Source organism: Nerophis lumbriciformis, linkage group LG10, assembly GCF_033978685.3.
Source record: "Nerophis lumbriciformis linkage group LG10, RoL_Nlum_v2.1, whole genome shotgun sequence".
NCBI classification, from domain to species: Eukaryota; Metazoa; Chordata; class Actinopteri; order Syngnathiformes; family Syngnathidae; genus Nerophis; species Nerophis lumbriciformis.
In genome coordinates this window covers 48827687-48899775 of record NC_084557.2, presented here as the reverse complement: position 1 = coordinate 48899775, position 72089 = coordinate 48827687, and positions in this window count along the sequence as shown.

The following is a 72089-nucleotide window of genomic DNA, read 5'->3' as shown; positions in this document are numbered from 1 at the left end:
TGACAGCCTGTTCACACGTCCGCTTTCCCAGAACATAAACAGCTAATGATGGAGGGCGAGTTCTTGGTTTCTTATGTGGGTTTATTGTTAGGCAGTTTCATTAACGTCCTCCCAGCGCGGTAACAACACACAACAACAGCAGTCAAGTATTCGTCTACCGTTAAGCAGTTTGTCTGCCGTAAACAGCAATGTTGTGACACTTTTAAACAGGACAATACTGCCATCTACTGTACATACATATGTGACCCACCCATAATGTGTCACATTTTTGTGTTGATTTATTTATTTTATTTTGTGGTTTGAATTCGTTTTTGGAGCGGTCATTACACATTTATCAGTATTCACATTGGTCAGTAGGGGGCAGTAGGGCGTTTCTTCCCAATTGAATGCTATCACCTGCAGACCGGAAGTGTCTTGTCATTCTGATGAGCGCAACCAGTCTGTGAACAATTGAAACGTCCTGTGTGCTTTTTCCTCCTGTATAACAGGTTAGTTTTGGTGAATCAACTCACTGAATAATATCCATGTGATCTTTATAAGTTTAAGTACACATTCTGATGGTGGAGCCTAACTCTAAAGTGTTTGTGAGTTGTAGTTTGTATTTGTGAATGAATCCAGTGCACAGTAATCAATACAAAAAGGCGACAATGTTTATATAGGAACTTCTGATCCTAATTCAGACTCCCAAATTAGAGCTCCCGTTTTCTTATTGATTTTATAATGTATATTTGTATAATGTGTGTGTTCTGAAATAGTGACAGAGAATAGAACACGGATGGACAATTCAACCCTTAACTCAACAATGAGTAGATGAGTGTTATGTGTGTGTAAATGTGTAAATAAATGAACACTGAAATTCAAGTATTTCTTTCATTTATATATATATATATATATATATATGTATGTGTGGGAAAAAAAATCACAAGACTACTTCATCTCTATAGGCCTGTTTCATGAGGGGTTCCCTCAATCATCAGGAGATTTTAATGGGAGCATTCACATACCATGGTTTATATAGGGCACAGAGTGGGTGGGTACAGGCTGGCGTAGGGGCGTGGTGATTGGCTCATGTGTTACCTAGGAGGTGTTTCCGTCTGTGGCGGCATGCTGATACAATTTCGCTGCGCTTGTTGAGGGATGACAGGTCTGGACGGTATATAATGAACAGTTTCTCTTTCAAGCATAGGTTGCATCTTTTATTACCACTATTGTAAGGTGTGCTGGATGCAAGAATTTGCCATGTTATTGAATATTCAACATTATTGTCTTTGAGGTCCCAAATGTGTTTGCTGAGTTCTGTGGTATTCCGCAGGTTTTGGTTCCTGAAAGAAGCCTTGTGATTGTTCCATCTGGTTTTAAACTCTCCCTCGGTTAATCCTACATATGTGTCGGATGTGTTAATGTCCTTGCGTGTTACCTTAGATTGGTAAACAACTGATGTTTGTAAGCACCCCCCGTTGAGAGGGCAATCAGGTTTCTTGCGGCAGTTGCAGCCTTTGTTGGTTTTGGGGTCGCTCTGTCCGGGGGTCGACGGCTCATTTGCAATTGTTTTGTTGTGGTTTGAGATAATTTGTCGTATATTGTTCATACAGCTGTAGCTCAATTTAATGTTGTTCTTGTTGAATACTTTTCTTAGGCTGTTGCCTTTGGGAAAGTGTTTGTCAATCAGAGTGAGGAATTTGTGGCCAATGTTAGTTGAGACGTTTTTGCTGTATGGGGGGTTGTACCAGATGATGTTGTTTCGTTTTCTGTTCTTTTTTGGTTGGTTTCCTGGCGTGGGTTCATAGGTGAGGGTGAAATTGTATCCGCTTTCATCAAGGGCTTTTTGGTACGGGGGGGTTGTTTGGTCAAATTCAGCTTTGCTAGATGACAGCATCGATAGCCTTTTATTAATTCCGGTAGGTATTCTTTTCGTGGTGGTGGGTGGGTGGTTGCTGTCATGGTGCACGTATTGGAGTGTTGTGTTGGGTTTCGTGAATGGTTGGTAGCTGTTATTTCTCAGGTTGAAAGTGACGTCAAGGGAGTTGATGGTTTGCTTGTTGGCTTCAATCGTGATCCGTAGGCCGTTCTTTTTGAAAATTTGGCATATGCGCTTCTTGGTATTCTCGCTGCTCCTTGGCTAGGCGCGACACACTGCCAGTCCGTCATCACGGTAAATACCAAGGTTCAGGTTGAGGCTAGCAAGCTGGGAGAGGAGGAAACTCCCAACGAGTTCACACGTTTCTGCTCCGTCAAAACTTCCCATAGTGACGTCAAATGTTGAGTTGTTCTTTTTTTGCCATGGTGTACTATTGTGGATGAGAATGGAGTTTTTTGCGTGGATGATGATGTTTCTTTCGTTGCCTGTGATTGAGTCGTAGTCTGAGGCGAAGTCTAGTGCTTGAGTCAGTAGGTCTTGCGTGATGGAAGGGTAAAATTCTTCGATATCGAAGGAGATAAAGTTGTGCTGTTGTTTGTCTTGGATGTTGTTGAACCATTTGATTACTGCTGCTGTATTTCTCCATTGGTTGAGTGGTGTTTTGTCCTTGATTTTTGTGTTGACTCTGTCCAGGATTATTTTGCTGATTTTTCCTATTTCAGATTTAGTTGGGTTTATTAGTCGGCATGTTGGGTTATTTGCGAAGTTGGGTTTGTGGTCCTTCAATGTGATGAAGGCTTCCTTGTTGGCTGTGGCGTCCACCCTGTCCTCAATGTCCAGTTCAGCCGCGATCCTTTTATTTTCCAGGTGGATGTTCTGTAAAGTGTTGGGTTGTGCTTTTTTGTATGATTTGGTGATGCTTCTGTCCAGTAAGGTGTTATGTTCAGGTATGTCCATTCTGTAGAAGTTTGTGGTTTTATCGGCAGCTATGATGAGGTTGTTTACTTTCTTGATGCGCTCCTTGTCATTTTTCAGCTTGGTGAGGAGTGGGTTGCGGACTGGCTTGAATTTGACTGATTGTGTCATTTTGAGCATGTCGTTCTCAAAATCCTTTAGTTCCTTAACTGTGGGTGGGTTCTTGGTAGATTTGAATCCGTAAGTTTTCTTTTGCGTTCCTTTTGTTTCAGGGTGGAGGAAAAAATGTGCTTTCCACCGCATCCTTCTTAGGAAGTGTTCCGTCTTTTCTATGAGCCTTACCTTGTAGTCATTCTGCGCGGGTATGGGAATGTTCTTCGTGGAGTAGTCGATGTTGAATTTTTCCATTTCTGATCGTCGTACAGTGCTCAACAAATGTCAATTTGGAGCGGAATATATGTCTTAATAAGGTTATCCAAAAAATAGTGCTCGATACCGTAGTAGAGCGCAATATATGTATCTGGGGAATTTTTTTTTTTTTTAAATCACAAGACTACTTCATCTCTACAGGCCTGTTTCATGAGGGGTTCCCTCAATCATCAGGAGATTTTAATGGGAGCATTCACATACCATGGTTTATATAGGGCACAGAGTGGGTGGGTACAGGCTGGCGTAGGGGCGTGGTGATTGGCTCATGTGTTACCTAGGAGGTGTTTCCGTCTGTGGCGGCATGCTGATACAATTTCGCTGCGCTTGTTGAGGGATGACAGGTCTGGACGGTATATAATAAACAGTTTCTCTTTCAAGCATAGGTTGCATCTTTTATTACCACTATTGTAAGGTGTGCTGGATGCAAGAATTTGCCATGTTATTGAATATTCAACATTATTGTCTTTGAGGTCCCAAATGTGTTTGCTGAGTTCTGTGGTATTCCGCAGGGTTTGGTTCCTGAAAGAAGCCTTGTGATTATTCCATCTGGTTTTAAACTCTCCCTCGGTTAATCCTACATATGTGTCGGATGTGTTAATGTCCTTGCGTGTTACCTTAGATTGGTAAACAACTGATGTTTGTAAGCACCCCCCGTTGAGAGGGCAATCAGGTTTCTTGCAGCAGTTGCAGCCTTTGTTGGTTTTGGGGTCGCTCTGTCCGGGGGTCGACGGCTCATTTGCAATTGTTTTGTTGTGGTTTGAGATAATTTGTCGTATATTGTTCATGCAGCTGTAGCTCAATTTAATGTTGTTCTTGTTGAATACTTTTCTTAGGGTGTTGCCTTTGGGAAAGAGTTTGTCAATCAGAGTGAGGAATTTGTGGCCAATGTTAGTTGAGACGTTTTTGCTGTATGGGGGGTTGTACCAGATGATGTTGTTTCGTTTTCTGTTCTTTTTTGGTTGGTTTCCTGGCGTGGGTTCATAGGTGATGGTGAAATTATATATATATATATATATATATATATATATATATATATATATATATATATATATATATATATATATATATATATATATATACATATATATATATATATATATATATATATATATATATATATATATATATATATATATATATATATATATATATGTAATAAAATATATATATATATATATATAGCTAGAATTCATTGAAAGTCAAGTATTTCTTATATATATATATATATATATCTTAACCACGCCCCCTGCCCCACCCCCGACCAGACCCCCCGCCCCCCACCACCCACCTCCCGAAATCGGAGGTCTCAAGGTTGGTAAGTATGTATAAAACACACTAACCTATTTATTATTATCTGTCTGAAATGAACAACATTGTATCCTTCAAAGCCCTCAAAACAACTTCAAAACCGTCCTTCAACGTTTTATGTACACACTACGAATCTATCAGTAACGTGCGGTGAGGTTGATGGCTGTTGAGGCACTGACTTCATCACAGTCAGATTTACAAACATATGAACCCTAAAGAGTATCTTATTCACCATTTGATTGGCAGCAGTTAACGGGTTATGTTTAAAAGCTCATACCAGCATTCTTCCATGCTTGGCACTCAGCATCAAGGGTTGGAATTGGGGGTTAAATCACCAAAAATTATTCCCGGGCGCGGCGCCGCTGCTGCCCACTGCTCCCCTCACATCCCAGGGGGTGGTCAAGGGGATGGGTCAAATGCAGAGGACAAATTTCATTACATCTAGTGTGTGTGTGACAATCATTGGTACTTTAACTTAACTTTAACTTTACACATACAAACTGTAGCACACAAAAAAACACATTTAATAAAAAAAAACGTTATTATGGTCTTACCTTTACTTATAAATTAAGTCCATTCGCCGCTGTTGTGCTGGAATAATGCACCCTCACCTAACCCTCACTTAAACTTTCCACGTGCAAGATTGAATCTATTTAAAAAAGTGTAACCGAGGGTTTATAAATGTCGCCTATACTGTATGAAACTACAAAATAACCAACACGGAGGCTCCAGTTTACACGAGGACCACTTTATTTACCTTCTTTCAAAAACTTCCGCTCCACTCCAACGTGTCGTCACTTCCGCTCTTAGCGCCTTCAAAATAAGAGCTTAAGGCATATACTGTATAACAGCGCATAACAGGAACTTAACATCACAAAGAGGAAAGCCCATAAAAATAGGTTACAAAAGTAATTTAATAAGAAGCCAAAAAGTTGGAGGAGTTGTGAATTAGGTACACCTGCTGTCTGCAGGTGTACCTAATGTTGTGGCCCTGCAGTCATTCACAACTCCTCCAACACGAACATTATTGTTTTTGCACTTTTTGGCTTCTTATGAAATAACTTTTTAAATAGATTCAATCTTGCATGTGGAAAGTTTAAGTGTGGGCTTTAGTTGATATAACACTCCCGTCAGGGGGTGCAATCTATGGGAGGCGGGATTACTGGAGCCTCAGCCAGTGCGTCTTTTGCAGCCGTTTTATGATCGCTCAGCACAAGAAATACGTTACACACATACAGTTGTTGACAAAATGCACTGTACATTATATACCTCAGCTAACTAAACTATAGAAATGTATGATATAGTTCATATAGCAATACGGTCTCACTGCACAGCAGGCCAGCAGTTAGCCGAGTCATTGCGCAATCCATGTTGAGGCACTGAGTGACGTGCCTCAACTGGCTGCTGTTCACCGCACCGTCTCTTCTCAGTATTTGAACGGCAAATGTGAAAATTCAGCGATTTTGAATAAAAATAATCTAAAACCGGTGAAGTTAAATGGAAAATAACTTTATAGTATAATCACTGGGTACATATAACAATTTAATAAAAATGTTTTCTTTTTACATTTTTTTTCTTTCCATGATGGCAGTTGAGGCCCCGCCTCACCTGCCTCTAGTGACTGCACGTCACTGGAATCTATATATATTGAAGTAACAGACACGATTATAACAATATGTAATATGCAAAACATTTACTGTATTTTGGTCATTATTCGCATTTATTTCCGTTTCCATAGCAGCGCACTTCCGACTTCCTGCAACAAATGTGTTCTTACTCCCGGAATCAAACGTGAGTGTGTTTCCTCAACATGGGCAGACTTACAAAGACGACTATTTCTGGACCAATGAGGCTTCACAACCTTATTGTGGAAGTTGCTTCCTCGCAGGTTTTAGCAAGGTTTTCATAATCATACATCTTAACAAAGTTTTTCCTCCAACGAGACGTGACTTTTCAGTCCTCCGTATCCTCCTCCTCTCCTTATCCCGGCAGCTTACTGCAAAAGACAACAGATGATTAGATAACTCGTAGCACCTGGGAGATCTAATCACCTGTTCAGCTGTGTCTCGCCGTCGGCACTTGCTTGATGGTGCTCTGCCCTCAGCACCATAGACAGAGGCGGTGACCTTTGCTCCTGCAGGCAGCGCTGGCCACACCTCCCCCCTACACTTATCTTTTTGAAACTGAATATACAGAGGATGAACTTCTGCTTATAGAAGCGAACAGGAAGAAGAGGCTGAAACGATGCAGCAGACGGTAGCTGAGAGAGTGAACTGTCAGTAAACTCGTCATGAAAGCGCTAAAACATACCGGTGTAGTGAGTTTACATTATTCACCCAAGGAACTTTAGTTATTAGAGTTCCGGTCGGACAATTTTTCACGGGACACATTTTCGTTGTGGTTGTTTCCAGATGAGATGCTGCTCTGTTATTGATTGAAGTAAAGTCTGAATGTCATTAAAACAGTTAGCGCCATCTCTTGACACTTCTTCCACCCCCGTCCTTGCACGCTACACCGCTACAACAAAGATGACGGGGAGAAGACGCTGCTGAAGGTGAGCCACGTAAATAGGACCCGCCCACAAAACGGCGCATCCTGAAGCGACTGTCGGAAAGCGGCTTGAAAATGATGTGTAAAACATCATCTATGCAACATTTTGACCAAAGAACCACCATTACATGTTATGTAGACCACAAGATAGGGTTTTCCATTTAGAATAAATAAAAATAATATGACTCCTTTGGATTTGGAGAAGGCATTCGACCGTGTCCCTCGGGAAGTCCTGTGGGGAGTGCTCAGAGAGTATGGGGTATCGGACTGTCTGATTGTGGCGGTCCGCTCCCTGTATGATCAGTGTCAGAGCTTGGTCCGCATTGCCGGTAGTAAGTCGGACACGTTTCCAGTGAGGGTTGGACTCCGCCAAGGCTGCCCTTTGTCACCCATTCTGTTCTGAACTTTTATGGACAGAATTTCTAGGCGCAGTCAAGGCGTTGAGGGGATCTGGTTTGGTGGCTGCAGGATTAAGTTTCTGCTTTTTGCAGATGATGTGGTCCTGATGGCTTCATCTGGCCAGGATCTTCAGCTCTGACTGGATCGGTTCGCAGCCGAGTGTGAAGCGACTGGGATGAGAATCAGCACCTCCAAGTCCGAGTCCATGGTCCTCGCCCGGAAAAGGGTGGAGTGCCATCTCCGTGTTGGGGAGGAGACCCTGCCCCAAGTGGAGGAGTTCAAGTATCTCAGAGTCTTGTTCACGAGTGAGGGAAGAGTGGATGGTGAGATCGACAGGCGGATCGGTGCGGCGTCTTCAGTAATGCGGACGCTGTATCGATCCGTTGTGGTGAAGAAGGAGCTGAGCCGGAAGGCAAAGCTCTCAATTTACCGGTCGATCTACGTTCCCATCCTCACCTATGGTCATGAGCTTTGGGTTATGACCGAAAGGACAAGATCACGGGTACAAGCGGCCCAAATGAGTTTCCTCCGCCGGGTGGCGGGGCTCTCCCTTGGAGATAGGGGAGAAGCTCTGTCATCCGGGAGGAGCTCAAAGTAAAGCCGTTGCTCCTCCACATGGAGAGGAGCCAGATGAGGTGGTTCGGGCATCTGGTCAGGATGCCACCCGAACGCCTCCCTAGGGCACGTCCAACCGGTAGGAGGCCACGGGGAAGACCCCGGAAACGTTGGGAAGACTATATCTCCCGGCTGGCCTGGGAACACCTCGGGATCCCCCGGGAAGAGCTGGACGAAGTGGCTGGGGAGAGGAAAGTCTGGGCTTCCCTGCTTAGGCTGCTGCCCCTGCGACCTGACCTTGGATAAGCGGAAGAAGATGGATGGATTGATGGATGGATGACTCCTGTAATGCGCCTAATATATGAAAAAAGATCCAAAAATAGACAATTCATCGGCCGTGCACCTTATAATCCGGTCCGGAAAATACGGTAATAGCGTTATGCGATGCATTCTCGTCAGCTTGTCGTGTTTTAGTATCAATGCCCAGCTGTGTGATCACCATCGTGAGAAGTCAAAGAACATTTACGCGACATCAAGCTGACTGATATTTGTGTTTGTTTCCACAGCGATACAAATACGAGGACATTCCTCCATTCTCGCTGATCCCTGCCGGCTGTGTCACCTGACCACAGTTCATCTTCGCGGTTGGGAGAGTGGCCTTGCCAGCAACCTGTGGGTTCCTGGTTCAATCCCCACCTTCTACCAACCTCGTCACGTCTGTTGTGTCCTTGAGCAAGACACTTCACCCTTGCTCCTGATGGCTGGTGGTTAGCGCCTTGCATGGCAGCTCCCGCCATCAGTGTGTGAATGTGTGTGTGAATGGGTGAATGTGGGAATAGTGTCAAAGCGCTTTGAGTACCTTGAAGGTAGAAAAGCGCTATACAAGTATAACCCATTTACCATTTAACCCATTTAATATTTGTTTAGGCTGTGACCAGACCCGGCCCTAACCAATCTGGCGCCCTAGGCAAGATTTTAGGTGGCGCCCCCCCCCACATCGGCAGTGAAGTGTATATACTCACAAGAACCCGAATAGCTTTGTCTTTGACCTTTTTTTTTACTTACAACTATACCTAATATATAAAGGGGTGGAAAAGTGACGATTACCTGCAGGGCAAACATTAGCTAACCAGAAGGCAATAACAATGTAAACAAAAAACACCTGCTTAAAAGATCTAATACAAACATTTATATGCACATACAACACTTAGAACTTTTAGCATATCAGTATGTGGAATTAAATGATGGAATGGATTAAGTAAAGAAGTTTAAAATTGTACTGATATGATCCAGTTTAAGAAGTTGTTCAAAATAATAGTGCTTACAGAGTACAAAGAAGAAGAATTATGAGAAATACTTTCAACCTTATTGAAAATAAGATATTCTTCATCTCAGTATGTTAATAATGACTGAATTAATTAATTAATTACATATTACAAAACTGTTGTATACTAATTCATAGATGTTATTTTATTATATAAAAAGGTCAGTAAATGATTCTATGTATTTGTAAACGCTTTGAAGTGGGAAAGGGGTAGGATTAAATAAGCTTTGCTTCTTCCTACTCCTTTTCGGGGCATGATGTAAAATGAAATGATACGAAATTGTGTGATGTATTATGATGTAAGTGTGTTCATGTTCCAAATAAACTAAAGAAAGAAAGAAATGTCCCTGAGGAATGTAAGGTGGGAGTACTGTAATTACCTAACGTTACATTATTATTTTTCAGAACAATTTAGCCCCCTCCACAATATTAACCCGACGTTAAAACAGAACTAGCTATTTATTGATTAGCAATTGCCGAATCATGTAACATTAGCTTAATGCTAAAAAGCCAGGTTACTATCACATTCTGTAACAGACAAATAATTTCATGTAGGCTAACGTTACCTACCTGCTACCTCTGTCTTTTTCTCGTTTCTCCTCCTCTTCTTTTCTCTTTTTTCTTCCCTGGGCACCTGACAGTTTTGGCATCTTGTGTTGATTTTTTGATGTGGTCCATCCATCCATCCATCCATCTTCTTCCGCTTATCCGAGGTCGGGTCGCGGGGGCAGCAGCCTAAGCAGGGAAGCCCAGACTTTCCTCTCCCCAGCCACTTCGTCCAGCTCCTCCCGGGGGATCCCGAGGCGTTCCCAGGCCAGCCGGGAGAGATAGTCTTCCCAGCGTGTCCTGGGTCTTCCCCGTGGCCTCCTACCGGTCGGACGTGCCCGAAACACCTTCCTAGGGAGGCGTTCCGGTGGCATCCTGACCAGATGCCCGAACCACCTCATCTGGCTCCTCTCCATGTGGAGGAGCAGCGGCTTTACTTTGAGCTCCCCCCGAATGACAGAGCTTCTCACCCTATCTCTAAGGGAGAGCCCCGCCACTCGGCGGAGGAAACTCATTTCGGCCGCTTGTACCCGTGATCTTGTCCTTTCGGTCATAACCCAAAGCTCATGACCATAGGTGAGGATGGGAACGTAGATCAACCGGTAAATCGAGAGCTTTGCCTTCCGGCTCAGCTCCTTCTTCACCACAACGGATCGATACAGCGTCCGCATTACTGAAGACGCCGCACCGATCCGCCTGTCGATCTCACGATCCACTCTTCCCCCACTCGTGAACAAGACTCCGAGGTACTTGAACTCCTCCACTTGGGGAAAGATCTCCTCCCCAACCTGGAGATGGCACTCCACACTTTTCCCGGCGAGAACCATGGACTCGGACTTGGAGGTGCTGATTCCCATCCCAGTCGCTTCACACTCGGCTGCGAACCGATCCAGTGAGAGCTGAAGATCTTGGCCGGAGGAAGCCATCAGGACCACATCATCTGCAAATAGCAGTGACCTAATCCTGCAGCCACCAAACCAGATCCCCTCAACGCCCTGACTGCGCCTAGAAATTCTGTCCATAAAAGTTCAGAACTGAATGGGTGACAAAGGGCAGCCTTGGCGGAGTCCAACCCTCACTGGAAACGTGTCCGACTTACTGCCGGCAATGCGAACCAAGCTCTGACACTGATTATACAGGGAGCGAACTGCCACAATAAGACAGTCCGTTACCCCATACTCTCTGAGCACTCCCCACAGGACTTCCCGGGGTACACGGTCGAATGCCTTCTCCAAGTCCACAAAGCACATGTAGACTGGTTGGGCAAACTCCCATGCACCCTCAAGGACCCTGCCGAGAGTATAGAGCTGGTCCACAGTTCCACGACCAGGACGAAAACCACACTGTTCCTCCTGAATCCGAGGTTCGACTATCCGGCGTAGCCTCCTCTCCAGTACACCTGAATAGACCTTACCGGGTTTTTGATGTGGTGACGTCCAAAAAGAGTCATGATACGGGAAGGGAGGGGGCGCACCGTGCGGGGGGAGGAGGGGGGGGCGTAATGTTGTAACAAATAATATTTCTATTAAATAGGCTTTACTTTGCATTTTAATTAACGTGGGATTATTTTTTTGTATTTAGAAATAATAGTACCAACTTTTTTTTTTCTTTTTTTTTTTCTCCAACATTTGTGGCACTGGCGTGGCGCCCCCTGATGGACGGCGCCCTTAGCATTTGCCTATACGGCCTATGCCACGGGCCGGCCCTGGCTGTGACAGTCGCCCAGTCGCCTCCCGATGCCAAGTGTCAACTTCATGTCTGCAAAGAAGGTCTCTTCCGAGATGTGCCTCAGGCTGCATCAAAATGAACACTTGAACTCACACACAAAAGGAGAAGAGGACTGAGAACATGCGGTGGCTGGCAGCCAGCTGAGTTACCAGATGTGACTGTTGTTTGGAGCCGGTCCCGTGTTGTAAGCCTGTCGAGCCGACCCGGCTACCGTACGCACTCGCAGGGATCTGGGGAGCAGATGATGACACCCAGCGTGAGCGCTAACCTGCCGACGATTTAGGAGATGACAACACGAGGGTGAAGACAGCTGGTGAGTGGGAGCGTACGTCAAAACATCAAATGGTTCATGGATTAGCTGCAGATACGTTTGATATTTCCATTTCAATGTGAAAGTCATTTAGTAAGATGTAATTTCTAGTGGTTTAGTGGCGCTTTCATATATGATGCCTTCAAGACAATCCGTGCATTGTGTATTACACACTCATGACATTGAGGAATCTTCGTTTTTTTTTTTTTTTACTTTTTTATTCAATATTATAAGAGACATTTTTATATTTGATAGGCAATTCATTTTATTTGGCTTTGACTCAACTTTAATGGCTATAAGTTCACATGTTTGTTTCAAGGGGTCTTGCCCATACTTGCCAACCCTCCCGGATTTTCCGGGAGACTCCCGAAATTCAGCTCCTCTCCCGAAAACCTCCCGGGACAAATTTTCTCCCGAAAATCTCCCGAAATTCAAGGGGGAGCTGGAGGCCACGCCACCTCCAGCTGGACCTGAGTGACGTGTTTTCCTCTACCGTAAAGCAGTTCGTCTGCCGTAAACAGCAATGTTGTGACACTCTTAAACAGGACAATACTGCCATCTAGTGCATTTGATGAAGGCACTTTTGTGCGTGCCACACATCAATGCATCATCAGAGAGGGTGTTCAGCATGGTTCGAAAAATAGTGACAGAGAATAGAACAAGGATGGACAATTCAACCCTTAACTCAACAATGAGTAGATGAGTGTTATGTGTGTGTATGTGTGTAAATAAATGAACACTGAAATTCAAGTATTTCTCTTATTTATATATATATATATATATATATATATATATATATATATATATATATATATATATATATGTCTTAATAAGGTTATCCAAAAAATAGTGCTCGATACCGTAGTAGAGCGCAATATATGTATGTGTGGGAAAAAAATCACAAGACTATTTCATCTCGATAGAGATGAAATAGTCTTGTGATTTTTTTCCCACACATACATATATATATATATATATATATATATATATATGTCTTAATAAGGTTATCCAAAAAATAGTGCTCGATACCGTAGTAGAGCGCAATATATGTATGTGTGGGGAAAAAATCACAAGACTATTTCATCTCTACAGGCCTGTTTCATGAGGGGGGGTAACCTCAATCATCAGGAGATTTTAATGGGAGCATTCACATACCATGGTTTATATAGGGCACAGAGTGGGTGGGTACAGGCTGGCCTAGGGGCGTGGTGATTGGCTCATGTGCTACCTAGGAGGTGTTTCCGTCTATGGCGGCATGTTGTTACAATTTCGCTGCGCTTGTTGAGGGATGACAGGTCTGGACGGTAAATAATAAACAGTTTCTCTTTCAAGCATAGGTTGCATCTTTTATTACCACTATTGTAAGGTGTGCTGGATGCAAGAATTTGCCATGTTATTGAATATTCAACATTATTGTCTTTGAGGTCCCAAATGTGTTTGCTGAGTTCTGTGGTATTTCGCAGGTTTTTGTTCCTGAAAGAAGCCTTGTGATTGTTCCATCTGGTTTTGAATTCTCCCTCGGTTAATCCTACATATGTGTCGGATGTGTTAATGTCCTTGCGTATTACCTTAGATTGGTAGACAACTGATGCTTGTAAGCATCCCCCGTTGAGAGGGCAATCAGGTTTCTTTCGACAGTTACAGTCTTTGTTGGTTTTGGAGTCGCTCTGTCTGGGGGCCGACGGCTCATTTGCAATTGTTTTGTTGTGGTTTGAGATGATTTGTCGTATATTGTTCATGCAGCTGTAGCTCAATTTAATGTTGTTCTTGTTGAATACTTTTCTTAGGGTGTTGTCTTTGGGAAAGTGTTTGTCGATCAGATTGAGGAATTTGTGTCCAATGTTAGTTGAGACGTTTTTGCTGTATGGGGGGTTGTACCAGATGATGTCGTTTCGTTTTCTGTTCTTTTTTGGCTGGTTTCCTGGCGATATATATATATATATATATATATATATATATATATATATATATAATAAAAGAAATATATATTTATAGCTAGAATTCACTGAAAGTCAAATATTTATTTTATATATATATATATATATATATATATATATATATATATATATATATATATATATATATATATATATATATATATATATATACATAAAATACTTGACTTGGTGAATTCTAGCTGTAAATATACACCTCCCCTCTTAACCACGCCCCCAAACACGCCCCCACCCCTCACCTCCCGAAATCGGAGGTCTCAAGGTTGGCAAGTATGGTCTTGCCTGACATACTATAATTAGTTATGAGTTTATATCATATTGACCTTGGTTTCAAATACAGTACAAAAGTACCTCGACTTACGAGCCTAATTTGTTCTGAGACGGAGTCTTAGGCTATGTCTACACCAGTGGTTCTTAACCTGGGTTCGATCGAACCCTAGGGGTTCGGTGAGTCGGCCTCAGGGGTTCGGCGGAGGTCAAGACACACCCGACTCATCGTGTACATAAAAACTTATTTCTATCAGCGTATTATGGATACCCCCAAAGAATGTTCCCTCTAATTTCCATCTAATTTGCAGGTGTCTAATTGGTTGTGAGTTCATGCACCGTGTTGGTTTTGTTCTTTGAACAAGGCATACTTGCCAACCCTCCCGAATTTTCCGGGAGACTCCCGAAATTCAGCGCCTCTCCCGAAAACCTCCCGGGACAAATATTCTCCCGAAAATCTCCCGATTTTCAGCCGGAGCTGGAGGCCACGCCCCCTCCAGCTCCATGCGGACCTGAGTGAGGACAGCCTTTTTTCAGACGGGAGGACAACAGGGTGACAAAAAGTAAATCATCCAGTCTCGAGATAAATTGTATTATTATATTTATCTTACCTAAAAATAAATATATTTATTAATTAAAAAAACAAAACAACTAAATACATTTTTACTATATTTTGCTAAAAACATCAAAATTAATTGTATTGTTATTTTTTATTTTTTATGACTCCTTATTACATCCAGCCATAGAATTATACATTAAAATAAACATTTGAAATAATTAATTTTAAATTATCATAATAATTCATTTAAAATGACCATATTGAATTATTAAAATAATTGCTTGTTTATCAACAACTTTAGCATTTTATTCATTACATTTTGAAGCTCTCATGAAGCCAAGTTATGTTATATTCCTTAATATTTATTTATGCAAGTTTGAAGTATCAATTATCCAAACACTGTTTTGTTTGCATATTTTCAGGATGTAGATATATACATATATATATATATATATATATGAAATACTTGACTTGGTGAATTCTAGCTGTCAATATACTACTCCCCTCTTAACCACGCCCCCAACCACGCCCCGCCCCCAACCCCCCACCTCCCGAAATCGGAGGTCTCAAGGTTGGCAAGTATGGAACAAGGTGATGTTCATGCACGCTTCATTTTGTGCACCAGTAATAAAACATATAACTCTGTCTTGAATTTGAAAAAAACCCAACATTTTATTTTTCACTAAAGAAGGGTTCAGTGGATGCACATATGAAACTGGTGGGGTTCGGTACCTCCAACAAGGTTAAGAACCACTGATCTACACTAAGCCGGATAACCCCTTAAACGAATAATTATTTAGCTTAAGCCCCGTGTCAGCCACGCTAAACCAGCGTTTAAAGGGGAACATTATCACCAGACCTATGTAAGCGTCAATATATACCTTGATGTTGCAGAAAAAAGACCATATATTTTTTTAACCGATTTCCGAACTCTAAATGGGTGAATTTTGGCGAATTAAACGCCTTTCTATTATTCGTGACGTCACATCGGGAGACAATCCGCCATTTTCTCAAACACCGAGTCAAATCAGCTCTGTTATTTTCCGTTTTTCCGACTGTTTTCCGTACCTTGGAGACATCATGCCTCGTCGGTGTGTTGTCGGAGGGTGTAACAACACCAACAGGGACGGATTCAAGTTGCACCAGTGGCCCAAAGATGCCAAAGTGGCAAGAAATTGGACGTTTGTTCCGCACACTTTACCGACGAAAGCTATGCTACGACAGAGATGGCAAGAATGTGTGGATATCCTGCGACACTCAAAGCAGATGCATTTCCAACCATAAAGTCAAAGAAATCTGCCGCCAGACCCCCATTGAATCTGCCGGAGTGTGTGAGCAATTCAGGGACAAAGGAACCTCGGTAGCACGGCAAGCAATGGCGGCAGTTTGTTCCCGCAGACGAGCGAGCTAAACCCCCTATCGACCCTAGCTTCCCTGGCCTGCTGACATCAACCCCAAAACTGGACAGATCAGCTTTCAGGAAAAGAGAGCAGATGAGGGTATGTCTACAGAATATATTAATTGATGAAAATTGGGCTGTCTGCACTCTCAAAGTGCATGTTGTTGCCAAATGTATTTCATATGCTGTAAACCTAGTTCATAGTTGTTAGTTTCCTTTAATGCCAAACAAACACATACCAATCGTTGGTTAGAAGGCGATCGCCGAATTCGTCCTCGCTTTCTCCCGTGTCGCTGGCTGTCGTGTCGTTTTCCTCGGTTTCGCTTGCATACGGTTCAAACCGATATGGCTCAATAGCTTCAGTTTCTTCTTCAATTTGGTTTTCGCTACCTGCCTCCACACTACAACCATCCGTTTCAATACATGCGTAATCTGTTGAATCGCTTAAGCCGCTGAAATCCGAGTCTGAATCCGAGCTAATGTCGCTATAGCTTGCTGTTCTATGCGCCATGTTTGTTTGTGTTGGCATCACTATGTGACGTCACAGGAAAATAGACGGGTGTATATAACGATGGTTAAAATCAGGCACTTTGAAGCTTTTTTTAGGGATATAAAATTTTGAAAAAAACACGTGGCTTGGCATTGTCTTGCTGAAATAAGCAGGGGCGTCCATGGTAACGTTGCTTGGATGGCAACATATGTTGCTCCAAAACCTGTATGTACCTTTCAGCATTAATGGTGCCTTCACAGATGTGTAAGTTACCCATGTCTTGGGCACTAATACACCCCCATACCATCACACATGCTGGCTTTTCCACTTTGCGCCTATAACAATCCGGATGGTTCTTTTCCTCTTTGGTCCGGAGGACACGACGTCCACAGTTTCCAAAAACAATTTGAAATGTGGACTCGTCAGACCACAGAACACTTTTCCACTTTGTATCAGTCCATCTTAGATGAGCTCAGGCCCAGCGAAGCCGACGGCGTTTCTGGGTGTTGTTGATAAACGGTTTTCGCCTTGCATGGGAGAGATTTAACTTGCACTTACAGATGTAGCGACCAACTGTAGTTACCGACAGTGGGTTTCTGAAGTGTTCCTGAGCCCATGTGGTGATATCCTTTACACACTGATGTCGCTTGTTGATGCAGTGCAGCCTGAGGGGTGGAAGGTCACGGGCTTAGCTGCTTACGTGCAGTGATTTCTCCAGATTCTCTGAACCCTTTGATGATATTACGGACCGTAGATGGTGAAATCCCTAAATTCCTTGCAATAGCTGGTTGAGAAATGTTGTTCTTAAACTGTTCAACAATTTGCTCACGCGTTTGTTGACAAAGTGGTGACCCTCGCCCCATCCTTGTTTGTGAATGACTGAGCATTTCATGGAATCTACTTTTAATCATGGCACCCACCTGTTCCCAAATAGCCTGCACACCTGTGGGATGTTCCAAATAAGTGTTTGATGAGCATTCCTCAACTTTATCAGTATTTATTGCCACCTTTCCCAGCTTCTTTGTCACGTGTTGCTGGCATCAAATTCTAAAGTTAATGATTATTTGCATTATCAGTTTGAACATCAAATATGTTGTCTTTGTCGCATATTCAACTGAATATGGGTTGAAAATGATTTGCAAATCATTGTATTCCGTTTATATTTACATCTAACACAATTTCCCAACTCATATGGAAACGGGGTTTGTATATTATTCGCTGCTACAAGCGGCCCTCTGAAGGCAGCCATGTGGCCCTCAATGACAACCAGTTTGACATCCCTGCTCTAGACTGTTTTCTTTTGTCACCCCCCCCAGCTTGTCCTTTCCTTGCCTTGCATTTCCTTTTTTTATGTCCCTGCAGTCACGCAGAGAGAAGGTCGCATGTTCCCACACTGACGTGTGAAACGTTTGTCCAGCAGAGGCTCAGCTCCACCTTGTTTGATTTCCACCTTACGTTACACACAGGGAAACAAATTGTACTATTTTGGGACCCCTCAGGGGGGGTGAAAATAATCCACTGTTCAAGTTATGCAATAATACGACTAAAAATGTTCCATATTTTTTCATGAATGGTCAACTTTTTCTTGAGGGCCACATGTGAAAGCCTGCACTGCAAAAAGTGAAATCTAAGTAAGATGAAATATGTCAAATAAGGGTGATATTTGCTTATTTTCTGTCTGATAAGATCATTCTTCTCACTAAGCAGATTTTATGTTAGAGTGTTTTACTTGTTTTAAGTGTATTGCTCCTAAATGATCTCAGTAAGATATTACAGCTTGTTGCTGAGATTTGATGACCTATATGTCATGACTTTGGTCCTGGGGTTTAGTTTTTCTAGAAGGCAACGGAAAGTTGGCTCGGGCGATACGGGAATGTGAGAACATATTTATTTAAACTTATCAAAAAAAAGTACAAACGAAAAGCACGCACAGTGGCGGAGAAACAACACGGCTATGAAAAGAAATACTTGCACAAAGGCAGAAACTATGAACAAGAAAAAACACTAACTGTGGCATTAATAAACAAAACTTACTTGGCATGGACAAAAGGAGCAGCGTGAACGATGGACATGAAAAAAAGTGTCAGGAATGTGCAGAGCATAAATGTGGGATGTCACCAGACAGACAAACTGAAAACAATGAACTTAAATACTACAGACATGATTAATGAAAACAGGTACGTGAAACAGGTGCGTGACGTGACAGGTGAAAACTAATGGGTTGCTATGGTGACAAACAAGAGTGCACAATGAGTCCAAACGTGGAACAGGTGAAACTAATGGGGCAATCATGGAAACAAGACAAGGGAGTGAAAAGCCAGAAACTAAAGAGCCCAATAACTAAACAAAACATGACTAAAACAAAACATGATTACACAGACATGACACTATATTGAGTAAAACATGCTTGAAACTAGAATATCAAGTGTTGCAAAGCTGTGTCATCAACACTCACAAGTATAAAACTACTTTTTTAAAGTCATCATTTCTTATTTCAAGCATGAAAAAAACCCAAATCATGACTTTGACACAATTGTGTCTCATAATTAAAACAGATGACAGCCAAATGGACTTTGCTGTTTTATGTTCAATGAAACAATAGAAAACAGGTACTCATATAGTAGTACAGTTGGCACAGTACAGTAAACTGACAGTTAATATTTAAACATTTAACATTTCTAACAGTTTTGAACAGAAATAGTTCATGCACATTCAGATGAATTCTTCAAAATGACGATTAAAAACATTTTTGTCCGGGGGCCGGGCTGTATATATGTGCACTAATTGACTGAAAGAGCACGCACTTGGCGCGATGATGTCATGTTATCCATGGAAAAATGCATTTTTAGACAATATGATTTGCCTGAGCGGCTAGGAGACCCCGAGAGTAACAAGCGCTTGCCTTGTTGCCTTTCCATTAAGAACAATAAATTAGTTTTTAGTATAAGTTTGCTGCTTTCAAGAAATGTAATATCATTATGTCAAGATAATGGCACTAGCATTTACTTCATTTAAGAATATTTTTCAACATATTGAGCAAAAAGGTCTCTTTTTTTTCTACCAAGAAAAGTGCACTTGTTATTAGTGAGAATATACTTATTTTAAGCTATTTTTGGGTTCATTGAAGTTAGCTAATTTTACTTGTTTTGGAAAGTCTTGACAAGCCAAATTTTCTTGTTCTATTGGCAGATAATTTTGCTTAGTTCAAGTAAAATACCTCTATTTTATTTTTATTTTTTTCTTGATTTTGAACACTGACATTTTGCAGTGTGGCAAACATTCCTGAAAAGAGAGTGGGGAAACTCAAATAACACCATAACTGAGTACACTGCAAATAGTCAGTGTTCAAAAACAAGAAGAGAAAAAAAATACAAAAATGAGGGGTATTTTATTTGAACTAAGCAAAATTATCTGCCAATAGAACAAGAACATTTGGCTTGTCAAGACTTTCCAAAACAAGTAAAATTAGCTAACTTCAATGAACCCAAAACACCTTAAAATAAGTATATTCTCACTAATAACAAGTGCACTTTTCTTGGTAGAAAAAAAAAAAGAGACCTTTTTGCTCAATATGTTGAAAAATATTCTTAAATGAAGTAAATGCTAGTGCCATTATCTTGACATAATGATATTACATTTCTTGAAAGCAGCAAACTTATACTAAAAACTAATTTATTGTTCTTAATGGAAAGGCAACAAGGCAAGCGCTTGTTACTCTCGGGGTCTCCTAGCCGCTCAGGCAAATCATATTGTCTAAAAATGCATTTTTCCATGGATAACATGACATCATCACGCCAAGTGCGTGCTCTTTCAGTCAATTAGTGCGCATATATACAGCCTGGCCCCCGGCCAACATTTTTTTAATTGTAATTTTGAAGAATTTATCTGAATGTGCATGAACTATTTCTGTTCAAAATTGTTAGAAATGTTAAATGTTTAAATATTAACTGTCAGTTTACTGTACTGTGCCAACTGTACTACTATATGAGTACCTGTTTTCTATTGTTTCATTGAACATAAAACAGCAAAGTCCATTTAACATTTCTAACAGTTTTGAACAGAAATAGTTCATGCACATTCAGATGAATTCTTCAAAATGACGATTAAAAACATTTTTGTCCGGGAACAATAAATTCGTTTTTAGTATAAGTTTGCTGGTTTGAAGAAATGTAATGCCGAGCGCATATCATTATGTCAAGATAATGGCACTAGCATTTACTTCATTTAAGAATATTTTTAAACATATTGAGCAAAAAGGTCTCTCTTTTTTTCTACCAAGAAAAGTGCACTTGTTATTAGTGATAATATACTTATTTTAAGCTATTTTTGGGTTCATTGAAGTTAGCTCATTTTACTTGTTTTGGAAAGTCTTGACAAGCCAAATTTTCTTGTTCTATTGGCAGATAATTTTGCTTAGTTCAAGTAAAATACCTCTATTTTATTTTTATTTTTTTCTTGATTTTGAACACTGACATTTTGCAGTGTGGCAAACATTCCTGAAAAGAGAGTGGGGAAACTCAAATAACACCATAACGGAGTACACTGCAAATAGTCAGTGTTCAAAAACAAGAAGAAAAAAAAATACCAAAATGAGGGGTATTTTATTTGAACTAAGCAAAATTATCTGCCAATAGAACAAGAACATTTGGCTTGTCAAGACTTTCCAAAACAAGTAAAATTAGCTAACATCAATGAACCCAAAAATAGCTTAAAATAAGTATATTCTCACTAATAACAAGTGCACTTTTCTTCGAAGAAAAAAAAACGACAACTTTTTTGCTCAATATGTTATAAATATTCTTAAATGAAGTAAATGCTAGTGCCATTATCTTGACATAATGATATGCGCTCGGCATTACATTTCTTGAAAGCAGCAAACTTATACTAAAAACTAATTTATTGTTCTTAATGGAAAGGCAACAAGGCAAGCGCTTGTTACTCTCGGGGTCTCCTAGCCGCTCAGGCAAATCATATTGTCTAAAAATGCATTTTTCCATGGATAACATGACATCATCACGCCAAGTGCGTGCTCTTTCAGTCAATTAGTGCGCATATATACAGCCCGGCCCCCGGCCAACATTTTTTTAATTGTAATTTTGAAGAATTTATCTGAATGTGCATGAACTATTTCTGTTCAAAATTGTTAGAAATGTTAAATGTTTAAATATTAACTGTCAGTTTACTGTACTGCGCCAACTGTACTACTATATGAGTACATGTTTTCTATTGTTTCATTGAACATAAAACAGCAAAGTCCATTTAACATTTCTAACAGTTTTGAACAGAAATAGTTCATGCACATTCAGATGAATTCTTCAAAATGACGATTAAAAACATTTTTGTCCGGGAACAATACATTAGTTTTTAGTATAAGTTTGCTGGTTTCAAGAAATGTAATGGCGAGCGCATATCATTATGTCAAGATAATGGCACTAGCATTTACTTCATTTAAGAATATTTTTCAACATATTGAGCAAAAAGGTCTCTCTTTTTTTCTACCAAGAAAAGTGCACTTGTTATTAGTGAGAATATACTTATTTTAAGCTATTTTGGGGTTCATTGAAGTTAGCTCATTTGACTTGTTTTGGAAAGTCTTGACAAGCCAAATGTTCTTGTTCTATTGGCAGATAATTTTGCTTAGTTCAAATAAAATACCCCTCATTTTTGTATTTTTTTCTTGTTTTTGAACATTGTTTTTGCAGTGTGGTGAGAGAGAGAGAGCATGCAGCAGCTCTGTGAGGAGTGGAAGTGTTCTGTCATGGTTAAACACCAACACCTGCTGCTCATTAGGAACCATTTGTTTCTGTCCAAGCACAAAGCAACAGCCTCCTCCCCGCATGATAAACGAGTTAGTGCGAGGAGAGCGTATGGGAGGATGAAAGGGACATGTTCATCAATGAAATCATTTAACACCAAGATGTTCTGGAATTCTTCTCTACCATAAGCCAGATCCAAGTTCAGCCGGATCAGTTTGAGGCTATTTACACAGCGACAACTTACAAACCCCGTTTCCATATGAGTTGGGAAATTGTGTTAGATGTAAATATAAACGGAATACAATGATTTGAAAATCCTTTTCAACCCATATTCAATTGAATGCACTACAAAGACAACATATTTGATGTTCAAACTCATAAACTTGATTTTTTTTTTTGCAAATAATAATTAACTTAGAATTTCATGGCTGCAACACGTGACAAAGAAGTTGGGAAAGGGCATGTTCACATTTACTCCGTTGAATCTACTTGAGTAACTTTTGGGATAAATACTACTTCTAAGAGTAGTTTTAATGCAACGTACTTTTACTTTTACTTGAGTATATTTATAGAGAAGAAACGCTACTTTTACTCCGCTCCATTTATCTACATTCAGCTCGCTACTCGCTACTGATTTTTATCCATCTGTTAATGCACGCTTTGTTTGTTTTGGTTTGTCAGACAGACCTTCAAAGTAGGATCTATCACATGCCTGCGTTTCACCAATCAAATGCAGTCACTGGTGACGTTTGACTCCGTTTCACCAATCAAATGCAGTCACTGGTGACGTTTGACTCCGTTTCATCAATCAAATGCAGTCACTGGTGACGTTTGACTCCGTTTCACCAATCAAATGCAGTCACTGGTGAAGTTTGACTCCGTTTCACCAATCAAATGCAGTCACTGGTGAAGTTTGACTCCGTTTCACCAATCAAATGCAGTCACTGGTGACGTTTGACTCCGTTTCACCAATCAAATGCAGTCACTGGTGACGTTTGACTCCGTTTCACCAATCAAATGCAGTCACTGGTGACGTTTGACTCCGTTTCACCAATCAAACAGAGCCAGGCGGTCACATGACCAGACATAAAGTTTCAGCGGCAAACAACAACAAACTTATGCTTACATGAACTCAACGTCAAATTTGAGGAAGCACATGGCGGTAAGTAACCTTAGTAGATATTTTGGCTGTCACCGTAAGCTGACGTTAGCTTCCCTGCTATGAATCACTGTCAAATGTACATCGTGTGGGGACATTTATTAACGCACTGCAGCCTCATAGACACACACACACACACGCACACACACACACACACACACACACACACACACACACACACACACACACACACACACACACACACACACATGCATAGAAACACCAATCAGTGTGTTCCCAGGTACAGCCCACACCCATACTTGCCAACCTTGAGACCTCCAATTTCGGGAGGTGGGGGGTGGGGGTGGGGGCGGGGGCGGGGGTGGGTGGCGTGGTTGGGGGCGTGGTTAAGAGGGGAGGAGTATATTTACAGCTAGAATTCACCAAGTCAAGTATTTCATAATTGACTTTCAGTGAATTCTAGCTATAAATATATATTACTTGTATTATATATATATATATATATATATATATATATATATATATATATATATATATATATATATATATATAAAAGAAATACTTGAATTTCAGTGTTCATTTATTTACACATATACACACACATAACACTCATCTACTTATTGTTGAGTTAAGGGTTGAATTGTCCATCCTTGTTCTATTCTCTGTCACTATCTTTCTAACCATGCTGAACTCTGATGATGCATTGCTGTGTGGCACGCACAAAAGTGATTTCATCAAATGCACTAGATGGCAGTATTGTCCTGTTTAAGAGTGTCACAACATTGCTGTTTACAGCAGACGAACTGCTTTACTGTAGACGTTGTTTATATTGTTGGAAAGCGGACTCAGGTCCGCATGGAGCTGGAGGGGGCGTAGCCTCCAGCTCGGCCTGAATTTCGGGAGGTTTTCGGGAGAAAATTTGTCCCGGGAGGTTTTCGGGAGAGGCGCTGAATTTCGGGAGTCTCCCGGAAAATCCGTGAGGGTTGGCAAGTATGCCCACACCTATCAGTTTATGGTTTGCATAAAGGCTAACTTGTTATTTTCCTTTGTAATCTCTGCCTACTGAGCCTATGGTGCTGTTAAGTTATTGTGGCTCAGTTTGCCTTAATTTATTTAACTTTTTATGTAGTATTATTTAATATATATTATTGTTTTAGTTGCTTAAGAGATATTCCTGGCTCTGAATTTGCTCATTGCTATTTTTATGTTTTTGTGCATTATTTAATACCGTATTTTCCGCACCATAAGCCGCCCTGGGTTAAAAGCCGCGCCTTCAATGAACGGCATATTTCAAAACTTTGTCCACCTATAATCCGCCCCGTGTTATAAGCCGCATCTAACTGCGCTAAAGGAATGTCAAAAAAACAGTCGGATAGGTCAGTCAAACTTTAATAATATATTAAAAACCAGCGTGATGTGGGCGCGCATGGAGTCGTATATCAACATGGACGGAGCTGCGTGAAAAAAGCCACCCGGCCTCTTCGCGTAAACTTACCTTAACCACTCGCTCATCTTTTCTTCATCCATCCATCCCTTCGAGTTAGCTTTTATGATGACGCCGGCTGGAAAGGTCTCTTTTGGCAAGGTCTTCCTTTTGAATATCACCATGGGTGGAAGTTTCTGGCCATTAGCATGGCAAGCTAGAACCACAGTGAAGGATGACTTCTCATTCCCTGTGGTGCGAATATTCACCGTACGTGCTCCCGTTGTATCCACAGTGCGGTTCACAGGAATATCAAAAGTCAGTGGAACCTCGTCCATGTTGATAATGTTCTCTGGCCGGATCTTTTTTTCAGCTATCTTGTTTTTACAATATGCACGGAAAGTAGCCAGCTTTTCTTGAAAGTCTTTAGGCAGTTGCTGTGAAATAGTAGTCCGTGTGCGGATGGAGAGATTGCGTCTTTTCATGAACCGGAAACCTGTCGCTTAGTAGGAGCCATTTTGTGGTCTTTACAGATGTAAACACACAAAGGAAATGAAACGTAATATCCGCGCGCTTCTTCTTCTTCTACCGGGGCGGGTGGTTGCTTACAGTAGAAGAAGAAGCGCTTCCTGTTCTATGGGGGCGGGTGCTTACCTTGGCGGTTGCTTGCGTAGAAGAAGAAGCACTTCCTCTTCTACGGGGAAAAAAGATGGCGGCTGTTTACCGTAGTTGCGAGACCGAAACTTTATGAAAATGAATCTTAATATTAATCCATATATAAAGCGCACCGGGTTATAAGCCGCACTGTCAGCTTTTGAGTAAATTTGTGTTTTTTAGGTGCGGCTAATAGTGCGGAAAATACGGTAATAATAATAATAATGGATTTTATATTTGTTGCCGTCATCATTAAACAAACAGGTTACTCATCAGTTACTCAGTACTTGAGTAGTTTTTTCACAACATACTTTTTTTTTATTTGGGTGACTACTCCTTACTTTTACTTGAGTAATGAATCTCTAAAGTAACAGTACTCTTACTTGAGTACAATTTCTGGCTACTCTACTATGTCCAATTAAATGTATGTCTTACAAAGTACTGAGCAGACAGACTTTTTTAGTTCTGCAGTAAGTATTATTTCTGGTTCCATGAATATATCGTTTGTCCCCACAGTTACTAGTAGATGCTCACTGAGCTGAAGTCCAACAAGACTTGCTGCTGTCATGCATTGCTCACATCGGCCGCTACGTTGCGCGTCTTTCGCCGTGTTCGCTACATCGGTACTTCTCTTGCACACATACTCATGCACATGCATAATAAACCAAGAAGCTGCTGAGCGGCCTAATGCTTGTTCTTTGTCTAAATAGCCAAGATAAAGACGGAGAGGAAAGTGGTAAGAAGTAGCCCCCCCCCCTCCCCCCCGTCCTCCCCATGGGGATCGGATGTTCTCAGCCGTTATAAGCAAGCAAAGCTGGCGGCCGGCAGACCGTCTGGCTCCAGAGCGATGCGGGCACACACACACACACACACTCACACACACACACACACACACACACACACTCACTCACACACACACAATTCCAGACCTTCTGTCATGAGGTTTGCTTTTACTGAGGTCAGCTAACTGAGCCCGAAGGCCCTCGAACGAGAGCCGCGAGCTGTCTGCCGTCGCCACGCACTCATGACAACACACTAACTTTATTTCCTTCCAACAGTGTCAGTTGTCTTGTTGGTGTTGTCTGTGTTTGCATTGTCACTCTGTCTTGCACAACATGTGACCAGGCAGGCAGGAGACTCATGTTTGGCCCTCTCTAAGTCCTCTGACAGGCATGCTTGCCAACCTTGAGACCTTCAAATTCGGGAGATTTGAGGTGTGGGGGGCAGGTTTGAGGTGGGCGGGGTTTGGTGGTAGCGAGGGTGTACCGTATTTTCCGCACTATTAGCCGCACCTAAAAACCACAAATTTACTCAAAAGCTGACAGTGCGGCTTTTAACCCGGTGCGCTTTATATATGGATTAATATTACGATTCATTTTCATAAAGTTTCGATCTCGCAACTTCGGTAAACAGCCGCCATCTTTTTTCCCGGTAGAACAGGAAGCGCTTCTTCTTCTACGCAAGCAACCGCCAAGGTAAGCACCCGCCCCCATAGAACAGGAAGCGCTTCTTCTTCTACTGTAAGCAACCACCCGCCCGCGTAGAAGAAGAAAAAGCGTGCGGATATACCGTACGTTTCATTTCCTTTGTGTGTTTACATCTGTAAAGACCACAAAATGGCTCCTACTAAGCGTCAGGGATCCGGTTCATGAAAAGACGCAATCTCTCCATCCGCACACGGATTACTATTTCACAGCAACTGATATTCCTGTGAACCGCACTGTGGATACAACGGGAGCACGTACGGTGAATATTCCCACCACAGGGAATGAGAAGTCATCCTTCACTGTGGTTCTAGCTTGCCATGCTAATGGCCAGAAACTTCCACCCATGGTGATATTCAAAAGGAAGACCTTGCCAAAAGAGACCTTTCCAGCCGGCGTCATCATAAAAGCTAACTCGAAGGGATGGATGAAGAAAAGATGAGCGAGTGGTTAAGGTAAGTTTAAGTTTACGCGAAGAGGCCGGGTGGCTTTTTTCACGCAGCTCTGTCCATGTTGATATACGTATGTTTGTGATTGCACATTTGCGTACATTTTTGGAGTGAACAGAGTTGTTAGAACGCTGGTTTTTAATATATTATTAAAGTTTGACTGACCTATCTGACTGTTTTTTTGACATTCCTTTAGCGCAGTTAGATGCGGCTTACAACACCGGGCGGCTTATAGGTGGACAAAGTTTTGAAATATGCCGTTCATTGAAGGCGCGGCTTTTAACCCTGGGCGCCTTATGGTGCGGAAAATACGGTATATTGTAGCCCGGAAGAGTTAGGGCTGTAAGGGATTCTGGGTATTTGTTCCGTTGTGTTTATGTTGTGTTACTGTTAGAATAATTGTTTGTAAGTTATCACAAAAGAAACGTTGCATTATGAATGCTGTCTTTCGAGGCCTAACAAGAGGAAGAAGGCTCGTGAAACGCCACTGTGATTTCAACACGGACAGATGGCAGGATCTGCTCAGCTTCCAGAGGAACTCTCTTTGAAATATTAAACGAACTCTCTTTGAAGTATTTCACAAACTCTCTTCCAACTGTTCGGTGACCGAGGTCAACGCTATTTACGACCCGCTGCCCTCTTGAAGTCCCTGTGGTCAGGAGACGGGAGGGGTTATCCATTGTCCTCCAACACCTGCCCCAGCTGGATCCAGGAAGAGCCCAAGCCCGAGAAATCCTCTTCTTGGACTTCAAAGCAACCGAAAACAATGACTGTTTTACATACCTCCCCATTCCTGCTGAGACATGTGTTGGTGCGTGAACATTGAATATTGTAATAAAGAGGAGACGAAAACCTTCTTCGTCAGAGCGTGCTAAGACACTGTAAGAGGTTACAGGTCGACGCCGTCTCTCCTCAATTGAGTCCAAATTGAATTCTGTCTCTGTTTGATTCCTTGTCTTTTGTCTTGTTTAATAGATATCACAGTGTTTGAACGTGACAGTTACGGTGCGGATGTTCTCCCGAAATGTGTTTGTCATTCCTGTTTTGGTGTGGGTTCACAGTGTGGCGCATATTTGTAACAGTGTTAAAGTTGTTTATACGGCCACCCTCAGCGTGACCTGTATGGCTGTTGATCAAGTATATATTGCAGTCACTTTCGTGTGTATGCTGAAGTCGCATACACAACATGTGACTGGGCCGGCACGCTGTTTGTATGGTGGAAAAAAACGGACGCGTAGACAGGTTGTAGAGGACGTTAAAAGCCTTTATGTTGTTGTCCGGGTGAAATTCGGGAGAATGGTTGCCCCGGGAGATTTTCGGGAGGGGCACTGAAATTCGGGAGTCTCCCGGAAAAATCGGGAGGGTTGGCAAGTATGCTGACAGGACCAGTACTGTGTTGGTGTCATGTCTGTGTAATCATGTTTTGTTTTAGTCATGTTTTGTTTTGTTTAGTTATTGGACTCTTTAGTTTCTGGCTTTTCACTCCCTTGTCTTGTTTCCATGGTTACCCATTAGTTTCACCTGTTCCACGTTTGGACTCATTGTGCACTCTTGTTTGCCACCAAAGCAACCCATTAGTTTTCACCTGCCCCCACGACTCACGCACCTGTCTTTAATCATGTCACTATTATTTAAACCCATTGTTGCCAGGAAGTCTACCTGGCGACATCATACCCCTGACTTTCTGCTTCTCACTCTGTTTACCTCTGCGCACTTCATGCCATGTCAAGTAAGTTGTTTCTATTCATGCCACAGTTAGCGACCTTTGTTCATGTCCATAGTTTTTTGCCCACGTGCAAGTCTTTTTGTTTCGTTAGTCACGTTTGTACTTCCGCCTTGAGCGCGCTTTTTTTGTTCCTTTGTTAGTGTAAAATAAATAATGTCTTTACCTTCACGCCTTGCCCGCGCCAACTTTCATTTGCATTCCGGGAAAACAAACCCCAAAGTCAGGGCCGGCCCGTGGCATAGGACGTATAGGCAAATGCTAAGGGCGCCGTCCATCAGGGGGCGCCACGCCAGTGCCACAAATGTTGGAGAAAAAAAAAAAAAAAAAAATGTTGGTACTATTATTTCTAAATACAAAAAATAATCCCACGTTAATTAAAATGCAAAGTAAAGCCTATTTAATAGAAATATTATTTGTTACAACATTACGCCCCCCCCTCCTCCCCCCGCACGGTGCGCCCCCTCCCTTCCCGTATCATGACTCTTTTTGGACGTCACCACATCAAAAAATCAACACAAGATGCCAAAACTGTCAGGTGCTCAGGGAAGAAAAAAGAGAAAAGAAGAGGAGGAGAAACGAGAAAAGACAGAGGTAGCACGTAGGTAACGTTAGCCTACATGAAATTATTTGTCTGTTACAGAATGTGATAGTAACCTGGCTTTTTAGCATTAAGCTAATGTTACATGATTCGGCAATTGCTAATCAATAAATAGCTAGTTCTGTTTTAACGTCGGGTTAATATTGTGGAGGGGGCGAAATTGTTATGGAAAATAATAATGTAACGTTAGGTAATTACAGTACTCCCACCTTACATTCCTCAGGGACATTTCTTTCTTTCTTTAGTTTATTTGGAACATGAACACACTTACATCATAATACATCACACAATTTCATATCATTTCATTTTACATCATGCCCGAAAAGGAGTAGGAAGAAGCAAAGCTTATTTAATCCTACCCCTTTCCCACTTCAAAGCGTTTACAAATATATAGAATCATTTACTGACCTTTTTATATAATAAAATAACATCTATGAATTAGTATACAACAGTTTTGTAATATGTAATTAATTAATTAATTCAGTCATTATTAACATACTGAGATGAAGAATATCTTATTTTCAATAAGGTTGAAAGTATTTCTCATAATTCTTCTTTTTTGTACTCTGTAAGCACTATTATTTTGAACAACCTCTTAAACTGGATCATATCAGTACAATTTTTAACTTCTTTACTTAATCCATTCCATCATTTAATTCCACATACTGATATACTAAAAGTTCTAAGTGTTGTATGTGCATATAAATGTTTGTATTAGATCTTTTAAGCAGGTGTTTTTTGTTTACATTGTTATTGCCTTCTGGTTAGCTAATGTTTGCCCTGCAGGTAATAGTCACTTTTCCACCCCTTTATATATTAGGTATAGTTGTAAGTAAAAAAAAAAAAGGTCAAAGACAAAGCTATTCGGGTTCTTGTGAGTATATACACTTCACTGCCGATGTGGGGGGGCGCCACCTAAAATCTTGCCTAGGGCGCCAGATTGGTTAGGGCCGGGCCTGCCCAAAGTCCAAGTCATGACAGATGGCTAACATTTTGAACTGTTTCCTGTGACTGACACCCATGCAGTTTGTTGCAATGACAAATTGAAAGTCAATCAAACAATCAACCAAAGTTTATTTATATAGCCCTAAATCACGAGTGTCTCAAAGGGCTGCACAAGCCACAACGACAGTGAGCATTATCATTGTGAAGATTCATAATTAGAGATGTCCGATAATGGCTTTTTTGCCGATATTCCGATATTGTCCAACTATTAATTACCGATTCCGATATCAAGCGATACCGATATATACAGTTGTGAAATGAACACATTATTATGCCTAATTTTGTCGTGATGCCCCGCTGGATGCATTAAACAATGTTTTCCAAAATAAATCAACTCAAGTTATGGAAAAAAAATGCCAACATGGCACTGCCATATTTATTATTGAAGTCAAAAAGTGCATTTTTTTTTTTTAACATGCCTCAAAACAGCAGCTTGGAATTTGGGACATGCTCTCCCTGAGAGAGCATGAGGAGGTTGAGGTGGGCGGGGTTGGGGGGACGGGGTTTTTAGGTGGTAGCGGGGGGTGTATATTGTAGCGTCCCGGAAGAGTTAGTGCTGCAAGGGGTTCTGGGTATTTGTTCTGTTGTCCCGAAATGTGTTTGTCATTCCTGTTTGGTGTGGGTTCACAGTGAGGCGCATATTTGTAACAGTGTTAAAGTTGTTTATACGGCCACCCTCCGTCTTTTAAATTTTTTTCTAAATGTAAAAGACTTCCTTGTGGTCTACATAACATGTAATGGTGGTTCTTTGGTCAAAATGTTGCATAGATGATGTTTTACACATCATCTTCAAGCCGCTTTCTGACAGTCTCTTCCGGATGCACCGTTTTGTGGGCGGTTTTATTTACGTGGCTTACCTTCGGCAGCGTCTTCTCCCTGTCATCTTTGTTGTAGCGGTGTAGCGTGCAAGGACGGGAGTGGAAGAAGTGTCAAAAGATGGAGCTAACTGTTTTAATGACAGTCAGACTTTACTTCAATCAATAACGGAGCATCTCCTCATCCGGAAACAACACAGGAAATGTGTCCCGTGAAAAGAACTCTAATAACTAAAGTTTCTTGGGTGAATAATGTCAACTCACTACACCGGTATGTTTTAGTGCTTTCATGGCGAGTTTACTGACATATGTAAGTAAGAACTTTACACTACTTTATATTAGAAATGGCAACAGTGGAGGATGAATGTCCCATAACAAGAAGATGGAAGAAAAAAAGAAACTTATTGACTACGGCGTCGGCGCGGGCGTGCACAATTTTTCAGGACTTATACAGATCCCAAATACAGATCAACAGGTACCAGAAGGTAAGAAAAGTTGCTATTGCATAATATTGCGAAACAAAAGGGCAGATAATGTCTTACCTTATACACACACCATAATAATTCTGGTATGTTGAAGCACAGTACAATCCATCAAGTGGTGTGGCTTCATAGCTTACCAAAGTCGTACTAAAACATTTTGATAGATTTTTGAGCGCCGTGTGTAATGTTCTATATTTTCAAACGAACATATAAAATGTTGGTGTTGTTTACTTTAGTCATATTGCCAGCATAGTGCAGCCTACACGTATCTCTTATGTTTGACTGCCATCTACTGATCAGATTTATCATTACACTATGTACCAAATAAAATAGCTTCAAGGTGGGTAAGCTCAACCAACCAAATGTGTCCCGTGAAAAACTGTCGGATCGGAACTCTCTAATAACTAAAATTCCTTGGGTGAATAATGCAAACTCTGTGGTAATCTGAAATTTCCTTGCTCAGTTCTGTTGTTGTCTGCACACCATGTTCACTCTCTCTCTCGTCCACAGTATGGAGTGCAGCTGGCGCAAGGTAGCAGCACACACCTGACGTAGATTAGAAGCAGCCTATTTAACCTGGCTGCTGACGGCCTGTGAGCGCCGGAACTTTGTCACTGCTTGCAAACCTGTTGATATTGCCAGAGAACTCACTAGTTCATCGTGTACCATTCATCTAAGGTTTGCCTGTATTTTTCCTAGCCTTGTCTAGCGTCTTTAGTTTGTACTTTGTCCTTATATTAACTTCTTTCATGAAGTATGTTTTCCTAGCCTTGTCTAGCGTTTTTAGTTTGTACTTTTGTCCTTATATTAACTTCTTTCATGAAGTATTTTTCCTAGCCTTGTCTAGCGCTTTTAGTTTGGTGTGTTATCTACCATCACCTTTGTTTTGTTACTTTGTGCTTCCTCCTAAATAAAAGGAAGAACAATTGTACACAACACGTCTCTGCATCCTTGGGATCCACTCCACCAAATCCTAACAGAAAAGTTCCGGCCATACTATGGAACCCGCAGAGACAGATGCCTGGAAAAGAGCATTGCAAGGCCAGGCTCAACGAATCAACCAGCAGGGGGACCAGCTAGACCACCTGAGCCGAGGTCTACAGGGACTGTCGGAGCGTCAAGACACCATGTTGGAGCGAGTCAATATGCTGCTAGCCACCGTCGTACCCACCTCGACCACCGTGCCCGACCAGGCATCCACCCAACCTACACAACCCGCCAGTACCAGCAACATGCGGCTATCCCGACCCGAACGTTTTTCCGGAGAAAAGGAAGATGTAAGACAATTCCTGACGCAGTGTGAACTACATTTTGAACTAAACGCTTCCGCTTTCACCTCTGAGCGGGCTAAGGTAGCGTTTGTCATCTCCCACCTGTCAGGCCGTGCTGGCACCTGGGCGACTGCAGAATGGAACCGTCAGACCGCCTCCAGCTCCACGTATGCAAACTTTTCCAAATCCTTGAGGCAGATCTTCCAACGACGACTCCCAGGTAGAGAGGCAGCTAGATCCCTTTTCCGGCTGCAACAGGGTTCACGACGGGTCGCAGATTACGCGATCGAGTTCCGCACCATGGCCGCCGACTGTGACTGGGGTCCCGCGGCGCTGTTGGACGCCTTCTACCTGGGTCTCGCGGACGAGATCCGTCACATGATGATCCCGCTGTCACTTCCGACGAATCTGGATGATCTCATCGAGCTGGCGGTGCAGATCGATTTCCGCCTATTGGAAGAGAGGAGGGATCGACGAGGGAGACAAGCCCCACCTAGCAGCCAATCAGCGCCTGCTAGACCTGCCATCTGCATGACGGAGCATCTCGTTCCCGAAGACACCTCTCCTTCGTGGCAGATAGATGAGCCGATGCAACTGGGAGGTCGCCGACTCACCACCGCCGAGAGGGAACGCCGCTTTCGCCTCAAACTCTGCCTATACTGTGGGGCCGCTGATCATCTCATCTCCCACTGTAAGGAACTACCGCGCCCCGCCGCACGGCCACGAGTGCGCCCTCACTCGCCAGAGGACACGTCCACCAGAGGTCGCCGTTCTCCTTCGTTGGCCGCAGGCAGAATGCAACTAAAAGGTACTCTTTCTTGGCCTAACCAACAAATAGACATTTGCGCTCTCATTGACTCAGGAGCAGATGATAACTTTTTGGATTTTGAGTTCATGAGACTTCATAAGATTCCTGTTGTAAAACTGTTTGTGCCCAAGAGGGTGTATTCTCTTGATGGGCGCCTATTAGCCAGCATAACCCACCAGACCCTGCCAATCAACCTGCGCTTGTCTGGTAATCATTGTGAGAAAATAATTTTTTTTATTGTGCCATCACGGTCCGCGCCCGTCATTCTGGGGATCACCTGGTTACATAAGCATAACCCGCACATAGACTGGCCTCGTTCGGCCATTATTAATTGGAGTGTGACCTGCCACACACATTGTCTTCGTTCCGCAGCAGGATCTCACACACCGCCACCTACCGCCGTTATAGAGAACATAGACTTGACAAACGTGCCCACAAACTACCATGACTTAAGAGCGGTGTTTAGCAAGGATAGAGCACTCTCACTTCCCCCCCACCGACCCTACGATTGTGGTATCGATTTGCTAGCCGGAGCGGCTTTACCATCGACCCGTTTGTACAAGGTGTCTAACACCGAACTCAAAGCACTAGAAGAATACATAAACACATCAATAGCTGCGGGCCTCATTCGCCCTTCGACCGCACCGGTAGCCGCCGGATTTTTTTTCGTCGAAAAGAAGGACAAGTCCCTACGGCCTTGTATAGACTACCGTGCTCTTAATCAGATTACTGTCAAGAATAAGTATCCTCTTCCACTCCTTGATTCTGCTTTTACTCCCTTACAGTCCGCAAAGTTTTTTACTAAACTCGATCTACGTAACGCGTACCATCTAGTTCGCATCCGAGAGGGGGATGAATGGAAGACCGCATTCAACACTCCTCTCGGACATTTTGAGTATCTTGTCATGCCTTTTGGACTTACTAATGCACCTGGCGTTTTTCAGGGCTTCATTAACGATATTTTTCGGGACATGACAGGTCGGTTTCTCTTCGTTTACCTGGACGATATATTAATTTATTCATCGACATTTGACGAACATGTACAGCAGGTTCGGTTGGTCCTTCAACGATTGCTCGAAAACAAACTGTTCGTGAAGGCGGAGAAATGCGAGTTTCACTCATCCTCCATTCCCTTTTTAGGATTTATCATTGAGGAGGGTAGACTCAGACCAGACCTCGCTAAAGTCAAAGCAGTAGTAGACTGGCCCACTCCGGTGTCCAAGAAGCACCTTCAGAGATTCTTGGGCTTCTCTAATTTTTATCGGCGATTTATTCGCAATTTTAGTCGCGTCGCTGAGCCACTTACAAGGCTAACCTCTACTAAAGTTCCGTTTGAATGGACACCCGAAGCCAATTCCGCGTTCTTGAGGCTGAAGAGATTGTTTACTTCGGCTCCTGTGCTTTGTTACCCTGACCGTTCTCTCCAATTTTTTGTTGAGGTGGACGCTTCTGATTCAGGTGTAGGGGCCGTACTCTCCCAGCAATCTACCACCGACCAGAAGTTGCACCCCTGTGCTTTCTTCTCTCGTCGCCTATCCCCTGCTGAAAAAAATTATGACATTGGCAACAGGGAGCTTCTGGCGGTCATCTTGGCCCTTCAGGAGTGGAGACATTGGCTGGAAGGGGCGGAGCTACCATTCATCATCTTCACGGACCACAAGAACCTGTCCTACTTAAGGACCGCACAGAGACTGAACCCCCGCCAAGCCAGGTGGTCACTTTTTCTGACCCGTTTTAACTTTATCATCACTTTCCGACCTGGTTCTCAGAATGGGAAACCCGATGCCCTTTCCCGTCTCTACTCTTCGTCTCTTGAGGATTCCTCACCTGAACCAATTGTTCCCCATACCCACATCATTGGGGGACTCCAGTGGGACATCGAGCGGCAAGTCTTGGAGGCCCTAAAGTCGGACACATCTCCTCGGGGCTGCCCACCAGGTCGGTTGTTTGTGGTTCCTCGGCTCCGTTCCAGCGTTCTGGATTGGGCACATGGGTCAAAGATCGCTTGCCATCCAGGTACTCGTCGCACCAGTTTTGTCCTCTCCCAGCGTTTTTGGTGGCCATCCATTCTGGCAGATACGAAGGCGTTTGTGGCAGCATGTCGGTCCTGCTCCCGGAACAAGGCATCCCACCAGGCCCCAGCAGGACTGTTACACCCATTACCCATCCCCTCCCGCCCGTGGTCACACATCGCGGTGGACTTTGTCACAGGACTTCCCCCCTCTGAAGGTAATGACACTGTCTTGACCATTGTGGACCGGTTCTCGAAAATGGCCCACTTCGTGGCCCTCCCCAAACTGCCTTCGGCTCTTGAAACAGCCCAACTATTAGTGCTCCACGCTTTCCGGCTGCACGGCATCCCCGCTGATGTGGTATCCGACAGAGGGCCACAGTTTTCCTCGGCTGTCTGGAGGGCATTCTGCAAGTCCCTGGGGGCCTCCCCTAGCCTATCCTCCGGCTACCACCCACAGAGCAATGGACAGACCGAGCGGACCAACCAAGACCTGGAGGCGGCCATCCGGTGCACTTGTCATCGGCAACCCTCAACCTGGTCTGAGAATCTCCCATGGATAGAATACGCTCACAATTCCCTCATTAGCTCCGCCACCAACCTGTCTCCATTTCACGTCGCCTATGGTTTCCAACCCCCTGTTTTTCCTTCTACCCAACCCAATGCCGACGTACCATCCGTAACGGCACACCTGCGTCGGGCTCACCAGGCTTGGCGCAACACCAGGGCGGCGTTAAAAAGAACATCGGCCAGGAACCAACTCTTAGCCAACCGCCATCGCACACCAGCCCCACACTACCAGTTGGGACAGAAGGTCTGGTTGTCGTCCCGGGACCTACCATTGGCCACCGACTCTAGGAAACTGGCTCCCAGGTTCATTGGACCATTCCCCATTATCAAGATCATCAACCGTGTTGCAGTCAAGCTCCGTCTCCCAAGATCTCTCAAATGCCATCCTGTCTTTCACGTGTCTCGCATCAAGCCTGTCGCATCCAGCCCGCTCAGTCCTCCTGAGGTACCGCCTCCTCCACCCAGGCTGGTTGAGGGTCACCCAGCGTTTACAGTAAACACCATCTTGGATGTGAGAAGAAGGGGCAGGGGATTCCAATACCTGGTAGACTGGGAGGGGTACGGCCCGGAGGAGCGGTCATGGATTTCAAGATCTCTTATTATTGACAAAGACTTGATCAAGGATTTTTACATTCGATTCCCAGACAAGCCAGGTAGGCCGCCAGGAGGCGTCCGTTGAAGGGGGGGTACTGTGGTAATCTGAAATTTCCTTGCTCAGTTCTGTTGTTGTCTGCACACCATGTTCACTCTCTCTCTCGTCCACAGTATGGAGTGCAGCTGGCGCAAGGCAGCAGCACACACCTGACGTAGATTAGAAGCAGCCTATTTAACCTGGCTGCTGACGGCCTGTGAGCGCCGGAACTTTGTCACTGCTTGCAAACCTGTTGATATTGCCAGAGAACTCACTAGTTCATCGTGTACCATTCATCTAAGGTTTGCCTGTATTTTTCCTAGCCTTGTCTAGCGTCTTTAGTTTGTACTTTGTCCTTATATTAACTTCTTTCATGAAGTATGTTTTCCTAGCCTTGTCTAGCGTTTTTAGTTTGTACTTTTGTCCTTATATTAACTTCTTTCATGAAGTATTTTTCCTAGCCTTGTCTAGCGCTTTTAGTTTGGTGTGTTATCTACCATCACCTTTGTTTTGTTACTTTGTGCTTCCTCCTAAATAAAAGGAAGAACAATTGTACACAACACGTCTCTGCATCCTTGGGATCCACTCCACCAAATCCTAACAAACTCACTACACCAGTAGTTTTTAGCGCTTCCATAGCCAGATATAAGTTAGAACTTTACACTACTTTATATTAGAAATGGCAACAGCAGAGAATAAGTGTCCCATAACAAGAAGATAGAAGTTTATCGACTACGGTGTCGTCATGGACTACAGTGGCGGACGTGCGAAAATTTTCAGGACTTATGCAGATCTCAAATACACATCAGCAGGTAGCAGAAGGTAAGAAAAGTTGCTTTTGCATAATATTGTGAAACAAAACTCCAGATAATGTCTGCTAATGGGTGCTATTTTGCGGTCCTTATACACACACCATAGTAATACTTGTATCTCTGACTACGGTAGCCTTAATGGGCCGACAATCCATCAAGCGGTGCGGCTTCAAAGTCATACTAAAACATTTTGACAGACTTTTGAGTGCCGTGTGTAATGTTCTTTATTTTCAATGGTACATTTAAAGTTTTGATGTTTACTGGCGTCATATTGCAGTCTACACGTATCTCTTATGTGTGACTGCCATCGACCGGTCACACTTGTCATTTCACCATGTACCGAATAAAATAGCTTCGAGGTCGGTAAGCACAACCAGCACTGTCGATTTTTGAGAAAATGAAAGGATTTTAAGTGCGCCTTATAGTCCCAAAAATATGGGACTAAGTCATCACAGAAAATGGTACTCATTCACACTCTGTGTTAGAGGTGGGAATCTTTAGACGCCTCACAATTTGATCCCTTTTATAATTCTTGGGGCAGCAATTCAATTCAGAATTGATTCAAACCCATACTTGCCAACCCTCCCGGATTTTCCGGGAGACTCCCGAAATTCAGCGCCTCTCCCGAAAACCTCCCGGGACAAATTTTCTCCCGAAAATCTCCCGAAATTCAGGCGGAGCTGGAGGCCACACCCCCTCCAGCTCCATGCGGACCTGAGTGACGTGTTGACAGCCTGTTCACACGTCCGCTTTCCCATAATACAAACAGCTAATGATCGAGGGCGAGTTCTTGGTTTCTTATGTGGGTTTATTGTTAGGCAGTTTCATTAACGTTCTCCCAGCGCGGTAACAACACACAACAACAGCAGTCAAGTTTTCGTCTACCGTAAAGCAGTTTGTCTGCCGTAAACAGCAATGTTGTGACACTTTTAAACAGGACAATACTGCCATCTACTGTACATGCATATGTGACCCACCCATAATGTGTCACATTTTTGTGTTGATTTATTTATTTTATTTTGTGGTTTGAATTCGTTTTTGGAGCTGTCATTACACATTTATCAGTATTCACATTGGTCAGTAGGGGGCAGTAGGGCGTTTCTTCCCAATTGAATGCTATCACCTGCAGACCGGAAGTGTCTTGTCATTCTGATGAGAGCGACCAGTCTGTGAACAATTGAAACGTCCTGTGTGCGTTTTCCTCTTGTATAACAGGTTAGTTTTGGTGAATCAACTCACTGAATAATATCCATGTGATCTTTATAAGTTTAAGTACACATTCTGATGGTGGAGCCTAACTCTAAAGTGTTTGTGAGTTGTAGTTTGTATTTGTGAATGAATCCAGTGCACAGCTGCAGTAATCAATACAAAAAGGCGACGTGAGTGCGCAATGTTTATATAGGAACTTCTGATCCTAATTCAGACTCCCAAATTAGAGCTCCCGTTTTCTTATTGATTTTATAATGTATATTTGTATAATGTGTGTGTTCTGAAATAGTGACAGAGAATAGAACAAGGATGGACAATTCAACCCTTAACTCAACAATGAGTAGACGAGTGTTAGTGTGTATATATGTGTAAATAAATGAACACTGAAATTCAAGTATTTCTTTTATTTATTTTTATATATATATATATATATATATATATATATATGTATATATGTATGTGTGGGAAAAAAAATCACAAGACTACTTCATCTCTACAGGCCTGTTTCATGAGGGGTTCCCTCAATCATCAGGAGATTTTAATGGAAGCATTCACATACCATGGTTTATATAGGGGACAGAGTGGGTAGGTGCAGGCTGGCGTAGGGGCGTGGTGATTGGCTCATGTGTTACCTAGGAGGTGTTTCCGGCTGTGGCGGCATGCTGATACAATTTCGCTGCGCTTGTTGAGGGATGACAGGTCTGGACGGTATATAATAAACAGTTTCTCTTTCAAGCATAGGTTGCATCTTTTATTACCACTATTGTAAGGTGTGCTGGATGCAAGAATTTGCCATGTTATTGAATATTCAACATTATTGTCTTTGAGGTATATATATACCGTATTTTCCGCACTATAAGCCGCCCTGGGTTATTAGCCGCACCTTCAATGAATGGCATATTTCAAAACTTTGTCCACCTATAAGCCGCCCCGGACTATAAGCCGCGCCTACGCTGCGCTAAAGGGAATGTCAAAAAAACAGTCAGATAGGTCAGTCAAACTTTAATAATATATTAAAAACCAGCGTTCTAACAACTCTGTTCACTCCCAAAATGTACGCAAATGTGCAATCACAAACATAGTAAAATTCAAAATAGTGCAGAGCAATAGCAACATAATGTTGCTCGAACGTTAATGTCACAACACACAAAATAAACATAGCGCTCACTTTCTGAAGTTATTCTTCATTCATAAATCCTTCGTCTTCGGTGTCCGAATTGAAAAGTTGGGCAAATGTGAGATCCAAAATGGCCGGTTCCGTCTCGTCGAAGTCATCGGAGTCAGTGTCACTGTTATCCAGCAGTTCTGTGAATCCTGCCTTCCGGAAAGCTCGGACCACAGTTGTGACCGAAATATCTGCCCAGGCATTTACGATCCACTGGCAGATGTTGGCGTCGTCTGGCGCTGTCTGCCTGTCTTAGTGAAGGTGTGTTCGCCTTCTGTCATCCACTGTTCCCACGCAGTTAGCAGTCTAGCTTCGAATGCCCTGTTGACACCAATATCTAGCGGCTGGAGGTCTTTTGTCAATCCACCCGGAATGACGGCGAGTATTGAATTAAGCGCGTAAGCGTGTCTCTTAATGTGATGTTATGAGCTAGCAAATATAACAACTACACTACCCAGCATGCAACGATAGTGACGAGCATGCGCGGTAGCCCTGAGAAGCGTTGTTGTATGCTGGCAGTTAGAATGTGGTTATGAGCACGCTGTGAGTAAACGTTGAGAACTCAGTTAACACGCCTCGTCTGCATTGTTTATAATTAGACAGACAACACACTTAATAGGAGCCATTTTGGGGTCTTTACATAAACACACAAATGGAAATGAAACGTCACATATCCCAGCATGCACCGCGCGCTTCTTCTTCTTCCGGGGGCGGGTGGTTGCTTACAGTAGAAGAAGAAGCGCTTCCTGTTCTATGGGGGCGGGTGCTTACCTTGGCGGTTGCTTGCGTAGAAGAAGAAGCGCTTCCTGTTCTACCGGGAAAAAAGATGGCGGCTGTTTACCGAAGTTGCGAGAACGAAACTTTATGAAAATGAATCTTAATATTAATCCATATATAAAGCGCACCGGGTTAAAAGCCGCACTGTCAGCTTTTGAGTAAATTTGTGGTTTTTAGGTGCGGCTAATGGTGCGGAAAATACGGTATATATATATATATATATATATATATATATATATATATATATATATATATATATATATATATATATATATATATATATGTAATAAAATATATATATTGCTAGAATTCACTGAAAGTCAAGTATTTCTTATATATATATATATCTTAACCACGCCCCAACCACGCCCCCGCCCCGACCACGCCCCCCACCCCCCACCGCCCACCTCCCGAAATCGGAGGTCTCAAGGTTGGCAAGTATGTTCAACCCGATTATTGCCATATATTATTTGGTATAGTAATTGTCATAAAATATTTTCAAAACAGGTTTCAGGTTACAAAACCGCCTTCCTTTTGGTTGTTGCTTTGTGACGTATACGAGCAGGGAGAAATCATGGAGATGGCCTAAAAATGATCTTTAAAAATGATGAAACAGGTTAAATAAGAATCGGGATTTAGATGTAAGTCTATTTTTTGGGCACCATACTTTCATCAAAAATTCTTCTTTTTACAGTTTTGCAAAGATGTGCATGTTGTTTTCCAGCTAATGTGTTTAGCTGCAGTAAGAGAAGCCCACTTGTAACAAGCAGAATGGTCCGGACGTCTCTCTTCAGTTGAGGCGATGCCAACCTGCCTGCACTTTAAAAGACTGGAGTAACTTTCTAAGTGTGAGTTATCCCTGCCGTGGCTGTTTTTAATTTCACAGTTAACCTTCTTCCTTGTGGGCCAAACGTTTTAAAATGTGCAACCAGCCCCTCCACATTCTTACCTGAACTCGCCTGTATCATCCAAGTTGAAACCTACCCTCACTGCCCTGACTCTTGTATTTGTCTTTCTAAGTTTTAGGCCAAAAAGCACTCAAACATGGAAAGTTATTGTCTTGCAGTCAGGGCCGTAACTAGGATTTGACAAACACTGAGGTCAAACACGTCCAAGAGGAACTTTGAAAGGCTTAAATCATGAGTATCCCAGCACCATATAAATGACAAACCCTAAAACCAGTGAAGTTGTCACGTTGTGTAAATGGTAAATAAATAGAGAATACAATGATTTGCTAATCCTTTTCAACTTATATTCAATTGAATGGACTGCAAAGACAAGATACTTAACGTTCGAACTGGTAAACGTTATTATTTGCAAATATTAGCTCATTTGGAATTTGATGCCTGCAACATGTTTCAAAATGTACCCGTGATCTTGTCCTTTCGGTCATAACCCAAAGCTCATGACCATAGGTGAGGATGGGAACGTAGATCGACCGGTAAATTGAGAGCTTTGCCTTCCGATCAGCTCCTTCTTCACCACAACGGATCGATCCAGCGTCCGCATTACTGAAGACACCGCACCGATCCGCCTGTTGATCTCACAATCCACTCTTCCCTCACTCGTGAACAAGACTCCGAGGTACTTGAACTCCTCCACTTGGGGCAAGATCTCCTCCCCAACCCGGAGATGGCACTCCACCCTTTTCCGGGCGAGAACCATGGACTCGGACTTGGAGGTGCTGATTCTCATCCCAGTCGCTTCACACTCAGCTGCGAACCGATCCAGTGAGAGCTGAAGATCCTGGCCAGATGAAGCCATCAGGACCACATCATCTGCAAAAAGCAGAGACCTAATCCTGCAGCCACCAAACCAGATCCCCTCAACGCCTTGACTGCGCCTAGAAATTCTGTCCATAAAAGTTATGAACAGAATGGGTGACAAAGGGCAGCCTTGGCGGAGTCCAACCCTCACTGGAAACGTGTCCGACTTACTGCCGGCAATGCGGACCAAGCTCTGACACTGATCATACAGGGAGCGGACTGCCACAATCAGACAGTCCGATACCCCATACTCTCTGAGCACTCCCCACAGGACTTCCCGAGGGACACGGTCGAATGCCTTCTCCAAGTCCACAAAGCACATGTAGACTGGTTGGACAAACTCCCATGTACCCTCAAGGACCCTGCCGAGAGTATAGAGCTGGTCCACAGTTCCACGACCAGGACGAAAACCACACTGTTCCTCCTGAAATACGCAAATCATAAAATGGATGGCTGGATGAAAGTAGCCATTTGCCTGAAATCTGCACACACTGCCAAATCACACTTCAGTAGGAAGTGACTCTTTCTCGTGTTTCCAGCGGACGACAGAGAGATAGTGAGCCTAGCTGTCATTGCTCCATAAACTGAACACAGACTGGGATAACAAAGAAATGGTCGGATCAGGAAGAAAGTGAAGAAGAAGGTGATGTGCACGGCCAAAACAAACAATCGGACAGGAGATGAAGTAGTGCTCACCCCGTTGGAAAAGATAGTGGCTGCCAATGATACGTAAAACTTTGACAAGAAGTGGGTCACTCCCCAATATACATATCATTTGTGTACTTTAGAAAATTAATTAATTTGTTTATATAGTAGCTTGATCACATTGTGGAAGATGCATGCATGTTTAAGAGTTATTTCTCTAGATGGGGTTTTCTTTGTGTGCAGAGGAGTTGGCTTTTCCGTTTGAATGTCAGCTCAACTAGAGTAGCCGATATGAATGTATTGGTTAAGATGATCTCCTAAAACTTTTGTAAAACTTGAAAATATTCCTGTTCTGTCTTGATGGTCCTTCTTACTCAGCATATATGTCATCGAAAGAACTTCGGATTGACCAGTAACTTAGATTTCCTGGTCGACGCAACAACAGCCAAATTAGAGTTTCCAATCATTCTAAATTGAACATGCCAGCATATCAAAAAGGATACTAAAGACTTTTGACTCTTGTGTGATTACTCAGTTTATTATTACAACCCAGGAGAGGTTTTTGCGATAGCAGCCATATGTGACACATCATTCCTCCGGTGTCATTGTGCCGCCACCGGATGCTGCATTTGTCCACTCGACTGGTCAAGCTGGCCCAGGCGAGCAATAGGTGGCAAAACGCTCGCTTAGATTAATTCAGCGACGTCCTCACAAATTTTAATATGAATATGAAGCATTAAATGCATCGGCGAAAAAAATTGCATTTTTTAATGTCTTTGCCTCGATCTTTTTACATGATTAAAATCAAATCTCTGCAAAGCCTGCATGACCACCTCTGTGCATACTTGCCAACCTTGAGACCTCCGAATTCAGGAGATGGGGGGGTTTGGTGGTAGCGGGGGTGTATATTGTAGCCCGGAAGAGTTAGGGCTGCAAAGGATTCTGGGTATTTGTTCTGTTGTGTTTATGTTGTGTTACGGTGCGGATGTTCTCCCGAATTGTGTTTGTCATTCTTGTTTGGTGTGGGTTCACAGTGTGGCGCATATTTGTAACAGTGTTAAAGTTGTTTATACAGCCACCCTCAGTGTGACCTGTATGGCTGTTGACCAAGTATGACTTGCAGTCACTTACTGTGTCTGTAAAAGCCGCATACAAAATGTGACTATGTCGGCACGCTGTTTGTATGGAGAAAAAGCGGACGCCCCCAATATTGTTGTCCGGGTGAAAATCGGGAGAAATTCGGGAGAATGGTTGCCCCAGGAGTTTTTCGGTAGGGGCACTGAATTTCAGAAAAATCGGGAGGGTTGGCAAGTATGCCTCTGTGTGTCACCAAAGTATCCACAGCCTGAAGAAATGTGCGTACGTGAAGCATTAGGTTGGCGTGATGTACCGCACATTTCCACGCCAAGTTCACTCTTGATACATCTCATCTTTTCCGTGAAAAAGGGCGAGATTTTTGTGTGTACGCAAGTTTAATGCATGAGGCCCCTGCTGAGTGTACACCTGAACTACTTCACAAATCCACAGCAGAGTAATAAACCAGAAAAGTGAATCAAAATTCTGCTACAAAACCCAAAACCAGTGAAGTTGGCACGTTGTGTAATTCGGAAATAAAAACAGAATACAAAGATTTGCAAATCCTTTTCAATTCAATTGAATAGACTGCAAAGACAAAATATTTTTAATGTTCGAACTGAGAAACACAATTTAATGGCAGCAACACATTGCAAAAAAGTTGTCACAGGGGCATTTTTACCACTGTGTTACATGGCCTTTCCTTTTAACAACACTCAGTAAACGTTTGGGAACTGAGGAGACCAACTTTTGAAGCTTTTCAGGTGGAATTCTTTCCCATTCTTGCTTGATGTACAGCTTAAGTTGTTCAACAGTCCGGGGGTCTCCGTTGTGCTATTTTAGGCTTCATAATGCGCCACACATTTTCAATGGGAGACAGGTCTGGACTACAGGCAGGCCAGTCTAGTACCCGCACCATTTTACTATGAAGCCACGCTGTTGTAACACGTGGCTTGGCATTGTCTTGCTGAAATAAGCAGGGGCGTCCATGGTAACGTTGCTTGGATGGCAACATATGTTGTTCCAAAAGCTGTATGTACCTTTCAGCATTAATGTGAAGTGAAGTGAATTACATTTATATAGCGCTTTTTCTCAAGTGACTCAAAGCGCTTTACATTGTGAAACCCAATATCTAAGTTACATTTAAACCAGTGTGGGTGGCACTGGGAGCAGTTGGGTAAAGTGTCTTGCCCAAGGACACAACGGCAGTGACTAGGATGGCGGAAGCGGGGATCGAACCTGCAACCCTCAAATTGCTGGCACGGCCGCTCTACCAACTCTAATGGCGCCTTCACAGACGTGTAAGTTACCCATGTCTTGGGCACTAATACACCCCCATACACATGCTGGCTTTTACACTTTGCGCCTATAACAATCCGGATGGTTCTTTTCCTCTTTGGTCCGGAGGACACGACGTCCACAGTTTCCAAAAACAATTTGAAATGTGGACTCGTCAGTCCATCAGCGAAGCCGGCTGTGTTTCTGGGTGTTGTTGATAAATGGCTTTCACACTTTGCGCCTATAACAATCCGGATGGTTCTTTTCCTCTTTGGTCCGGAGGACACGACGTCCACAGTTTCCAAAATCAATTTGAAATGTGGACTCGTCAGTCCATCAGCAAAGCCGGCTGTGTTTCTGGGTGTTGTTGATAAATGGCTTTCACACTTTGCGCCTATAACAATCCGGATGGTTATTTTCCTCTTTGGTCCAGAGGACACGACGTCCACAGTTTCCAAAAACAATTTGAAATGTGGACTCGTCAGTCCATCAGCGAAGCCGGCTGTGTTTCTGGGTGTTGTTGATAAATGGCTTTCACACTTTGCGCCTATAACAATCCGGATGGTTCTTTTCCTCTTTGGTCCGGAGGACACGACGTCCACAGTTTCCAAAAACAATTTGAAATGTGGACTCGTCAGTCCATCAGCGAAGCCGGCTGTGTTTCTGGGTGTTGTTGATAAATGGCTTTCACACTTTGCGCCTATAACAATCCGAATGGTTCTTTTCCTCTTTGGTCCGGAGGACACGACGTCCACAGTTTCCAAAAACAATTTGAAATGTGGACTCGTCAGTCCATCAGCGAAGCCGACTGTGTTTCTGGGTGTTGTTGATAAATGGCTTTCACACTTTGCGCCTATAACAATCCGGATGGTTCTTTTCCTCTTTGGTCCGGAGGACACGACGTCCACAGTTTCCAAAAACAATTTGAAATGTGGACTCGTCAGTCCATCAGCGAAGCCGGCTGTGTTTCTGGGTGTTGTTGATAAATGGCTTTCACACTTTGCGCCTATAACAATCCGGATGGTTCTTTTCCTCTTTGGTCCGGAGGACACGACGTCCACAGTTTCCAAAAACAATTTGAAATGTGGACTCGTCAGTCCATCAGCGAAGCCGGCTGTGTTTCTGGGTGTTGTTGATAAATGGCTTTCACACTTTGCGCCTATAACAATCCGGATGGTTCTTTTCCTCTTCGGTCCGGAGGACACGACGTCCACAGTTTCCAAAAACAATTTGAAATGTGGACTCGTCAGTCCATCAGCGAAGCCGGCTGTGTTTCTGGGTGTTGTTGATAAATGGCTTTCACACTTTGCGCCTATAACAATCCGGATGGTTCTTTTCCTCTTTGGTCCGGAGGACACGACGTCCACAGTTTCCAAAATCAATTTGAAATGTGGACTCGTCAGTCCATCAGCAAAGCCGGCTGTGTTTCTGGGTGTTGTTGATAAATGGCTTTCACACTTTGCGCCTATAACAATCCGGATGGTTATTTTCCTCTTTGGTCCAGAGGACACGACGTCCACAGTTTCCAAAAACAATTTGAAATGTGGACTCGTCAGTCCATCAGCGAAGCCGGCTGTGTTTCTGGGTGTTGTTGATAAATGGCTTTCACACTTTGCGCTTATAACAATCCGGATGGTTCTTTTCCTCTTTGGTCCGGAGGACACGACGTCCACAGTTTCCAAAAACAATTTGAAATGTGGACTCGTCAGTCCATCAGCGAAGCCGGCTGTGTTTCTGGGTGTTGTTGATAAATGGCTTTCACACTTTGCGCCTATAACAATCCGGATGGTTCTTTTCCTCTTTGGTCCGGAGGACACGACGTCCACAGTTTCCAAAAACAATTTGAAATGTGGACTCGTCAGTCCATCAGCGAAGCCGGCTGTGTTTCTGGGTGTTGTTGATAAATGGCTTTCACACTTTGCGCTTATAACAATCCGGATGGTTCTTTTCCTCTTTGGTCCGGAGGACACGACGTCCACAGTTTCCAAAAACAATTTGAAATGTGGACTCGTCAGTCCATCAGCGAAGCCGGCTGTGTTTCTGGGTGTTGTTGATAAATGGCTTTCACACTTTGCGCTTATAACAATCCGGATGGTTCTTTTCCTCTTTGGTCCGGAGGACACGACGTCCACAGTTTCCAAAAACAATTTGAAATGTGGACTCGTCAGTCCATCAGCGAAGCCGGCTGTGTTTCTGGGTGTTGTTGATAAATGGCTTTCACACTTTGCGCCTATAACAATCCGGATGGTTCTTTTCCTCTTTGGTCCGGAGGACACGACGTCCACAGTTTCCAAAAACAATTTGAAATGTGGACTCGTCAGTCCATCAGCGAAGCCGGCTGTGTTTCTGGGTGTTGTTGATAAATGGCTTTCACACTTTGCGCTTATAACAATCCGGATGGTTCTTTTCCTCTTTGGTCCGGAGGACACGACGTCCACAGTTTCCAAAAACAATTTGAAATGTGGACTCGTCAGTCCATCAGCGAAGCCGGCTGTGTTTCTGGGTGTTGTTGATAAATGGCTTTCACACTTTGCGCCTATAACAATCCGGATGGTTCTTTTCCTCTTTGGTCCGGAGGCCACGACGTCTACAGTTTCCAAAAACAATTTTAAATGTGGACTCGTCAGTCCATCAGCGAAGCCGGCTGTGTTTCTGGGTGTTGTTGATAAATGGCTTTCACACTTTGCGCCTATAACAATCCGGATGGTTCTTTTCCTCTTTGGTCCGGAGGACACGACGTCCACAGTTTCCAAAAACAATTTGAAATGTGGACTCGTCAGTCCATCAGCGAAGCCGGCTGTGTTTCTGGGTGTTGTTGATAAATGGCTTTCACACTTTGCGCCTATAACAATCCGGATGGTTCTTTTCCTCTTTGGTCCGGAGGCCACGACGTCTACAGTTTCCAAAAACAATTTTAAATGTGGACTCGTCAGTCCATCAGCGAAGCCGGCTGTGTTTCTGGGTGTTGTTGATAAATGGCTTTCACACTTTGCGCCTATAACAATCCGGATGGTTCTTTTCCTCTTTGGTCCGGAGGACACGACGTCCACAGTTTCCAAAAACAATTTGAAATGTGGACTCGTCAGTCCATCAGCGAAGCTGGCTGTGTTTCTGGGTGTTGTTGATAAATGGCTTTCACACTTTGCGCTTATAACAATCCGGATGGTTCTTTTCCTCTTTGGTCCGGAGGACACGACGTCCACAGTTTCCAAAAACAATTTGAAATGTGGACTCGTCAGTCCATCGGTGGTGTTTCTGGGTGTTGTTGATAAATGGCTTTCACTTTGCATAGTAGAGTTTTAACTTGCACTTACAGATGTAGCGACCAACTGTAGTTACTGACAGTGGTTTTCTGAAGTGTTCATGAGCCCATGTGGTGATATCCTTTACACACTGGTGTCGCTTTCTGATGCAGTACCGCCTGAGGGATCGAAGGTCCGTAATATCATGGCTTACGTGCAGTGATTTCTCCAGATTCTCTGAACCCTTTGATGATATTACGGACCGTAGATGGTGAAATCCCTAAATTCCTTGCAATAGCTGGTTGAGAAAGGTTTTTCTTAAACTGTTCAACAATTTGCTCACGCATTTGTTGACAAAGTGGTGACCCTCGCCCCGTCCTTGTTTGTGAATGACTGAGCATTTCATGGAATCTACTTTTACACCCAATCATGGCACCCACCTGTTCCCAATTAGCCTGTCTACCTGTGGGATGCTCCAAATAAGTGTTTGATGAGCATTCCTCAACTTTCTCACTCTTTTTTGCCACTCGTGCCAGCTTTTTTGAAACATGTTGCAGGCATCCAATTCCAAATGAGCTAATATTTGCAAAAAATGACAAAGTTTTCCAGTTCGAACGTTAAGTATCTTGTCTTTGCAGTCTATCCATCCATCCATCCATTTTCTACCGCTTATTCCCTTTGGGGTTGCGGGGGGCGCTGGAGCCTATCTCAGCTACAATCGGGCGGAAGGCGGGGTACACCCTGGACAAGTCGCCACCTCATCACAGGGCCAACACACTCACATTCACACACTAGGGCCAATTTAGTGTTGCCAATCAACCTATCCCCAGGTGCATGTCTTTGGAGGTGGGAGGGGCCTATCCCCAGGTGCATGTCTTTGGAGGTGGGAGGGGCCTATCCCCAGGTGCATGTCTTTGGAGGTGGGAGGAAGCCGGAGTACCCGGAGGGAACCCACGCAGTCACAGGGAGAACATGCAAACTCCATACAGAAAGATCGGGATTGAACCCAAGACTACTCAGGACCTTCGTATAGTGAGGCAGATGCACTAACCCCTCTTCCACCGTGCTGCCCCATGCATCATATAACATACACTTTTTTAGCCTGTTGTTCATTATTCTTTATTTATTTTAAATTGCCTTTCAAATGTCTATTCTTGGTGTTGGCTTTTATCAAATAAATTTCCCCAAAAAATGCGACTTATACTCCAGTGCGACTTATATATGTTTTTTTCCTTCTTTATTAGGCATTTTCGGCCGGTGCGACTTATACTCCGGAGCGACTTATGCTCCGGAACGACTTATGCTCCGGAAAATACACTAGTGTCTTGCGCTACTATTTTTTTGGTATTTTCCTGTAGCTGTTTCATGTCTTCCTTTGAGCGATATTTCCCGCATCTACTTTGTTTTAGCAATCGAGAACATTTCAGTTGGTTTTATCCTTCTTTGTGGGGACATCGTTGACTGTCACGTCATGTTCGGACGTACATTGTGAACGCCGTCTTTGCTCCACAGTAAGTCTTTGCTGTCGTCCAGCATTCCGTTTTTGTTTACTTTGTAGCCAGTTCAGTTTGAGTTTCGTTCTGTGTAGCCTTCCCTAAGCTTCAACGTCTTTTCTTAGGGGCACTCACCTGCACACTGCCTCCCGCTGTTTCTGACATCTACAAAGCAATCACCTGGCGGCTGCCAACTACTAAAATGGAAGAGTATTACACGGTTACTCTCCCGCGCTCTAGACAGCACCGACACATACCGTATTTTCCGCACCATAAGGCGCCCTGGGTTATAAGCCGCGCCTTCAATGAACGGCATATTTCAAAACTTTGTCCACCTATAAGCCGCCCCGTGTTATAAGCCGCATCTAACTGCGCTAAAGGAATGTCAAAAAAACAGTCAGATAGGTCAGTCAAACTTTAATAATATATTAAAAACCAGCGTGATGTGGGCGCGCATGGAGTCGTATATCAACATGGACGGAGCTGCGTGAAAAAAGCCACCCGGCATCTTCGCGTAAACTTACCTTAACCACTCGCTCATCTTTTCTTCATCCATCCATCCCTTCGAGTTAGCTTTTATGATGACGCCGGCTGGAAAGGTCTCTTTTGGCAAGGTCTTCCTTTTGAATATCACCATGGGTGGAAGTTTCTGGCCATTAGCATGGCAAGCTAGAACCACAGTGAAGGATGACTTCTCATTCCCTGTGGTGCGAATATTCACCGTACGTGCTCCCGTTGTATCCACAGTGCGGTTCACAGGAATATCAAAAGTCAGTGGAACCTCGTCCATGTTGATAATGTTCTCTGGCCGGATCTTTTTTTCAGCTATCTTGTTTTTACAATATGCACGGAAAGTAGCCAGCTTTTCTTGAAAGTCTTTAGGCAGTTGCTGTGAAATAGTAATCCGTGTGCGGATGGAGAGATTGCGTCTTTTCATGAACCGGAAACCTGTCGCTTAGTAGGAGCCATTTTGTGGTCTTTACAGATGTAAACACACAAAGGAAATGAAACGTAATATCCGCGCGCTTCTTCTTCTTCTATGGGGGCGGGTGGTTGCTTACAGTAGAAGAAGAAGCGCTTCCTGTTCTATGGGGGCGGGTGCTTACCTTGGCGGTTGCTTGCGTAGAAGAAGAAGCACTTCCTCTTCTACGGGGAAAAAAGATGGCGGCTGTTTACCGTAGTTGCGAGACCGAAACTTTATGAAAATGAATCTTAATATTAATCCATATATAAAGCGCACCGGGTTAAAAGCCGCACTGTCAGCTTTTGAGTAAATTTGTGGTTTTTAGGTGCGGCTAATAGTGCGGAAAATACGGTAACTGCAGACTATAATTACTAGTTTGCAAAAAAGACACTAGTGGTTGCAGGAAGCAATACAGGCCATAACTGATATCCAGGATGAAAGTGGGGAATCATCCTACGTGTCTCCTCGCCGGCCATCCCTGGAAGTGTTGTAGCTGGTGCACAGTTTGCTGAAGGACACCAACTTCAGGTCCAGTTCGTTCTCCAACTGCCTGGCTTCAATTGAATATAAGTTGAAAAGGATTTGTTGTATTTTGTTTTTATTTACCATTTACACAGCGTGCCAACTTCACTAGTTTGGGTTTTGTACATTGTGCAGCTGTGTATGACAAATAAAATTATAGCTGCAAGCAGCATTGGTCGGGCCCGCATGTTTGGCAGGTGCTAGTCCTAAGTGTCCCAATACTTTTGTTCAGTTTTCGTCATAAGTGTCCCAATACTTTTGTCTACTTTTAGTCCGAATTGTCCCAATACTTTTGTCTAGTGTACCTACCTTGTCTGCATTGTGTGGGCACGTTGGTGCTTCCTGCTTTTAAGCAGCCATCTTAAAAAAAACAGCAGCGCAGCAGCATCAGCGCAGCGGGTTTTTGAAGGGTCATAAAATCAAAACCGGAGCAGGTATTAAAACGCGCTTCTGTAGTTTTAATCACAAGGGTTCAATCTCTCTCCTGTGTTAGTTTGAAGCCGAAACGACAAACGCGCTCAGAGGAGATAGATTTTGAAGGAAGGTGACCGGTTTTTACAAAAAAATTTGTTTTGAAGGGGGAATAGCAAACTTCCTGTTGATTTTTGCTGGGGGGTGTGGTCTCTCCGACCTTCCCAGTGGGAGTTACAGGCAGTTTTGTCAGTTTTTTCATCCGAGGAGCAGTTTTTTGTCAGTTTTATTAAAAAATTGCGCTAGAGCGCAATTTTGAGATTTGGGGTTAGGTTTTTTTTATTAGATCACACTTTTTGCCAGTCCTGATGTGTGCGTTCAGTTTGGTGAGTTTTGAAGCATGTTAAGGGAGTCAAATTACAGCTCAAATAGGCAAAAGTGTCTGTTTTTAGTACTTTTTTGTCTTGAAGGGGGAATTGCCAACTTCCTGTTGATTTTAGCCCGAGATGCGGGCCCTAATAAGCCAAGCGGTGGAGCATGCAGTTTACAGGAAAGCACAGCTATGTGCCCTTAAAGTGTTTCCTTTTATCCTTCTCTTTGGGCTGCTCAAGTTCAACCTTCCTTACTTAAACTCTTTCTCTCACCCACCCCTGCTTTTTTCCCTATAAAAACCAAACTACCCTCTCTCTCTCTCTCTCTCTCTCTCTCTCTCTCTCTCTCTCTCTCTCTCTCTCTCTCTCTCTGAATGAGCTGCCCTCAGATTACTGGGGCTTGTGGAGGTCTATCAGAAACATGTGTGCAGGGTTAAGGGCGGCTGATGGGAAGTCCTGCGTCAGGCGGCTCAGCCTCATTTCTCCTAAACGGCAAAAGCGAAAACTCCGAGCCAGTTCAAAGGCACAAAACTTGCTTTTTTTTACGGGATATGGATTTTATAGTGAAGGGATCAACAGGGGAAATGTAGATGAATGCAAAAAAAACCTTAAGTGTGTCTTCTGGGGGTCAGCAGCCTGGAGCATTTTTAAAAAAGGATTGAAAATGGAAAAAGATGGGGGAAAATTTTTTTTGTTTGTTTTAGTATGTTTTTTGTTTGAGGACAAACATGACACAAACCTTCCCAATTGTTCGAACTACCACAGTTTAATATGTTTGTGTGTATGCTTCACTGATGACACTATTTGGTCAACATCCTTTTGTCCTACTAAATTCGGTGGTTTTTGAACTCACCATAGTGTGTAGAATCTTCCACTCCCTCTGTGTCTTATTTTGTCCACCAAAAGTTTTATACTGTGCGTGAATGCACAAAGGTGAGCTTTGTTGATGTTATTGACTTGTTGGAGTGCTGTCATGTCTGTGTAATCATGTTTTGTTTGAAGTCATGTTTTGTTTAGTTATAGGACTCTTTAGTTTCTGTCTTTTCACTCCCTAATGCTTTTTGATTCGGCAATTGCTAATCAATAAATAGCTAGTTCTGTTTTAACGTCGGGTTAATATTGTGGAGGGGGGTAAATTGTTATGGAAAATAATAATGTAATGTTAGGTAATTACAGTACTCCCACCTTACATTCCTCAGGGACATTTGTATTAGATCTTTTAAGCAGGTGTTTTTTGTTTACATTGTTATTGCCTTCTGGTTAGCTAATGTTTGCCCTGCAGGTAATAGTCACTTTTCCACCCCTTTATATATTAGGTATAGTTGTAAGCCTAGTTGTTAAAGTGCACATCATTAATGTTAATTAAGCAATATGTATGTAAAAAATATTGTATTTCATATATTAATTTTTTATTTTTTTGCATTCATTTATTTATTCATATTTTTTTTTATCTTGTTAACTATTCTGATTGTTAATTTGCTTTCTTTAAGTAAAAAAAAAGGTCAAAGACAAAGCTATTCGGTTTCTTGTGAGTATATACACTTCACTGCCGATGTGGGGGGGCGCCACCTAAAATCTTGCCTAGGGCGCCAGATTGGTTAGGGCCGGGCCTGAGTGTATATTACCGTAAATGGTAAACAGTACTGCTGTTTTTATGGTAAAGAAAGGCAGCTCAGTTGCCAGAATGTTACTGTAAAATTTACATTTGCCTTTTTTACTGTAAATAAAAAAAAATGAAATTTTACAGTAAAATTTTGACACCTGAGCGGCCAGTTTGTATGTTTGTTTTTTACCGCAAATCAATAACTGTAGATTTTTCAGTGTATTTCCTGTAAATGCCAAAACAGCACCACAGTTTATTAGAGTAAAAAAAGTACAGTTTTTTTTCATTTAGAGAAAAATGCTGTAAAACCACAGTAAATTTCACAATTTTACCATGAAATCTATTGCTACTTTACATTGCACGATTAGATGGATAACTTGCTTTGAAATCATTATTATTGGTATTTATTTCTATTTAAAAAAAAATGGTTTGAATGTTTGATAATATATTTTTGCATAATTAGACAATTTTTAAGTTAACATGATTTGAAGTCATGTTTTGTTTAGTTATAGGACTCTTTAGTTTCTGTCTTTCCACTCCCTCGTCTTGTTTCCATGATTACCCCATTAGTTTCACCTGTTCCACGTATGGACTCATTGTGCACTCTTGTTTGTCACCATAGCAACCCATTAGTTTTTACCTGTCACGTCACGCACCTGTTTCACGTCTTGAGTCACGCACTTGTTTTCGTTAATCATGTCCATAGTATTTAAGTTCATTCTTTTCAGTTTGTCGTGCTGACGACCTCACCACATTTATGCTCTGTCCATGCCTGGCACTTCTTCCCATGTCCATTCTTCATGCAACTATTTTTGTCCAAGCCAAGTAAGTTTTTGTTCCTTGTTTATAGTCTTTTTGTTTTTCGTAGTTTGTTCTCCGCCACTGTGCGTGCTTTTCATTTGTACTTTTTTGCTATAGTCTTTTGGTTTCATAGTTTATTCTCCGCCACTGTGCGCGCTTTCATTTATTCCTTTTTTTTTTTTGATAACAATAAATAAATCATGTACCTTCATTCCCGTCTCGCCCGAGCCAACTTTCCGTTGCATCCCGGAAAAGCAAACACCCAAGACCAAGTTCTGACAAGTGCTAATCAGGCATATTTGGTCAGTGCATGACTGCAAGCTAATCAATGCTAACATGCTATTTAGGCTAGCTGTATGTACATATTGCATCATCATGCCTCATTTGTAGCTATATTTCAGCTCATTTAATATCCTTTACTTGCATCCTCTTTCTATATAATTTAGTTTTGCATGTCTCATGACACATTATCTGTATGTAATATTGGCTGCATTTCAGATAGTTGTTTGCGTGCCATGTTGTTCCAGACCACAGCAATTATTACCTAGCTTGCCAAAAATGGTCATAAATCTATTAAAATAAGACAGCTTTAACTTGGACACACACATCTATACCTTTGGTCATTAAAAGCCAGTCATTTCCAGGAGTTATCTCACCTTCTGAGTAGCCTCTGATTCATTAATGGTTTCTAATGTTGTAAAAATGTGTAGAATAAATATTACACATCATGTGTTGTCTTCATTATAACACTTATATATAAGGCTTTCAAAGTCATTTTGATAGTAGGCTAATATAGCTAATATAGACACTTACATCATGTGTTGTCTTCATTATAACACTTATATATAAGGCTTTCAAAGTCATTTTGATAGTAGGCTAATATAGCTAATATAGACACTTACATCATGTGTTGTCTTCATTATAACACTTATATAAAACTTTTAAAGTCATTTTAATAGTAGGCTAATATAGACACTTACATCATGTGTTGTATTCATTATAACACTTATATAAGACTTTTAAAGTCATTTTGATAGTAGGCTAATATAGCTAATATAGACACTTACATCATGTGTTGTCTTCATTATAACACTTATATAAGACTTAAAGTCATTTTGATAGTAGGCTAATATAGACACTTACATCATGTGTTGTATTCATTATAACACTTATATAAGACTTTTAAAGTAATTTTAATAGTAGGCTAATATAGCTAATATAGACACTTACATCATGTGTTGTCTTCATTATAACACTTATATAAAACTTTTAAAGTAAATTTAATAGTAGGCTAATATAGCTAATATAGACACTTACATCATGTGTTGTCTTCATTATAACACTTATATAAGACTTTTAACGTCATTTTGATAGTAGGCTAATATAGCTGATATAGACACTTACATCATGTGTGGTCTTCATTATAACACTTATATAAGACTTTTAACGTCATTTTGATAGTAGGCTAATATAGCTGATATAGACACTTACATCATGTGTGGTCTTCATTATAACACTTATATAAAACTTTTAAAGTAATTTTAATAGTAGGCTAATATAGCTAATATAGACACTTACATCACGTGTTGTCTTCATTATAACACTTATATAAGACTTTTAACGTCATTTTGATAGTAGGCTAATATAGCTGATATAGACACTTACATCATGTGTTGTCTTCATTGTAACACTTATATAAAACTTTTAAAGTAATTTTAATAGTAGGCTAATATAGCTAATATAGACACTTACATCATGTGTTGTCTTCATTATATAACACTTATATAAGACTTTTAAAGTCATTTTGATCGTAGGCTATTATAGTTAATATAGACACTTACATCATGTGTTGCCTTCATTATAAGACTTATATAAGACTTTTAAAGTAATTTTGATAGTAGGCTAATATAACTAATATAGACACTTAAACCATGTATTGTTTAATTATAACACTTATATAAGACTTTTAAAGTCATTTTAATAGTAGGCTAATATGGCTAATATAGACACTTACATCATGTGTTGTCTTCATTATATAACACTTATATAAGGCTTTCAAAGTAATTTTGATAGGAGGCTAATATAGCTTATATAGACACTTACATCACGTGTTGTCTTCATTATAACACGTACATAAGACTTTTAACGTCATTTTGATAGTAGGCTAATATAGCTTATATAGACACTTACATCATGTGTTGTCTTCATTATAACACGTACATAAGACTTTTAACGTCATTTTGATAGTAGGCTAATATAGCTAATATAGACACTTACAGCATGTGTTGTCTTCATTATAACACTTATATAAAACTTTTAAAGTAATTTTAATACTAGGCTAATATAGCTAATATAGACACTTACATCATGTGTTGTCTTCATTATATAACACTTATATAAGACTTTTAAAGTCATTTTGATCGTAGGCTATTATAGTTAATATAGACACTTACATCATGTGTTGCCTTCATTATAACACTTATATAAGACTTTTAAAGTCATTTTGATAGTAGGCTAATATAACTAATATAGACACTTAAATCATGTGTTGTTTAATTATAACACTTATATAAGACTTTTTAAGTCATTTTGATAGTAGGCTAATATAGCTAATATAGACACTTACATCATGTGTTGTCTTCATTATAACACTTATATAAGACTTTTAAAGTCATTTTGATAGTAGGCTAATATAACTAATATAGACACTCAAACCATGTGTTGTTTAATTACAACACTTATATAAGACTTTTAAATTCATTTTGATAGTAGGCTAATATAACTAATATAGACACTTACATCATGTGTTGTTTAATTATAACACTTATATAAGACTTTTAAAGTCATTTTGATAGTAGGCTAATATAACTAATATAGACACTTACATCACGTGTTGTCTTCATTATAACACTTATATAAGACTTTTAAAGTAATTTTGATAGTAGGCTAATATAGCTAATATAGACACTTACATCATGTGTTGCCTTCATTATAACACTTATATAAGACTTTTAACGTCATTTTGATAGTAGGCTAATATAGCTGATATAGACACTTACATCACGTGTTGTCTTCAGTATAACACTTATAGAAATTTTTTAAAGTAATTTTAATAGTAGGCTAATATAGCTAATATAGACACTTACATCATGTGTTGTCTTCATTATAACACTTATATAAGACTTTTAAAGTCATTTTGATAGTAGGCTAATATAGCTACTTACATCACGTGTTGTCTTCAGTATAACACTTATATAAAATTTTTAAAGTAATTTTAATAGTAGGCTAATATAGCTAATATAGACACTTACATCATGTGTTGTCTTCATTATATAACACTTATATAAGACTTTTAACGTCATTTTGATAGTAGGCTAATATAGCTAATATAGACACTTACATCATGTGTTGTCTTCATTATAACAGTTATATAAAACTTTTAAAGTAATTTTAATAGTAGGCTAATATAGCTAATATAGACACTTACATCATGTGTTGTCTTCATTATATAACACTTATATAAGACTTTTAAAGTAATTTTGATAGTAGTCTAATATAGCTACCGTAATATAGACACTTACATCATGTGTTGTCTTCAATATAACACTTATATAAGACTTTTAGCGTAATTTTGATAGTAGGCTAATATAGCTAATATAGACACTTACATCATGTGTTGTCTTCATTATAACACTTATATAAGACTTTTAAAGTCATTTTGATAGTAGGCTAATATAACTAATATAGACACTTACATCATGGGTTGTTTAATTATAACACTTATATAAGACTTTTAAAGTCATTTTGATAGTAGGCTAATATAACTAATGTAGACACTTAAACCATGTGTTGTTTAATTATAGCACTTATATAAGACTTTTAAAGTAATTTTGATAGTAGTCTAATATAGCTAATATAGACACTTACATCACGTGTTGTCTTCAGTATAACACTTATATAAAACTTTTAAAGTAATTTTAATAGTAGGCTAATATAGCTAATATAGACACTTACATCATGTGTTGTCTTCATTATATAACACTTATATAAGACTTTTAACGTCATTTTGATAGTAGGCTAATATAGCTAATATAGACACTTACATCATGTGTTGTCTTCATTATAACAGTTATATAAAACTTTTAAAGTAATTTTAATAGTAGGCTAATATAGCTAATATAGACACTTACATCATGTGTTGTCTTCATTATATAACACTTATATAAGACTTTTAAAGTAATTTTGATAGTAGTCTAATATAGCTACCGTAATATAGACACTTACATCATGTGTTGTCTTCAATATAACACTTATATAAGACTTTTAGCGTAATTTTGATAGTAGGCTAATATAGCTAATATAGACACTTACATCATGTGTTGTCTTCATTATAACACTTATATAAGACTTTTAAAGTCATTTTGATAGTAGGCTAATATAACTAATATAGACACTTACATCATGGGTTGTTTAATTATAACACTTATATAAGACTTTTAAAGTCATTTTGATAGTAGGCTAATATAACTAATGTAGACACTTAAACCATGTGTTGTTTAATTATAGCACTTATATAAGACTTTTAAAGTAATTTTGATAGTAGTCTAATATAGCTAATATAGACACTTACATCACGTGTTGTCTTCAGTATAACACTTATATAAAACTTTTAAAGTAATTTTAATAGTAGGCTAATATAGCTAATATAGACACTTACATCATGTGTTGTCTTCATTATATAACACTTATATAAGACTTTTAACGTCATTTTGATAGTAGGCTAATATAGCTAATATAGACACTTACATCATGTGTTGTCTTCATTATAACACTTATATAAAACTTTTAAAGTAATTTTAATAGTAGGATAATATAGCTAATATAGACACTTACATCATGGGTTGTTTAATTATAACACTTATATAAGACTTTTAATGTCATTTTGATAGTAGGCTAATATAGCTGATATAGACACTTACATCATGTGTGGTCTTCATTATAACACTTATATAAAAGTTTTAAAGTAATTTTAATAGTAGGCTAATATAGCTAATATAGACACTTACATCATGTGTTGCCTTCATTATATAACACTTATATAAGACTTTTAAAGTCATTTTGATCGTAGGCTATTATAGTTAATATAGACACTTACATCATGTGTTGCCTTCATTATAAGACTTATATAAGACTTTTAAAATAATTTTGATAGTAGGCTAATATAACTAATATAGACACTTAAACCATGTGTTGTTTAATTATAACACTTATATAAGACTTTTAAATTCATTTTGATAGTAGGCTAATATAGCTAATATAGACACTTACATCATGTGTTGTCTTCATTATAACACTTATATAAGACTTTTAACGTAATATTGATAGTAGGCTAATATAGCTAATATAGACACTTACATCCTGTGTTGTCTTCATTATAACACTTATATAAAACTTTTAAAGTAATTTTAATAGTAGGCTAATATAGCTAATATAGACACTTACATCATGTGTTGTCTTCATTATATAACACTTATATAAGACTTTTAACGTCATTTTGATAGTAGGCTAATATAGCTAATATAGACACTTACATCATGTGTTGTCTTCATTATAACACTTATATAAGACTTTTAAAGTCATTTTGATAGTAGTCTAATATAGCTAATATAGACACTTACATCCTGTGTTGTCTTCATTATAACACTTATATAAAACTTTTAAAGTAATTTTAATAGTAGGCTAATATAGCTAATATAGACACTTACATCATGTGTTGTCTTCATTATATAACACTTATATAAGACTTTTAACGTCATTTTGATAGTAGGCTAATATAGCTAATATAGACACTTACATCATGTGTTGTCTTCATTATAACACTTATACAAGACTTTTAAAGTCATTTTGATAGTAGTCTAATATAGCTAATATAGACACTTACATCATGTGTTGTCTTCATTATAACATTTATATAAAACTTTTAAAGTAATTTTAATGGTAGGCTAATATAGCTAATATAGACACTTACATCATGTGTTGTCTTCATTATAACACTTATATAAGACTTTTAAAGTCATTTTAATAGTAGGCTAATATAGCTAATATAGACACTTACATCATGTGTTGCCTTCATTATAACACTTATATAAAACTTTTAAAGTCATTTTAATAGTAGGCTAATATAGCTAATATAGACACTTACATCATGTGTTGTTTAATTATAACACTTATATACGACTTTTAAAGTCATTTTGTTAATAGGCTAATATAGACACTTACATCATGTGTTGTCTTCATTATAACACTTATATAAGACTTTTAAAGTCATTTTAATAGTAGGCTAATATAGCTAATATAGACACTTACATCATGTGTTGCCTTCATTATAACACTTATATAAAACTTTTAAAGTCATTTTAATAGTAGGCTAATATAGCTAATATAGACACTTACATCATGTGTTGTTTAATTATAACACTTATATACGACTTTTAAAGTCATTTTGATAGTAGGCTAATATAGACACTTACATCATGGGTTGTTTAATTATAACACTTATATAAGACTTTTAAAGTCATTTTGATAGTAGGCTAATATAGACACTTACATCATGTGTTGTCTTCATTATAACACTTATATACGACTTTTAAAGTCATTTTGTTAGTAGGCTAATATAGACACTTACATCATGGGTTGTTTAATTATAACACTTATATAAGACTTTTAAAGTCATTTTGATAGTAGTCTAATATAGCTAATATAGACACTTACATCATGTGTTGTCTTCAGTATAACACTTATATAAAACTTTTAAAGTAATTTTAATAGTAGGCTAATATAGCTAATATAGACACTTACATCATGTGTTGTCTTCATTATATAACACTTATATAAGACTTTTAACGTCATTTTGATAGTAGGCTAATATAGCTAATATAGACACTTACATCATGTGTTGTCTTCATTATAACACTTATATACGACTTTTAAAGTCATTTTGATAGTAGGCTAATATAGACACTTACATCATGTGTTGTCTTCATTATAACACTTATATAAGACTTTTAACGTCATTTTGATAGTAGGCTAATATAGCTAATATAGACACTTACATCACGTGTTGTCTTCATTATAACACTTATATAAAACTTTTAACGTCATTTTGATAGTAGGCTAATATAGCTCATATATACACTTACATCATGTGTTGTCTTCATTATAACACTTATATAAGACTTTTAAAGTCATTTTGATAGTAGGCTAATATAGACACTTACATCATGGGTTGTTTAATTATAACACTTATATAAGACTTTTAAAGTCATTTTGATAGTAGGCTAATATAGACACTTACATCATGTGTTGTCTTCATTATAACACTTATATACGACTTTTAGTCATTTTGTTAGTAGGCTAATATAGACACTTACATCATGGGTTGTTTAATTATAACACTTATATAAGACTTTTAAAGTCATTTTGATAGTAGGCTAATATAGACACTTACATCATGTGTTGTCTTCATTATAACACTTATATAAGACTTTTCATTGTTTGCGGCTCCAGACAGATTAATTATTTGTATTTTTGGTCCAGTATGGTTCTTTCAACATTGTGGGTTGCCTCCCCCTGGTTCAGGCTAAAAGGAATGGTGCTACTTATATGAACTGTACTCTTAGTCTTACTGAGGCACACAGAAAAACATTCAAAATGAATGTTTGAGTGTGTGAAACAATCACATAGTACATATATTGTCTCCTCAGGGCACTTTTCAAATGCACAGTAGTGAGGAGGATTCAAAGAAATGCTACACTGCCGCCTAGTGGAGGTGTAAGTGTATCGTTTGCAGAACACCACACTTCTATGTATCCTCCTTTTAATTGCATTCAATGTATCAGATTTTATTAGAAATTAATTAACATAATATACACTTCTGGAAGAATCCTATTTTTTTAGCTAATATACTCTTTTTAAGTAATGTTTTTAAAGCAGTCATGTTGGAGGAATACTTCTGAGGCAAGAAAATGTTCATTCAGTTTCTCCTTCAAGCCTGAGAGCATGTTGGGAAGCCAAGTGGAAAAATCCCCAGCATTGAACTAAAGTTGTGTCATCAAGGCAACACTAATGAGACAGAAGTTTTAAGAGGGGGAGGAGGAAAGAGCAAATGGTTTGCATATGGATTTGAAAAGTGCAGACATCACAGATACAGTGCGATGTGTGCATGCTAGAAAAACAATGTGCAAATATATAAAAATATAAAAAATTTAGAAGTGCAATGAATATGGTGTGAAATGAATATATACATGAAAAAAAACAAAAAAAAAACAGGGTGGTTGGTGGAATGGGTTATTGCACCGAAGAGAAGGCAGTTATGAGGGACAATGGGGCAGTCCGTTCAGGATGGTTATGGCCCTGGGGAAGAAGCTGTTCTTTAGCCTGTTTGTTTTGGTTTAACACATATAGTTAATATTGTTAATACATTAAAGGTGTTTAATGATAATACAAGTATGTTTAATACATATAGTTAATATTGTTAACAAGTTAAAGGTGTTTAAAGATAATACAAGCATGTTTAACACATATAGTTAATATTATTAACAAGTAAAAGGTGTTTAAAGATAATGAAAGCATGTTTAACTCATATAGTTAATATTGTTAAAAAATTAAAGGTGTTTAATGATAATACAAGCATGTTTAATACATATAGCTAATATTGTTAACAAGTTAAAGGTGTTTAATGATAATACAAGCATGTTTAACACATATAGTTAATATTGTTAACACGTTAAAGGTGTTTAATGATAATACAAGCATGTTTAACACATATAGTTAATATTGTTAACACGTTAAAGGTGTTTAATGATAATACAAGCATGTTTAACACATATAGTTAATATTGTTAATACATTAAAGGTGTTAAATGATAATACAAGTATGTTTAATACATATAGTTAATATTGTTAACAAGTTAAAGGTGGTTAAAGATAATACAAGCATGTTTAACACATATAGTTAATATTGTTAATACATTAAAGGTGTTTAATGATAATACAAGTATATTTAATACATATAGTTAATATTGTTAACAAGTTAAAGGTGTTTAAAGATAATACAAGCATGTTTAACACATATAGTTAATATTGTTAATACATTAAAGGTGTTTAATGATAATACAAGTATGTTTAATACATATAGTTAATATTGTTAACAAGTTAAAGGTGTTTAAAGATAATACAAGCATGTTTAACACATATAGTTAATATTATTAACAAGTAAAAGGTGTTTAAAGATAATGAAAGCATGTTTAACTCATATAGTTAATATTGTTAAAAAATTAAAGGTGTTTAATGATAATACAAGCATGTTTAATACATATAGTTAATATTGTTAACAAGTTAAAGGTGTTTAATGATAATACAAGCATGTTTAACACATATAGTTAATATTGTTAAAAAATTAAAGGTGTTTAAAGATAATTCAAGCATGTTTAACACATATAGTTAATATTGTTAATATCTGTGTTGGCCCTGCGATGAGGTGGCGACTTGTCCAGGGTGTACCCCGCCTTCCGCCCGATTGTAGCTGAGATAGGCTCCAGCGCCCCCCGCGACCCCAAAAGGGAATAAGCGGTAGAAAATGGATGGATGGAAGTTAAAGGCGTTTAAAGATAATACAAGCATGTTTAACACATATAGTTAATATTGTTAACAAGTTAAAGGTGTTTAAAGATAATACAAGCATGTTTAACACATATAGTTAATATTGTTAACAAGTTAAAGGTGTTTAAAGATAATACAAGCATGTTTAACACATATAGTTAATATTGTTAACAACTTAAAGGTGTTTAAAGATAATACAAGCATGTTTAACACATATAGTTAATATTGTTAACAAGTTAAAGGTGTTTAAAGATAATACAAGCATGTTTAACACATATAGTTAATATTGTTAACAAGTTAAAGGTGTTTAAAGATAATACAAGCATGTTTAACACATACAGTTAATATTGTTAACAAGTAAAAGGTGTTTAATGATAATACAAGCATGTTTAACACATATAGTTAATATTGTTAATAAGTTAAAGGTGTTTAAAGATAATACAAGCATGTTTAACACATATAGTTAATATTGTTAACAAGTAAAAGGTGTTTAATGATAATACAAGCATGTTTAACACATATAGTTAATATTGTTAACAAGTTAAAGGTGTTTAAAGATAATACAAGCATGTTTAACACATATAGTTAATATTGTTAATATCTGTGTTGGCCCTGCGATGAGGTGGCGACTTGTCCAGGGTGTACCCCGCCTTCCGCCCGATTGTAGCTGAGATAGGCTCCAGCGCCCCCCACGACCCCAAAAGGGAATAAGCGGTAGAAAATGGATGGATGGAAGTTAAAGGCGTTTAAAGATAATACAAGCATGTTTAACACATATAGTTAATATTGTTAACAAGTAAAAGGTGTTTAATGATAATACAAGCATGTTTAACACATATAGTTAATATTGTTAACAAGTTAAAGGTGTTTAATGATAATACAAGCATGTTTAACACATATAGTTAATATTGTTAACACGTTAAAGGTGTTTAATGATAATACAAGCATGTTTAACACATATAGTTAATATTGTTAACAAGTTAAAGGTGTTTAAAGATAATACAAGCATGTTTAACACATGTAGTTAATATTGTTAACAACTTAAAGGTGTTTAAAGATAATACAAGCATGTTTAACACATATAGTTAATATTGTTAACAAGTTAAAGGTGTTTAAAGATAATACAAGCATGTTTAACACATATAGTTAATATTGTTAACAAGTTAAAGGTGTTTAAAGATAATACAAGCATGTTTAACACATATAGTTAATATTGTTAACAAGTAAAAGGTGTTTAATGATAATACAAGCATGTTTAACACATATAGTTAATATTGTTAATAAGTTAAAGGTGTTTAAAGATAATACAAGCATGTTTAACACATATAGTTAATATTGTTAACAAGTAAAAGGTGTTTAAAGATAATACAAGCATGTTTAACACATATAGATTCCTTTCTTTCATGAAGACAAGAATATAAGTTGGTGTATTATCTGATTCTGATGACTTGCATTGATAGGAATCAGACAGTGGTGCTGATAACGTCCGCATTTTCGAATGGAGGAGAAAAAAAGTCCTCCTTTCTGTCCAATACCACATGAAAGTGGTTGCTTTTTGGCATCTTATTTGTCCAGCTTCCGTACTCCTTTGTATACACTTTACAAGAAATACATTGTCGGCAAACTCCGTAGCTTGCTAGCTTGTGCACGCCAGCTTTCTGAGACTCTTATTTTGGTAGCGCAACTGTGCAACTGTGCAGTCGGTCTTTGGAGTTTTGACGACAGGTAAGGCTGTTGAAATAAAGTGTTTCTCGCCTTCCAGTCGGTAATTTTAATGAGCTGGCAGCAGCCAGCATCATCTCAGAAGACCCTCGGGTGCCGTGAATGTCAATCAAGTGACGAAAGTGACGTCATAGTGAAGATTTATGATCGCGCATTTTTAGGACTATTTTTTTAATGCCTGGCTGGTGATCGACTGACACACCCTCCGAGATCGACCGGTAGCTCGCGATCGACGTAATGAGCACCCCTGCTCTAAAAGCTTAGTGGCCACATGCGTGGACAGCACCTTTTAGCTCTTATTTCCAAAAGTGTGTACACTACTGAATTGGGGTCTTATGGCCACTTATGTGGACACTTATACTGCCATCTGGTGGTGTCAGAAGAGTATAACATACAATGGAATTTGGAAAAAAAAAAGGTGCAAAAATAAGAATTAGCATGTCACTAAACATGAAGTACATGTTTGTTACTTATGGACTAAGTACATCATATAAAAAGATGATTCTTAGTTTTTATTTTACTGTAATTAGGGTCCAATAAGCCCAAATAGCAAAGAAAATAAAAAAAGCATGTAAACAAACAGCTTGGGCCTTAAGATTAACACTCACAAGTATAAAACTACTTTTTTAAAGTAATAATTTGTTACTTCAAGCATGAAAAAAATATATCATTATGTCAAGATAATGGCACTAGCATTTATCTAATTTAAAGAATATTTTTCAACATATTGAGCAAAAAGGTCTCTTTTTTTTCTACCAAGAAAAGTGCACTTGTTATTAGTGAGAATATACTTATTTTAATGTATTTTTGGGTTCATTGAGGTTAGCTAATTTTACTTGTTTTGGAAAGTCTTGACAAGCCAAATTTTCTTGTTCTATTGGCAGATAATTTTGCTTAGTTCAAATAAAAAAAAACTCATTTTTGATTTTTTTTTTTTCTTCTTAGTTTTGAACACTGACTTTTTGCAGTGCTGCAAAAAGTGAAATCTAAGTAAGATGAAATATGTCAAATAAGGCTGATATTTGCTTATTTTCTGTCTGATAAGATCATTCTTCTCACTAAGCAGATTTTATGTTAGAGTGTTTTACTTGTTTTAAGGGTTTTGGTCCTAAATGATCTCAGTAAGATATTACAGCTTGTTGCTGAGATTTGATGACCTATATTGAGTAAAACATGCTTTAAACTAGAATATCCAAGTGTTGCAAAGCTGTGTCATTAACTCTAAAGTCTTAGTGGCCACATGCGTGGACAGCACCTTTTACCTCTTATTTCCAAAATTGTGTACACTACTGAATTGGGGTCTTATGGCCACTTATGTGGACACTTATACTGCCATCTGGTGGTGTCAGAAGAGTATAACATACAATGGAATTTGGGGGGAAAAAGTGCAAAAATAAGAATTAGCATGTCACTAAACATGAAGTACATGTTTGTTACTTATGGACTAAGTACATCATATAAAAAGATGATTCTTAGTTTTTATTCTACCGTAATTAGGGTCCAATAAGCCCAAATAGCAAAGAGAAATAAAAAAAACATCTTGGGCCTTAAGATTAACACTCACAAGTATAAAACTACTTTTTTAAAGTAATAATTTGTTACTTCAAGCATGAAAAAAATATATCATTATGTCAAGATAATGGCACTAGCATTTATCTAATTTAAAGAATGTTTTTCAACATATTGAGCAGAAAGGTCTCTTTTTTTCTACCAAGAAAAGTGTTATTAGTGAGAATATACTTATTTTAATGTATTTTTGGGTTCATTGAGGTTAGCTAATTTTCCTTTTTTTGGAAAGTCTTGACAAGCCAAATTTTCTTGTTCTATTGGCAGATCATTTTGCTTAGTTCAAATAAAAAAAACCTCATTTTTGATTTTTTTTTTCTTCTTAGTTTTGAACACTGACTTTTTGCAGTGCTGCAAAAAGTGAAATCTAAGTAAGATGAAATATGTCAAATAAGGGTGATATTTGCTTATTTTATGTCTGATAAGATCATTCTTCTCACTAAGCAGATTTTATGTTAGAGTGTTTTACTTGTTTTATGTGTCCTAAATGATCTCAGTAAGATATTACAGCTTGTTGCTGAGATTTGATGACCTATATTGAGTAAAACATGCTTGAAACTAGAATATCAAGTGTTGCAAAGCTGTGTCATTAACTCTAAAGTCTTAGTGGCCACATGCGTGGACAGCACCTTTTACCTCTTATTTCCAAAATTGTGTACACTACTGAATTGGGGTCTTATGGCCACTTATGTGGACACTTATACTGCCATCTGGTGGTGTCAGAAGAGTATAACATACAATGGAATTTGGAGAAAAAAAAGTGTAAAAATAAGAATTAGCATGTCACTAAACATGAAGTACATGTTTGTTACTTATGGACTAAGTACATCATATAAAAAGATGATTCTTAGTTTTTATTCTACCGTAATTAGGGTCCAATAAGCCCAAATAGCAAAGAGAATTAAAAAAAAGCATGTAAACAAACAGCTTGGGCCTTAAGATTAACACTCACAAGTATAAAACTACTTTTTTATAGTAATAATTTGTTACTTCAAGCATGAAAAAAATATATCATTATGTCAAGATAATGGCACTAGCATTGACCTAATTTAAAGAATATTTTTCAACATATTGAGCAAAAAGGTCTCTTTTTTTTCTACCAAGAAAAGTGTTATTAGTGAGAATATACTTATTTTAAGCTATTTTTGGGTTCATTGAGGTTAGCTAATTTTACTTGTTTTGTAAAGTCTTGACAAGCCAAATTTTCTTGTTCTATTGGCAGATCATTTTGCTTAGTTCAAATTAAAAAAACCTCATTTTTGATTTTTTTTTAATTCTTCTTAGTTTTAAACACTGACTTTTTGCAGTGCTGCAAAAAGTGAAATCTAAGTAAGATGGAATATGTCAAATAAGGGTGATATTTGCTTATTTTATGTCTGATAAGATCATTCTTCTCACTAAGCAGATTTTATGTTAGAGTGTTTTACTTGTTTTAAGTGTTTTGCTCCTAAATGATCTCAGTAAGATATTACAGCTTGTTGCTGAGATTTGATGACCTATATTGAGTAAAACTGTCATGATCCGTGGCCCGGATCATGTTTTGTTTAGTTAGTTTTGGACTTCTTTAGTTCCCGTCTGCGCTTCCTTGTTTGTTTTGTCACCAGAGCAACTCATTAGTTTCACCTGCCTCATTTGTTTGGATCACACCTGTCGCTAACCATTGTGTTCACCTGTCTCTGATTAGTGCTCGCCCGCTCACCTGCTTCCCGAGCACTAATCAGAGGCATTATTTAAGTTTGCCTTTGCCTGTCAGTCAGCCTGGCGTCATTGTTTGCTTCGTGCTCTGGTCACGTAAGTTTTGCTAGTTCCATGCCACAGTTCCCTGAGTATTCCTTGTCTCTAGTCTATGCTAAGTGTTAGCCCTAGCATTCAGTGCAATCGTCTTGTTTTTTCTGTTTTTTGTACTTTTTTTGAGTAGTGATGGGTCGATGAGGCGTCATGAAGCGTTTCGACACATTGCAAAACTGTATTGATACTGTGTCGATACTGTGTCACTAAATACTGACATCTGCTGGACATTAAAAATCCCTACAGGCAACCTATGGACCGACTCAACTGACACTGATTTTATGAGCTAGTATATACAATAATATAAACCAAGTCATTGTATTTCATTTAGGATTATTTCATATCTTTATTTAAATAAAAATATATTTTTATCTTTTTTAGATACAGTCAATAAATAATGTGAACATGTATCATAACATGGACATCTAAGAGAACGTGTTGGGAATGAGGATGCTTGTGGACTGGGAATTTTTTTGACTTTTTGCAGTGTACTCAGTTATGGTGTTATTTGAGTTTCCTCACTCTCTTTTCAGGAATGTTTGCCACACTGCAAAAAGTCAGTGTTCAAAATCAAGAGAAAAAAAAATACAAAAATGAGGGGTATTTTATTTGAACTAAGCAAAATTATCTGCCAATAGAACAAGAAAATTTGGCTTGTCAAGACTTTCCAAAACAAGTAAAATTAGCTAACCTCAAGGAACCCAAAAATAGCTTAAAATAAGTATATTCTCACTAATAACAAGTGCACTTTTCTTGGTAGAAAAAAAAGACACCTTTTTGCTCAATATGTTGAAAAATATTCTTTAAATTAGATAAATGCTAGTGCCATTATCTTGACATAATGATATATTTTTTTCATGCTTGAAGTAACAAATTATTACTTTAAAAAAGTAGTTTTATACTTGTGAGTGTTAATCTTAAGGCCCAAGCTGTTTGTTTACATGCTTTTTTTTATTTTCTTTGCTTATTAGACCCTAATTACGGTAGAATAAAAACTAAGAATCATCTTTTTATATGATGTACTTAGTCCTTAAGTAACAAACATGTACTTCATGTTTAGTGACATGCTAATTCTTATTTTTGCACTTTTTTTTTTTCCAAATTCCATTGTATGTTATACTCTTCTGACACCACCAGATGGCAGTATAAGTGTCCACATAAGTGGCCATAAGACCCCAATTCAGTAGTGTACACAATTTTGGAAATAAGAGCTAAAAGGTGTTGTCCACGCATGTGGCCACTAAGACTTTAGAGTTAATGACACAGCTTTGCAACACTTGATATTCTAGTTTCAAGCATGTTTTACTCAATATAGGTCATCAAATCTCAGCAACAAGCTGTAATATCTTACTGAGATCATTTAGGACCAAAACACTTAAAACAAGTAAAACACTCTAACATAAAATCTGCTTAGTGAGAAGAATTATCTTATCAGACAGAAAATAAGCAAATATCACCCTTATTTGAGATATTCCATCTTACTTAGATTTCACTTTTTGCAGCACTGCAAAAAGTCAGTGTTTAAAACTAAGAAGAAAAAAAAAAAAAAATGAGCGGTATTTTATTTGAACTAAGCAAAATTATCTGCCAATAGAACAAGAAAATTTGGCTTGTCAAGACTTTCCAAAACAAGTAAAATTAGCGAACCTCAATGAACCCCAAAATAGCTTAAAATAAGTATATTCTCACTAATAACAAGTGCACTTTTCTTGGTAGAAAAAAAAGACACCTTTTTGCTCAATATGTTGAAAAATATTCTTTAAATTAGATAAATGCTAGTGCCATTATCTTGACATAATGATATATTTTTTTCATGCTTGAAGTAA